The sequence below is a fragment of the Dama dama genome, chromosome 4 (genome assembly GCF_033118175.1).
Source record: "Dama dama isolate Ldn47 chromosome 4, ASM3311817v1, whole genome shotgun sequence".
In the NCBI taxonomy this organism is placed as follows: Eukaryota; Metazoa; Chordata; class Mammalia; order Artiodactyla; family Cervidae; genus Dama; species Dama dama.
This window is the reverse complement of record NC_083684.1, coordinates 68,346,066-68,414,852: the sequence shown is the minus strand read 5'-3', so window position 1 is coordinate 68,414,852 and position 68,787 is coordinate 68,346,066. Positions and strand designations below refer to the sequence as shown.

Below are 68,787 nucleotides of genomic sequence, written 5' to 3'. Positions count from 1 at the left end.
CCTGCAAGGCCCACCTCTTCACCTACCATGGCCTATACTTAGGAAAAAGAAATCTCCCAATCTCTCTGTAGCTGAAGAAAAAAAAAAAAAAAAAAGCCAACAACACAACAGAACCTAAATCTTCCCAACCAATCCTCACTGTTTGCACAACTCAGAAAAACACAGCTTCCACCACTTCACCTCCACAGTCTTCTCTGTACGGGAATCTCCCCTACCCCCACCCCACTCCCAACCCCAGGACCCAGTCTCTGGACCAGGGTTTTCAACCTTGATGGCACCTTGAAACCACCAGAGGACCTTGAAAGACACTGATGCTTGAGAAACTCTGATTTCACCGGTCTGGGGTGTATGTAGCCCTGAGCATCTAGGTTTTTAGAAGCTCCCCAGGGGATTCTTTTAAACAATCCAACAGTGTTGGACTCTCTGGTTTAGAAGAATGGCCCGCATCTCCAAGACATCCCCTCTAACTGCCCCCACCTGACGCCTTGGACCACCCTTCCATCCCCTACCGTGTCTTGGACTCAAGGAAAACTCCCCCACTCTCTTGTTTCCTTATGGGAGTCTTCCGAAACGGATTCAACTTAGACAAACTCATCATAGCCATCGCTTTCTCCTCCATTAAGAAAAATTTCCTCCGTGAGTTGCATGGCATTTTCTACTCACAGGAATCCCTTTCTCCAGACCCCAAACTCCTCTCCATTCAGAAATCTGCCAAGCTCGGACCTGTGAACTCTCAGCGGTGGAAGGAAACCCCTCCGCCCCTGCCGAGCATTCCCCCACCCTATTCCCCTGCCTGCCCCCAACCAGCTCCCCAATGCCCCCATGCCCCGTCTGTCAACCACGAGGATAAGCCCCCTCCATCGACTCCAGATCTCCCCAGCTCACTTTGACCCCCCACTCTCTCTTGAACTTACAAGAACCTCCTCCCCCCACCTCTAGCCCGACTTTCACATCATGAAGAATCAATCCCATAAACTCCTGCCATCCTGCTCCACTCACTCTGGCTCCCAACATCTCTTTGCTCAAGAGAATCCCCTTCATGGCTCTTTACCAGCCCCCCCAAATCCCCTTCTTGGGAACACCCCCGGACCTCCCCCTACTCTTTCACCGGTGCAGCAACATCCGTTGTACATTAATTTTTCTTCCAAATTTAAAAGGCTCCCCTCCACAGATAGTGTCCCTCAGAAAAATCTGATCCCCAAGATTACAACTCTTTCAAGCAGGAATAATTTCCCACTCAGCACCCCGCAAGTGTCCGTTCACGTTCCTCTCCCGCAGCACCCCACCACCATGCCCCCCCACCACCCTGGCCCTGCCTCTTCCATCCCATTCCAGGCATGCATCCCTTACCTGCTCCCACCACTCACTTTCCCACACTTCTTCCCCCAAACCCCCTATTCCAGTTAAGAACCTGGAAGCCTTAGGGGAGGGGGTGGAAAAAAACCAACCCCATACTGGGTCCCATATCAGGGTGACCTTGGCCTCTTCCGCCCCCATCAGCTGGCCCTCACTGGGTCTGCTCCAAGGAGGGGTGTTGGAAAGGGTGTCTATGGGGGGTGTCTCCATGGCAACTGGGCCTAGTGCCCCACACGTGTGTTCTCTCCTCCCCTCCACTCCTGCCTGCCCACGCACGGCCCCTGGCCCAGCCCGATTCATCAGTGCCCTGGACGCTGACATCCTCAGACCACCTCCCCACTACTTCTCCTCACTTCTGGACCCTTCCCCTCTCTCCTCTCCAGAAATATGCTGAGTTTACCCTCCTGTCCGTCTCTCGGCCTCTTCTCTCCGCGTCTGTGCCCCTCACCACCGGCAGCATCACCTCCACTGTCCTAGCAAATTCCTGCCTCCACCTGGGGTGAGGCTGTGACCCCGGGGTGTACCCCTGCCCCTGCGGGACCCCCTAAAGCCCCCATCCCCAGGATAAGGAAGGGATGGAAAGAGGAGGCCACTGAGTGAAATTCTCCATCAAATCAAGATCGGAAGATCTTTCCATTTTGTCGATTTGGGGGGCAATTTGCTTGGTTTTAGGGGTTCTTCCTTTAGTCCCCCTGTCAGCGGTAGCAAAGGAGGGAGCAGGGGACCCCCCAATTCGAAAGCTCCGGTATATGAGAGGGGTCATCTTCCTCTCTCCCTCGGAAGGGGACCAGCTCCTTCCTCCAGAATTGGGGGGGGGGGGTCACAGAGCCTTCCTTCTACACATCCACCCACCTCCGATTAATAAAAAGATCTGTCTCACCTCTGTTAACGATAGGTCAACTCTCCGATGCACTGGGGAGGGGACGCTGAGCCCTCTTGTCGGCAACCCCCCCAGAACAGCCCTTGGGGCTCCCAGTTCTCACTGCTCCCCCTCCCCCAGCAGCGAGGGACCCAGGCGTCCGACCTGGTCGGGGGCGGTGATGAGGAGGTGGACAGAGGGGAATGGGAGTGTTGAGCTGGGAGGGGAGGCTGGGGGGCAGCTCTGAGCTCGGGCCCCCGAGGGAGAGGGGGTCGGGATGGGGGAAAAAAAAAGGTGAGGAGACAATTTGGTTCTCGTGTCGCCGGGTAAAGTGCGGAGCTGGAGGACGAGAGAGGGAAGGAGGAGGGAGGGGGGAGGGGAGCCGCCGAGGATGGGGGAGCCACGGAGAGGAGATGGAGGGGGGGAGGGAAGTGATGGGGGGGCAGGGTCTGCGTGGCAGGAGGAAGCTGGGGAAGAAGAGAGAGACCCAGAGAGGGAGGCAGAGAGACGGAGCCAGGAGAAGCGGAAAGAGAGAGACCCGGAGTCGGGGAAACAGAAATGGGGGAGGGAGAAAATTGGGGGAGGCAGCGACTGGTAGCAGAAGGAAGTTGGAGCGGGAGACACACACACAGAGAGCGAAATACTCAGAGAGAGAAGGGGACAGAGGCAGAGTCGGAAAGCGAGAAAGCCAGAGACGGGGGAGAGATGGGGGTGGGGAACGATTTTGGCGAGGGAGAGGATGGGGGGTCAGGATCTGGGTAGCAGGAGGAAAGAAGAGACAGAGAGAGTCATCCAGAGAGGGGGAGGAGAGACAGATGGGGGGAGACAGACAGAGAGAGACTGAGAGCATGGGGGAGAGAGAGGGGGAGAGGAGGGGAGAGATGAGGCAGGGAGAGAAATGGGGGCTGGGGGCAACGGTCCCAATAGAGAGAAGAACGCTAGAGACAGAGAGGAGAGAGAGAACGCGAAAGAAATTTAGGCAGGCGGGAGCTGAGTGGCAGAAAGTGCCTGGAGACAGAAAGGCAGGTGCAGAAGGGAAGAGAGAGACTCAGAGAGGGAGACAGATGGGGACAGACTGGGGCTGGGGGAGCGAGAGATCCAGAGAACGAGAGACAGAGGTAGAGACGGCAGAGGCATCCAAAAGAAGCCGGAGGAAAATAGAGGGTCCAGGCTCCGACCAACGGAGGAGGTCAGAGAGAAAGGATCCCCCTGCCCCCGCCCCCGCCCGCGGCCCCAGCCTCCACTCCCTACCCCCATCCCCATTTCAAAGCCACCACCCCACCCCCACTAGCCTCCGTCTCTCCACAGCATCGCTTGCCGCCGCCACCGCCTCTTCCTGTCGTCATAGCAACAGGATCCAGGCGCCCAGCCAAGGCTGGCAGCAGTGGCCGGAAATGAGGGGAGGGCCTTTTAAAAAGGACCCCAGGAGCTCTCCCCGTTCCCCAAATCCAAGGAAAAGCTCCACCTCCCCGAGTCTCCCCACCATTCACCCCCCACCAAGTGGCAAGGGTAAAGAGCCATTGAAAATAAAATTATATTCAATTTGCCAGGATAGGAAGCCTTTTGAGTTTCACCAATATTTTTTTTCTTCTTACCCCCTACCCACCCCTAGTTCAAAGAGTTAGATTCTTCCCAAGATAGGGATGGGAATGAGGAGAAAAGTAGGATGTATGAAGCTTGAGTGGAAATAAGTTTTAAAGAAGTCTGTCTGGGGTTTGGTTGGAGGGCTATGTAACAGTTTTGAGATGTGTGGATTTGCAAGTTCTAGAACTAGCCAGCAGGTAGAAGGTGGGGTAACTCCAGGTAGAAAATCTGAGATGAGAGTCAGAAAGTTTGGTTTGGGGATTCAAACCTCAGAGCTGCCTGTAGCCACTGTGTGACCTTGGGCAAGACGCTTCCTCTCTTCTAGACTCAGTTATAATGGGAGCAAAAACTCGCCTGCAATTAAACAGGAACACCAGTGAGAAAAGGTCTCTATGGGCTGCTCTAGACAAGCAGTGTTTCAAGACTGTGTGTTCACGAAAATGGAACCAAAAGCTAAAAGCTCTTGTTTGTAGATATTTTGATGATGTCTCATTCTGACTGGTGTGAGGTGATACCTCATTGTAGTTTTGATCTGCCTGTCTCTAATAATTAGTAAAGTTGAGCATTTATTCATGTGCCTCTTGAATGTCTTCTTTGGAGAAATGTCAATTTAGATGGGAGCAAGGAGATCCAACCAGTCCATCCTAAAGGAGATCAGTCCTGGATGTTCATTGGAAGAACTGATGCTGAAGCTGAAACTCCAATAATTTGGCCACCTGATGCGAAGAGCTGACTCATTGGAAAAGACCCTGATGCTGGGAAAGATTGAGGACAGGAGGAGAAGGGGACAACAGAGGATGAGATGGTTGGATGGCATCATCGACTTGATGGACATGGGTTTGGGTGAACTCCGGGAGTTGGTGATGGACAGGGAGGCCTGGCGTGCTGCGGTTCATGTGGTCACAAAGAGTTGGACACGGACACGACTGAGCGACTGAACTGAACTGAAGTTCCAAAAGGGAGGGGATGTATGCGTACATATAGCTGATTCACTTTTTTGTACTGCAGAAATTAACACAACACTGAAAAGCAACAATACCCCAATTAAGAAAACCAAACAAAACCTCAGAAACTGAAAGCTAGTCCTAGCCACAGACTTGGGCTAGCGAGTTTGCATACTGTCCCATGGAATCCTTGCGGAGTCCTTGCAGCATGGGCGCGGATGTTCCCGTATGGAAGATAAACAAACCGAGGCTTGGAGATGTGCAGTGATTTTCCCATGATCACCCGGGAAATACAAAGTCAGGTCTGGAGAGGAAGCAGCCTCTTCGCAGGGAGTTGCTGTGACTGGTCAGCAAAAGGTGATGAACTTCAGAGCCGCTTATCCATTCCTGTGTCTCTTCCTGGGTCAGCTCCTCCCTGCCGTGGGCTGTGGGGGCACTGGTAGAAGACAGAGAAACCCTGTGCTCCCCACACATCCGACTACCTCCCCCCAGCAGCATCTCAGATGTCCACTGGAATTCACAGGTAAGTTTACTGAATCCTCACCGTGACCCACAGGAGAAAGGGGTATTAGAGAGGCATTCTGACATCCTTGATTTAGAAGCAAAGAAACACCAGCCTCCAGGGAAGGGGACTGGAATTCACCCATCTGAGAAACATTTGTTCAGCCTCAGTTCTTTCGTCAGGAAGGAGGAGAGAGATGTGGACAGTAATGGTAACATATATGAATGGACTGCTGAAGGTTACAGATCCTAAATGATTTGCAGGCATGGACTAGGTCTTCTGGGTTCTCTTCTTAGCTCCCATTTTAAAGATGTGAAAACTTAGGCTAAGAGAGGTAAACACAGCCTGCAAATAGGAAGCCGTAACAATGGAAACACCGAGTCAAGTTTTCAGATTCCAGAAACTGTGATATTTTTCACTGCCTCTTGGTTCTTTGGCTGGAGTATGGGGGAGATGTTTATATCCTAACTGGGGGAACTATAAATAAGCAAAAATAGATACTTTGAAAGGGTGAAAACAACATGAAGATGATAAAATTAGCCAGGGTTTCTAAACCTCAGAACTACAGACACTTGGGCTGGATGATTCTCTGTGATGGGTGGGGAGAGTGGGCTACCCAGCATCCAGGGGACTCTACTCACTAGGTGTCAGTAGCAAAAGATCATAAATAAAAAGAATTCAGTCTGTTCCACCTCGAATCTTGCTTCTTATTGGAAGTCTTTTACCATTTTCAACTATTTCTTCTCTTCTTTGCCTTTACATCCCTCAATAATGATCTTCTAGATGTATCAACATTATACATCATAGATTCTTCGCTCTGATAGATTAGGCTTTAACTCATGTAGACATCATTTTCCTCCCTAGAAGTATTTTTAATTCTTCTGTTGGTTAGAAGAATTTTGTGACGTTAAGTACAAAACTTATGATTTCTTCTTTCAGAGGGCATATCTTTTCTCTCTCTCTTTTTTTAGCAACTTTATTGAGATAGAACACACACGCCATGCAGTTCAACCACTTCAAGTGTACAGTTCAAGGGCTTTTAACTATACTTATAAAATAGGCCATGCATCCACCTTAGATACACTTAAGAACAATCTCATTATCCCAAGGAGATGTCACACACCCTTCAGCCAGCCACCACCCTCCATCTCCCCACATACCCTACCCAGCCCTAGGGAACCATTAATGTATTTGACAGTTCTAGACATTTCATATAAAGGGAATCATATATGTTCATTTGTGATGGGCTTCTTTCACTTAGCCTCATGTTTCCAAGGTTCATTCATGTTGTATCACTACTTCATTTCCTTTTATTGCAGGATAATATTCCATTGTATGGATACACCACATTTGTCTATTGGATATTGGGTTAGTTCTGGATTTGGCCACTTGAGTAATGCTACTGTGAACATTTGTGTACACTTTTTTGTGGCAACATTTTTTCATGTCTCTTGGATATACATAGCAGGTTTCCCTGGTGGCTCAGCTGGTAAAGAATCTGCCTGCAATGCAGGAGACCTGGGTTTGATCCCTGGGTTGGGAAGATCCCCTGGAGAAGGGAAATGCTACCCAATCTGGTATTCTGGCCTGGAGAATTCCATGGACTGTATAGTCCATAGGGTCGCAAAGAGTCGGACACGACTCAGCAACTTTCACTTTCACTTTGGAGCTATATATAGCTAGGGGTGGAATGTCTGGATCACATGTTTATCCTTTTAAGAAATGAAGTCCAGCATCTCTGAATTTCATTCTGCGTCCTAGAAATGTTAGACCCACTGAATGAGCCTTCAGCTCATGGAAGGACTCTTCAGAGGGGTGTTGCAGAAGATGGACCCTTTCAACTCTCATTTCTAAGTTTGCTCCTGAATTCATCTTGCATTAACCGAAGCCTCCCGCGGAATTAACCTGGAGGCCTAGAAGCTATAGGCTCAGAGATAGGTCTGCCAACCCCTAACCTTGAGCAGGTCCTCCAGCCTCACATCCCCTGATCTCATATGGTAAGCAGAACTCCAAAATGACCCTCAATATACCCACCACCTGGCGCATACACCCCTGTAGAATTCTCCCCACTTGAATGTGGGCAAGATTATAAAATAGGATAAGGTGTCACCCCTATGATTAGATTACATTGTACACAAGAGGAAGGGATTTTGCATGTGTAATTAAGGTCCCTAATCAGTTGATTCCAAGTTAGTCAAAAGGAAGATTATCCTGGGTGGGCCTGACCTAGTCAGGTGGTCTCTTTTAGAAAGAGTCCAGAATCAGCTCAGGCTAGTTAGAATGGAAACGCTGGAAAGGGTGTGGGGAAAGGGGAGCCCTCCTAGAATGTTGGTGGGAATGTCAAGTGGTGCAGCCACTCTGGAGAACAGCATGGAGGTTCCTTGAAAAACTAGAAGCAGAATTACCGTATGATCCAGTAATCCCACTCCTGGGCACATACGCAGCGAAAATGCTGAGTCAAAAACATACATGCACTCCAATGTGCATCGCACAACTAATCCAATAATCAAAACATGAAGGAGTTCCCTAGCAGTCCAGCAGTTAGGACTCAGCACCTTCATCGCCCTGCCTGGGTTCAACCCCTGGTCAGGGAGCTAAGGTCCCGAAAAGATCACAAGGCAAAAAAGAAAAAACCAAAAAAACCTGCTACAGGAACTTCAGTCACACAACCGCAGGAAGTGAATTCCATTCAACCTGAGGGAGCGGAAGTGCATCTCTTCCTAATTGAACCTCCAGATGAGGACCCAGCCAGCCGACTTCTTGGTTTCAGGCTTGTAAGACCCCCGTTGAACTGTACGAGATTCCATGGTAAACTGTGAGATAGTAAACACGTGTTGTTTTAAGCCCCCGTGCTTGGGGTAACTTGTTATGCAGCACCGATAGCTAGGATGCCTTGTAAATCACTCTGCACTGTGAAACTCACAGAGGGGCTGTGCAGGTGATGCTTCCTCAATGCCTCCTCACTGTCTCCCCTCCCCTGCTCCTGACAACCAGCCAGTCCCCGAACACAGACCCATCTCCCTCCAGGGTCCCTTTTGCTCCCCTTTCCTCCTCTCTGACCTGCTTCTGGGTGGACTGTGCCATCAGCTCCTACCACTGGTTCCCTTCCCCCAAAGTCCAGTTTCTACTTGGTCCCTTTCTAACATTCAGAACTGCCCTTGTCCTTCCTCTGCTCAGAATTCTCTGATAGCCCCCTCTTACCCTCAGGGGAAAAAGCTAATTTCCTCACTTGTGTCCTTCTGGCAAGGTCACCGGTCTCATCTTATGCCATCCCCACTGCTGCTTCCTACAAGGTAGCCTTTTTATTTTATTGGCCATGCTGCAAGTCTTGCAGGATCTTAGTTCTCTGACTAGGAATTAAACCCATGCCCTCAGCAGTGAAAGCACAGACTCCTAACCACTGCACCACCAGGAAACTCCCCAATGCCTCCTGCAAGCTGGAGTTATTTTTCCCTACCACATCCAGCTCCTTCATGCTTTCAAGGTTTCTGAATGTGGCTTCCTTTTCCGGACTCCCTTTCCATCGCTCAGCCATGTGACAAACCCTCTACTTGCTCTTAAAGATTCAACTGTGTTGCCTCTTCTTCCAGGAAGCCTTCCCTGACCTCTCAAGCCTGCATCAGGCGTTACAACTGGCCTTCCTCCACACCTGGTAGTGTTCCCACTAGGGCACAGTCACCCTGCATTGTGACTGATCCAATGGTCGGGCTCCCGCAGTAGAGCCAGGAGCTGTTCAGGGCAAGCAGGGGTCTCGTTCACTCTGGTGTCCCCCAGAAGCCAGCCCTGGTAGACAGGAAGCTGTGGCTCACAGATGCAGAATGAATGGATGGATGAAGGGATGAATGAATGACTCAGGGAACAAGTGGCTGCGTATTTCAGGGTCCCTTACCCCCCCAGCAGTCCCTGCCCAACCCCTCTCCCCCGCCTCACATCCTGAATGTGCTTTTTCCCAGGTGCCCGAGTGTTTCTCATCAACAACAGCTGGGCCCTTTGTGTTTCCTCAAGAGGAACAGAGCGCTGGTGGCGTGTTTTCCCGCTGTACCAGGAAGAGAAGATCAGCGTTTCTAAAACGTCCTCATTCAGGGTGAAGTGGAAATATTCCAGCGCTGGGGAGTCAGGTGGCCCGAGTTCCAATCTTTGCTTTGCCTTGCCTCCCTAAAGGACCCAGAACCAAATTATTGCTCTCTCTGCCCCTTCATCCTCTTGTCTAAGAAGGGATTGAGGGGGTGCAAAGTTAGTGATTTCTCTCTCTCTGGTTGGGGTGCTCTAGGGCTGTGATTTGAAAATCATGCCTCCTTGGGGACCTCCTTGGTGGTCCAGTGGCTAAGACTCTGCCTTTCCACTGCAGGGGATGCAGGACTCGATCCCTAGTTGGGGAGCTAAGATCCCACATGCTGCACAGTATGGCTAGAAAATAAAACCTGGGCTTCTCTGGTAGTCTAGAGGTTAAGAATCTAATGCAGGGGACATGGGTTCTATCCCTGGTCCAGGAAGATCTCACATGCCATGGAGCAACTAAGCCCACGTACCACAATTCCTGAGCCTCTGCTCTTGAGCCAAGGAGCCAAAACTACCAAGTCTACACACTGCAGCTGCGGAAGCGCACATGCCCTAGACTCTGTTCTGCAACAAGAGAGGCCACCATACTGAGAAGCCCGAGGGAGTAGCCCCTGCTCGCCGCAACCAGGGGAAGCCTGAACACAGCAAGGAAGACCCAGTGCAGCCCAAAATACATCAACAGATACATCTTTAGAAAACAGACAAAGAAGCAAACAAAAATCCCACACCCAAGGGATTCTGGCAGGGCTCATTTAGTGACTGTGAAACTCCTGAAATTATGTACAAAACTTTGTAAATATGGGTATTGCTTTCTGGGGTTTTTATCTGGTGTTCAAAGGGATCGCTAATCCCCTATGAGTTGAGTCACTTTTTAAAACTGATTTAGCAAAATATCATTTGTGTTAATAAAAATAAAGGTTAAAAGAAAAGCAGGAGAGAATATTTAAATGAACAAATAATGTCTAAAGAAGGCTTTTCTCCACCCCAGCACTAGTAACTTCTTGGACAAGATCATTCTTTGTGTGTGTGTGGGGGGGGGGGGCTGTCTGTGCATTGTAGGCCATTTACCAGCATCGTTGGTCCCACTATATGCCAATATCACGCCCTCCCCAGTTGTGACATCCAAAAATGTCCGCAGACATTGTCGGATGCTCCCTGGAGGCAAATTCACCCTGAGCAGGGAACCGCTGATCTAGAAGAAACTGATAAAAATTGTTCCCCCTGGGGATCAAAACTGGGATTGAGAAAAATGAGAAGAAAGTTATTCTTTTTTCTTTCTATCCTTCTCTGGCTCTTTAAATTTGAAAATCATGACTAAGTATTACATTTGTAATAAAAATGAGTTTATTGTTAAAGTAAATTACCTCCATTCAAGGGACCACTGCAGAGCCTTTGAAAAAAAAAAAACAGGCCAGTCTCTGCATCTGATAGATTGCCTCCATGGCATACAGCAACAATGATGAAAACTTTTGCCCTCAAAACCCCTCTCTACCCTTAAAAATTGTAGCAGACACCGAAAAGTTTTGTTTGTGCCTACCAACATTTAGCATATTCAAAATCCAAGTTCAAAATATTTTAAAGTATGTATTGTTTAAGTAAAGTAATAAATTCATTGTATGCTAGCATAAATAAACTTACTTTAGTGAAAAATAACTGTTGTGAATACTTGCGCTCAGTCACTCAGCCCAGCCGAAATCCAACCCTTTGCAACCACATGGACTGTAGCCTGCCAGGCTCCTCTGTCCATGGAATTTTCCAGGCAAGAATACTGGAGTGGGCTGCCATTTCCTGCTCCAGGGGATCTTCCCAACCCAGGCATCAAACCCATGTCTCTTGGGTGTCCTTCATTGGCAGGTGGGTTCTTTACCACTAGCCCACAGATTTACCTGTATGAGGGCTCAAAACACTCCCTGGCGGCTCAGTGGTAAAGAATCTGCCTGCAAAGCATGAGATGCTGGTTTGATCCCTGGGTCAGGAAGATTCTGCTGGAGAAGGAAATGGCAACCTGGTCTGGTATTCTTGCCTGGGAAATCCTATGGATAGATGAAGCTGGCAGCCTGTAGTTCATGGTGTCACAAAAGAGTCAGACATGACTGAGCAACTAGACTCTGCAACTAAACAACAACAACAATATATATGCTTAAATATGCATATATTATTCCCGAAATTATACAGTAAAAGATGATAATACCTTAGGGCGAAGGGTATTTCTGGATGCCAAGAAGTCAGAAGTAGGACAGGCTTTTCACAGTATTCCTTTCAAAAGAATAAATCTTTATGGAATCCTATTGTATTTTTGAAATGTAAAATTTGAACCACCAAAAACATTAACTTAATTTTTTATTTTAACAAACATGGACTTGTTGTTGTTAAGTTCCAGACAAAACTCAGCAGATACCTCAGCACTTGCACCACAACTGCTAATCCTGCTCGCAAGACAGACAGCACGAAATGAACAGGATGGCAGACAGTACCAATCGATGGGGGACAGTCTTTCCCACTGAGCAGATCCTTCTCCACACTGTGCTTCCAAGTGGCCATTAGGAATCAATTCATCTTGACGAAGAAGCCAAAATGCATTTGCCATTCCCAATTCTTGAGCATGACCTCCAGAAATTCCTGAAATCATTGAAAATGACTCAGAGTATTTCCCTCAGGGAGTCTGATCCTGCTGACTCTTAATTCTCTCCTGCTAACCTACCCCCACCACTGTCTCTGTTCCCGAGGGATTTCGGGATTTGGAGTTCTGCTACCCCACCCCCCTTCTCTCTCTCTCTCTCTCTTTTTTTTTTAAACAGAAAAAGAAACCGAAGCCCCAGAGATTAAAAGACTCGCTCAAGGTCACAGAATGAGTTTGCATCAAATTCGAAGTAAAATATAGCAGCTGCTAGAGTAGAGGCTGGAATTTGGCAGAACTGGGTGTGAATGCTCCTTTGCATCCTTCCAGCTGGGTGACCTTACTTCCCAGAGTCTCAGTTTCCCCATCTTCAAAGTGGGGCTGTTTGGAATGCCTTGCTTAGAGGATGTCTGGGAGAAACCAGTGAGCTGATAAATGAAAAGGGCTCCGCACAGCATCTGACACCTAATGGCAGCTTGATCAATGGGGTCGTGGCCATTGTAGGATGTGGTAGAAGCTGCAGAAGGTGTTCTGATTGTCCCCTAGAGGCTAAATCTAGGAGAGATGAGGAATCCAAGTGCTAGAACTGTGTTTCTTTTTCAGTGTATTTCAAGAATAAGCTTATCAAGCATTTAGGATGTTTGCAATCCCTCAGTGTAGTAGGTGGGATCACAGACCTTGGAACCCGCTTTGAGCCTCCCTCCATCACCTGTAAAATGTGTGTGTCTGTGCCCTACCCAAAGGGCTGCTGGGAACGTCTCCTGAGATCATGGATGGCAGCGAAGTGTGGGACTTCCCATACATAGTAGATACAATAAATGATAGTAGTTATCTCTCAGTAGTGTCACCAAGCATTAGGAAAAGCCCCTGCTCCTTGGTGCAAAAGAAAGGGAGCTTAATTTTTGGAACCAGATGAACCTAGTTCCAACTCACGGCTCTGCCAGTTTCCACCTGAGTGACCCTGGGTGAACCATTTCACCTCTATGGACCCAGCTGCAAAAGGAATCCAATAAACTCAATGTGCAAGCTCAGGGAGGAAATTAAATGAAGCAGGGAATGCTCTGGCTGGCCATCCGCTGGTTAGGACACTGCAGAGAGCATGTCCTGGTGGAGAACTAAGATGCCCCCATGCACTGGGGCACAACCAAAAGAAAAGAACAACTTTTTTTTTTTAAATGAAGCAAGGTAAGTGAGTAATAACAGTTCTGTAAGTGGTCATTATCATGCGTGCTGTGTGCTCAGTTGTTTCCGACTCTGTGTGACGCGGTGGACCATAGCCCACCAGGTTCCTCTGTCCATGAGAATCTCCAGGCAAGAATACTGAAGTGGGTTGCCATGCCCTCCTCCAGGGGATCTTCCCAATCCAGGGATCAATCCCAATCCATGTCTCCTGCAGTTCCTGCATTGGCAGGTGAATTCTTTACCACTGAACCACCTGGGAAGCCCTGGTCAGTGATACCAAGAGTTAACTTTTAGTGATCCTGACCTGTGTCATTTGCTGTCCTACTCGCTTTACATGTACTGAATTATAAAGTGAGATTGTTAATAACTGTGATGATTAAGCAGTTTAACAAACAACTAACTTTATTCTGTAGCACCCCCCCGCCCCCACCACACACATATATACCCGCTAGAGACCTAGACTCGTCCTCTGTATCCAATGCCCCCACCCCCGGACAGGCAGAGACGTGTTTGAAATAAAGTTTATTGAAGTTTCTGTCGGTATTTACATATGATACACGGTAAATAACAGAGCCAGGCCCCCCACCCCACCCCTCCCCCCATCTCCAAAGCCCCCCCTCCCCCCAGCCTCGTTAAAAATCGCTTCGTAAAGACGGGTTAACTGCTGCGCTCCCCCCTCCCCCCTCCCACCTAAGATGCAAACTAAAAACGCCCCGTCCCTCCCCTGCCCCCCTCCTCCCACCCAGGGGGCCTGTCTGGTTCCGTGTACAATACTGTGCTACCTCGCCCCTCCTCCCCTAATAAGGGAGTGAGTGAGTTTCTGGTGAAACCCCCTCCAATCTGTCCTAGGAGGCGGACGGACCCTTGAAAGAGGCCAGAGTTGGGGGATCTGAGATGGGGAGGGGGACTTCAGTGAGGGGGGAGGTGCCAGAAAATGGAAGACTTCGAGGTTTGGGGGGTGTCGACCCCCGCTACTGCCCCTCCCTCCCACGACGGGGCCTCGAGGGGGGAGAGGCGAGCACAGGCGTGGAATTGGCATGGAGGACTTCCCTCCACCCTAGGGTCTCCATTCTCGTCGCGTGGCGTGGGGGGGCTGGATACACCTAGGGGGGCTTTGGATGAGCAGGTGGAGAGGAGGCCTGGAGGCAGGGGAGGAAGAGGAAGAAAAAAGAAGCCAAGGTCAGCTGAGAGCGAGAAAATCCGTTAAAGAGCGCCCTTGAAAAGACAGGTAGCCTTCAGAAGGCCGAGACGTGTCCAGCAGGTGAGACAGAACGGGCTCTCCCGGGTGTGCAGTGGGGGGCGGGTGAGGCCAGATTAACCATAGCCGGGGCCTCCGGGCCCCCACCCCACCCTAGAGATGGGGTGGGGGTGTGGGGTGGAGCAAGAAGGGCCTTCCCCGCTTCACTCGCTGTACGCGAGGACCACGAAGGTCTGGAGGTGAGACTGGGCCGAGAAAGAGGCTAGCCGGGGCAGAGAGGAGAAGAGGATGTTTGGCATTCCTGGCGGCTGCCAGAACCTACTCTCCAGCCCAGAGCCCCCGGCCGAGGCGAAAGGTAACTGGGGCGGTTTGCACGGAGGTGGGCGCGCTCGGCCGCTGGGCGCAAAGAACCGGGAAACCTGGGAGCCTTTCGGCGGGGGGGGCGGGGCCTGATGAAAGGGGCGTGTCTTCCAGGGGGAGGAGTCATCTGGAAGTGGAAGGGACCAATGAAGAGGAGCGGTCAGGAAAGAGGGCGGGGCTATGGCGGCTGGGCGGGGCACCAGGGAGAGGGCGGGGCCACGGCGGCGAGGCTGGGCTAACGCGCGCGCAATTTCCTCCCCGCGGGACTAGGCGTCCCTAGGACTTGCGCTGGAGCCGCGCGGTCGCGACGAGACCCGCGAGGAGGAGGAGGAGGAGGAGGAGGAGGAGGAGGAGGAGGCAGGGCGCTCCGGGGGCGGGGCCTCAGCAGGGCGAGGTGGAGATGTGGAGGTGGTCGGGGTACTTGATGGCGGGAGGGTAGTTCTGCGTCATCTGTATGGACACATCGCTGGAGATGTCCGAGGGGCTGCGGCCGCGGCGCCACGCCTCGGGCTGCAGAAACTGGCCCGAGTAGTCGGAGCAGTCGCTGAGACGCGGGCGGTAGAAGGCCGGGTGCGGGCGGTACATCTCCTCCTCCGCGTAGCGCTTGGTGAACAAGTACACGGACATCACGCCGGCTCCCTGTGGCAAGGCAGGACCAGAGTCCCCGAGGCTGGCCCCGGGCTACCCCCGACCCCAAGGCTCAAGACCCCCCAGCCCCGCCTCTCCCAGGACCCAGGATTCCAGGCCTCCAGCTTCCTCCTTTCCCAGAAGCCAGGAATTAGGGCCCCGGCCTCCTCCTCCCTCCCCACCGCCCCCCCTCCCCCATCCAAGGAGTCAGAGTCCCCCGCTTCATCCTTCCGGAGATCTGGGAGTCCAGGCCACCCCCCTTCTCCTCCGGAACCCCAGGAGCTGGAGGGTCTGGTCTTCCTCCTGGACCCAGGAATCGCGCATGCCCCTGCCACAGGTCCCCATTCAAATCTCTGAAGTCTGGGCCCCACAGACATCACCTCTTTGAGTAGGAAGGAGGACGCTGCGAAGGCAAAAGACCACCCGTAGCGATAGTGGAAATACTGTTCCGAGCTGCTGGGCCTGTTCATGACCTCGTCGTTGATGCTGGAAATGTAAAGAACCAAGCCCACCACCAAGGAGAGGCCTGGGGGAGTAGAGGGATGCCCTTGGTCCACTAGCAGTAGACCCCTTTCCCCAGCCCCAGGCCCCCTGCATCCCACTGCCATCTTCTCCCCCCACCCCCCACCCCATTCTATCCTGGACTGTGCTGTGCTTAGTCACTCAGTCATGTCGGACTCTTTGCGACCCCATGGACTGTAGCCCGCCAGGCTCCTCTGTCCATGGGGATTCTCCAGACAAGAATACTGGAGTGGGTTGCCATGCCCCCCTCCAGAGGATCATCCCGACTCAGGGATGGAACCCAGGTCTCCCGCATTGCAGGTGGATTCTTTACTGTCTGGGCCACCAGGGAAGTCCAAGACTACTGGAGTGGGTGGCCTATCCCTTCTCCAGGGGAATTTCTTGAGCCGGGGTCTCCTGCATTGCAGATGGATTCTTTGCAGTCTGAGCTACCAGGGAAGCTCTCATCAATTGAAGTCCCTTGTGGACTGGTCCTGGGCTGGGTGCAGGGAGTCTAGAGATAAATCAACAGCCTCCTCCTCCCTCCTCCCACCCCTGCATCCCTGATCTGCCATCCAGGGGCTCACAGCGCAGTTGGGGAAGGCAAATATGAACACTGGTCAGCAGTCACATCCATGGTGACATGTACTGTAAGAGAAATGGTAGCACAGAGACTTCCCTAGCGGTCAGTGGTTAAGACTCCAAACTTCCATTGCAGGGGGTGCTGGTTTGATCCATGGTCAAGGAACAAAGATCTCACACATACTGTGTGTGCACCAGAAAAATTAATTTTAAAAAAATTGCAGATGAAATAGTAGCATAAAGATCCATAGGTCTAGAAAAGGCACCAAAGCCACCTGGGGGTAGGAGTGGAAGGAGTCAAGGAAAGTTTCCTGGAAGCTGGATTTTGTCCTAAATCCCAAAGGATGAGGCCCAGGGAAGAATGCAGGAAAACCCTGATACCACCCCAGGCAAGGCAGAGGGACTAGCATTGTTCCAACCAGAGTTGGAGGGGGAACGCTAAACTGATCCATCCATGCAGCTAAAAAACATGGCCCACAGCCACCAGAAGTGAAGCCAGAGAAGGTTGGGCAGGGGCATTGTCATGATGAGCCTCAAATGCCAGTCTGAGAAGCTTGGCATTGATGGTGAGGGCACTAGGGAGCCACGGAATGTTGGGAGCAGAGGGAGGACAGGGCCAGACTGGAGTGTTAGAAGATCCTCTGGGGGCTGATGGGTTGTGGGAAGGGATTGGAGGGGAGAAATGCTGGAGCTATGACAGGCCCACGGGGGGAGGATGAAGCTGAACTGAGGCTGTATAGATAATAACATCAATAACAACAACAACAATAATAATAGCAGCTGCTTGTGTAGGTCTTGCTCTGTGCTGGGCACCATTCTGAGTGTCTTATATGCATTAACTCATTCAAACCTCACAATAACACTTTCAAGTAGGTACCATTTTTATCTCTGTTTAGAGTTGAGAATATAGAGGTACAGGGAGAAAATGGAGAGAAGTCTCATTTGAGAATTTTTAAGAGGCGAGTATCACTTCCTCAAGCTGAACTTTCTTTTTCTAACATATATATGTATATAAAATAAACATATGTATTTTATATGAGTGGCATGTGGGACCTTAGTTCCCTGACTAGGGATTGAACCCATGCCCTGTACACTGGAACTTGGAGTCAACCATTTGACCACCAGGGAAGCTTGAAGGTGAACTTTCTTTTAAACCGTAGCCATACAAGGGTGGCTTGCAGTGGGTGTGTGCTCAGTCATGTCTGACTCTTGGCAACCCTGTAGCCCACCAGGCGTCTCTGTCCATGGGATTTTCCAGGCAAGAATCCTGGAATGGGTTGCCAATTCCAGGGGATCTTCCCAACCCAGGGATTGAACTCGTGTCTCCTGTCTCCTGCCTTGGCAGGTGGATTCTTTACTGCTGTGCCACATAGGAATCTGTTAAAGGTGGCTTAAGGAGGCAGCAAAATCCCTGGCCCTAAATTAATCTCCATAATCCTCATTAGCACCTTCCCCTAGAATCCTATTACACAAACAAACATCTGTGTGTCCATCACACCCAGAATAAATCTGAATTGCTTCCATTGCCTACGAAAGGCGTTAGCAAAAAACGACCCCCCCCCCCCCGACCCAGGGCTAAATCCAGCCCACCCCCTGTTTCTGTATGGTCTACTAGCTAAGAATGACTTTTATATGATTAAGTGGTTGAAAAAAAAAAATCAGAAGAGTATTTTGTGGCATGTAAAAAGTATAGGAATTTCATTTGGCAGTTCCTCAAAGCGTTAAAGATAGAATTACCATATGACCCAGCGATTCCACTCCTAGGTATTTAGCCGAGAGAACTGGAAACATATGCTCACACAAAAACTTGTGCAGCAAAGTTTGCAGCAGCATTATTCATAATAGCCAAAACGTGGAAACAACCCAAATGTCTATCAACTGCATGGATAAACAAAATGTGGTATAGCCATATAAAGGAATAGTATTCAGCCAAAAAAAGGAATGGAGTGCTGATTTATACTGCCACATGGTGGAACCTAGAAAATATGCTAAGTGAAAGAAGCTCGATGCAGAAGACCACATATTGTACGCTTCCATTTATAGGAAATGTCCAAAATAGGCAAATCCATAGACAGAGAAAGTAGATCAGGACTTCCCTGCTGGCTTAGTGGTAAAGAATCCACCTGCCCATGCAGGTGACACAGGTTTGGTCCCTGACCTGGGGAGATTCCACAACTAGAGAGGAGCACCCACTCGTTGCAACTAGAGAAAGCCCGTGCCCAGCAACAGCTGCAGCCCATAGGGTCACCAGGAGCCAGACATGACTGAAGCGACTTAGCATGCACGCACACAATGATATTAGGCTGCAGGCAAGCATCATCAGAGGTTGTTAAATCACTGAATGACAGAATCTCCTCGTGGAATATCTGTTCATTACAAAGATACTTTGGAAAGCCCCCTTTATCATCAAGGAGCCTGAAAGATACCGTTTGAACCAAGTGCCTGAAGCTAACATTACCAATAGTGGGACAAACGGACACCTCGACCTCCTGATGGGATCACACCACCACTTCATTTATGTAGTGTCCCTGCTGGAAATGTGTAACCTGGATCCACTCCAGGAGAAAATGTGGGGCGTTTTACAAACACTGGTTGCATTCTTCAAAAATAAACGTCAACATGAAAGATTTTTTTTTTAAGGCATAGGAACTATATAAAAGATGAAAAGAGACACATCAAGGAAATGCAGAGCGGAATCCTAGCCTGGATCTTGAATCAGGGGAAAAACGGACCATAAAAAGCAGTGTGGGGACTTCCCTGATGGTCCAGGGAAGACTCTGTTCTTCCACTACAGGGAGCTTGGGTTCGATCCCTGGTCAGGGAACTGGGATCCCACAGGCCCCGGGGAGCAGCCAGTGGGAAAAAAAAAAGGTAGCGTGGGTGCTGTGGAGCAACTAAGCCGGTGCATCACAACTACTGAAGCCTGAGAGCCTAGAGCGCATGTCCCAAAACAGGAGAAGCCCTGGCGATGAGAACGCTGTGCACCGCACCGAGTGAGGAGCCCCGGCTCGCCACAGCTAGAGAAAGCCTGCAAGCGGCAGCCAAGACTGAGAACGGCCCAAAATGTTTAAAATATCAAAAAGGCAGCGTGCAGACAACTGATGAAATTTGAATACAGATTGTGTATTAGCTGTAAAACTGTATAAATGTTCAACTTCCTGAATTGGATGATGGTACTATGCTTAGGAAAGGAAATATACTTGTCCTTAGGAGATATCTGATGCTGATGTATTTAAGAGTGAAGTGTTTCTAGTGTGTGTAAAATGGATAGTTGGTGAGAAGATGCTATGTGGTACAGGGGGCCCAGTCTGGTGCTCTGGGATGACCTAGAGGGTGGGATGAGGGGAGAGGAGGGAGGCTCAGAAGGGAGGGGACATATGTATAATTATGGTTGATTGTCATTGTCATATGGCAGAAACCAACACAACATTGTAAAAATTAAAAAACAAAAAAATTTTAAAAGGGTGAGGTATTTGCAACTTATGTTCAAGTGGTTATCTATGGTAATATAATGTATTAATAACATATAGATATATGCCCATATACACACATATACTCCAATATTTTGGCCACCTGATGCGAAGAACTGACTCACTGGAAAAGACCCTGATGCTGGGAAAGATTGAAGGCAGGAGGAGAATGGCATCACTGACTCGATGGACGTGAGTTTGAGCAAGCTCCGGGAGTTGGTGATGGACAGGGAAGCCTGGTGTGCTGCATCCATGGGGTCACAAAGAGTCAGACATGACTGAGCGACTGATCTGAGCTGACTGATATACACATAAGACAGAGAAAAAGACAAAGGTGGGGGACTTCCCTGGTGGTCCAGTGGTTGGGAGTCCACCCTCCAATGCAGGGACACAGGTTCACTCCCTGGCCAGGGATGATCCCACATGCTCTAGAGCAACTGAGCCCACGAACTCTGGAGTCCATGCACCACAATGAAGACCCAAAGCAGCCAGAAATAAATAAATAGTAATAATAAAAATAAAAAAAGACAAAGGTAGCAAAATGTTAAAACTTGGCCCAGGTGAAGAACATGAGAATTCTTTGTGCTGTTCTTGCAACTTTTCTGTACATTTAAAAATTTGCCAAAACAACAAATTTTAAATGAAACAGGTATCCCCAAACAGGAATTCCACCCCTTGAAGATTCAAAAATGTTACCCTGCAAATGGCTTACTCATTGTGAAGAGAAAAATGTGCCTTTCCAAAGGAGAGCTCTAATGATCACCCCCTTTACCAAGGGGGTGCAAACATTTTTCCACTCCTTGTGGGAACAACTTGACATTATTAGCTACCAGAAGTGATGGGCTATAAAGAATATGGCACCACTTCTAAATCTTACCAAACCTATATAACTAGAATCTAATTAAGTCTCTACCTTGGACATAACTGCCGGTTACAGAAAATACAAAGGAAGAGGAAGAAGTCAAATGATGCCATGAGGAAACAATCAAACAGAGGCAGGATGTGGGGTGTTCTACAGGACATCCTGTCTTACAGATTTCAAAAGGACAATGGTATGAGCCAAATTATAATACTTAAGCCAGTGATTAATCTTAACATCTCAAAAAGAGAGGCAAACAGATAGTATTATGTCTCCTGATGCAATGCAGTAGGACTTAATAACACCACCTATCTATGGGGTATTTTTGCCCCACCCCCCCACCCCCAAAGTCAAACCTGGATCTGATCTACAATTTTACAGGAAAACACAGAGCGGATGGACATGTTAAAATCACAACACAAGGACACAACAGAAAGATCAAAAGTGTGGAGATTACATGAGGCAAATGACTAGATATTTTCAAATGAATGGCAAGAAAAAAATAGGAGAGGGACTATTAGAGATTAAAAGAGGCTTCAGAGATCTATCAACTAAATGCACAAGTGGAATTTGGATCCTGGTTTCCAACACACTAATTGTAAAAATTTTTAAAAAGGCATTTATGAGACAAGTGGGGAAGTTGAACTCTGGCTAGATATTAATTTATATTAAGCAGCTATTCTTCATTATTTGGGCAGATAATGGCAGTGTGGCTATGTTAAATAACAAAGTACTAATTTCTCAGAGATATACTGAAATATTAGTGGATAAGATGATTTAATGCTGGAGACTGACTTTAAAATCCTGTAGTGAAGTGCAGAAGGGAGATATGGCAAGTTTGACTAAAAAAAGCTTTGCCATATGTTGATAATTGTTGAAACTGAGTGAAGGGTGCATGGCACACCACACTATCCTTTCTATATTTTCATAATGAAATATATTTTAAAAGTCAGTGTTGTAAAAAATATAGTATGAGAACTAGTCTAGACTAAAAGAGAAATTAACTAAATGCAATGCATAAACTTAGACTGAATCCTGGTTCTGCGGGGAAAGCTATAAAAGGCATTCTTAGAATGACTAGGACAGTTTGAAAATGGAATGGATTATATTATGGAATTATTGTAAAATTTCTAGGTTTAATAATGGTCTTGCAGTTATGTAGAAAAATGTCATTACTCTTAAGAGATGCATATTAAAATGCTTAGTGATGCCTGCAACTTACTTTCAAATGGTAAAGTTAAAACAGAGTGCTTGCGTGCTCAGTTGCTACAGTCATGTCCAACTCGGTGAGACCCCATGGACTGTAGCCCACCAGGCTCCTCTGTCCATGGGATTCTCCAGGCAAGAATACTGGAGTGGGTTGCCATTTCCTTCTCCAGGGGATCTTCCCGACCCATGGATTGAACATGTGTCTCTTCCATCTACATGCATTGGCAGGTGGGTTCTTTACCACTAGCACCACCTGGGAAGCCCAGGGGAGTTCCTTTAATCTGACTCCCCTCATCCAAGAAGGATGGTCAATTATCAAATCATGTCTATTTTCCTTCCTGAATCTCTCATAAATCTAAAATCCCTTTGTGCATCCCCAAGTCCTCTAATCCAGCTGAGGCTTATTCCCTGTGCCTGTCCTATTTCCTTCAAACCCGTCTCCCTATTTTAGATACTGTTGTTTCTTTCTTTTCTTATTTTTCCCACACTTTGAGGCATGTGGGATCTTAGTTCCCCAGCTAGGGATCAGTCCCACACCCCTTGCATTGGGAGGTGAAGTCTTAACCTCTGGACCGCCAGGGAAGTCCCGTATGTTTTTGTTTTGTTTCAGATACTGGTTCTTTCTAAAAACCCATACCAGGGAGTTCCCTAGCAGTCCAGTGGTTAGGATTCTGCCCTACCACTGCAAGTTGCCCGGGTTCCATCCCTGGTCTAAATAACTAAATAAAACCCATATCAGACTCTGTCCTCCTCTTGTCAAAATCCTTTCTTGGCACCCTAGTATCCATGGGAGAAAGTATTCGTTCCTCAGTCTGATTATCCAGGCTCTTTTTGATCTGAAAACCTGCCAAACACTCCTGTCTCACCTCAAGGCCCATTTTACATTTCAGATCTAAAAGACAAACATTCTCCCTACAGAGAGTCAGGAACAGGGTTGATGAGAAGGGAACAAACGTTTCTGAAGAGAAGGAGCTTTCTGTTGTTGCTTTTGCTCTTGTTTTTGTTTTAATGATTGAAAGTTATCTAAAAACAATGTCAGAAGCTGTTCTTGTCATTCTTTCTCCTTCCTGGGCATTTTACGGTGACTCTGGTTCTCTAAAAATAACCTTCTTTCCCGTTTTTTCCTCCTCCCCTCTTTTTTCTCTCTCCTTCCCTCTTCCTTTCTCTGTAATCCGGCCTTCTCCCTCCCCCCTCCACTACATCTGCTTCAGAATTCTTAGAGCACAGAAGGCAAGAATCACCTACATTCCAAGCTGAATAGAACAACCTGGATTTAGAACAAAGAATTTCAGGACCATGGAGAGCTACACGGGCGGCTACCTCAGTCTTACCGCTTTCTAGGGTCTTAACGCATGCTGTGAATTGCATCTCTGTACCAGGCACTTTTCTCTCTTTACTTGAAAAACTCCCCCTCGCCCTTTCTGCATCAATTTAGATGTCACCTGCTCTTGAAATTCTGGTCCCTCCCACCCTCTCCAGCACCCTACTCTGTCAGCTTAAAGCATCTTCCCTTTTCTCAGAATGCCTTGAACTTTCTTTATCAAGGGTCTCTTCTACAAATATTTCATCGTGGACTTTGTACCAGCAACTCATCTAGGCTCTGAAGATACAAGCATGAGCATGTCTCTGCCTTTTATTTATCTATTTATTTGGCTGCACTGGGTCTTAGTCGCAGGACTGGGGCTCTTTCCTTAGTTGCAGCATGTGAGATCTAGTCCCCTGGACAAGGATCAAACCCAGGTCCCCTGCACCAGAAGTGTAACGTCTTAGCTGCTGGATCACTAGGGAAGTCCCTTCCTGCCTTTTGGAGTTTACATTCTGGTGGAAGGAGGCAGAAAATGAATAAGGTGACACTAGCAATAAGTGCTATAAAGCAAATATCAAATAGGGAATGTGATGGGTAGTATAGTGGGGGCAAAGCAACATTGGGTACCATTGTCAGAGAAAGAAAATCTGAAGAGGGAAAGTTGGGGAATTAGGAGAAAGAGACTTCCAAGCATGGAGGGTTAATGCTTGCAAAAGTGAGGTTGAGATTAGCATTTCAAGGGCAGTGCAGCAGTGGAGAGAGTGTTAGTGAGTTAGGAAAAATGAGACCAGAAGTCTGAGCAGTAGCCAAGTCATGTAAGACCTTGTAAGTCAGCATGAGGAGTTGGGATGTATTCTAAGTGCAATAGAAATGCATTGAGGCACTGAAGGGATTTAAGTGCTGCGTGACCAGCATTGATGGGCATGCAGCTGGGAGCAGTTTTGTGGCTGACTGCATGAAGATTGCCATTTAAGATTCAGCATGTCACCAGTGCTCAGTAAGGGCATGGCATAGAAGATGTTTCTGTAACTGTTTGATGAGTGAATGAATGAAAGAAAGAGCAGATACATGGAACATGTTTGAGGAGCAGGGGTTAATATGAGCCAGGCACAGGAAGCTTGCCTCATCTGACCTGGAAAAAGAAAACCAATGTCACTCCAGCCTCCTCCCCCTTCTCTCACCAATCATACCCAGTCAGTCATCTGGTTCTATTGATTCTTCTGTCAACATCCTTCTTTCTCAAAGCCATCCAGTCACCTTTATCCTCCCATCTCCCTCCCCAGCTAGAACCTTATCTGCTCCTGCCTGGACCACTGCATAAGCCTCCTCCATTTCCAATCTCTTTCCTTTTAATCCATTCCCAACACAGGACCCTGAGGGATCATCAACACCCTATCCCTCCTGCCACTTTCTCCAAAACTGAATGTCAACATCGCCATTTACCAGACCTTGGTCAACCCTTGTCTCTTTCTAAGTCTCAATTTCCTCATTGGGAACATGAGGTGGTTGCACTACTACATTCCATTCCAAGATCTAAGATTCTGGTACTACTTCCACCCTTTCCTTCCTTTCTTTCTTTCAGCTAGCTGGGTCTTAGATGTGCGTGTGGGATCTTTGATCTTTGTTGCTGGCCATGTGGGATCTAGTTCTCTGACCAAGGATGGAACCCCAGGTCCCCAGCACTGGGACCATGGAGTCTTAGCCACTGGACCACCAGGGAAGTCCCCAGCCTCTCCTCTCTTCTACTCCCCTTTGTCTTTATGACTTTTAATTGTGGTGAGGCAGTAGAATGCCAGGGTGAAAGACCGGTCTGGAATCCCGCTTCCACTGTGGAGCAACTGAACTTTTGCGTGCTTTCTGCTTCCTCAAATGGAAAATGGGAATAAAAATAGTATCTGCCTTACGAGGTGAAGAAAAAGAAATAACTTAATTTGCACAAAGCACTTAGAACTTCCCCAAACCGTGGCACTCAATTAACTGTTTTCTATTATGGTTGCTGTCACTACTACTACTATTCATGAATGTATGTGAGTATGCATTTATTTATTTAAAACTGCCACATGCTGAGCACTTACTGCTATAGACCAGGCCCTGTGTTGGGCCTTCACATCCATGATCTAGACCAGGGGTCGGTCAGAAAACTATTGGTCCCACTGCCTGTTTTTGTACAGTTTGCAAGCTAAGTGTGGTTTTTACATTTTTTTTTTAATGGTCAGAAAAAAAAGAAAAAAGAATAATAAAATCTCACGATCCATGAAAACTAGGTTGAATTCAAATTTCAGGCTCCTTAAATAGGATTATTGGAACACAGCTAGGCCCACTGCTTCCCCTCTGGCTGCTTTGGCACTCCAACAAAGCCCAGACTATTTACTGTCTGGCCCTGAGCAAAAAGTTTTCCCACCCCTGACCAAGGCTGCCCAGTCAACAGCTCCAGAAAGGAAGGCTGTGTCTCACAGGCTAAGTGGCAGGATTTTACCCCAGGTCTTTCTAGGTTCACAGCAGCATGAACCTTCAGCCACTACAGGCTGCAACCTTGGCTATCTCTGGTGGGGTGCATAGACCATAGTCTATGAAGTGAAGTTCAGGAAGTGGGGTTCAATGCCCCTAAATTACTCTATTGTTACATCAGAGGCCTGATTTCCAGCCCTGACAACACCAACTGATACTTAACTTGACCTTGGGAAGTCAGGTCCTGATGCATTGGTATAAGCATGGCTTTTGGGATGAGACCACCCTTGATTCCAGTGCCAACACTGTCATTTATCAGCTTTATTGCCTCTTTGGTTTCCACTTCTGTAAATCATGAACAATAGGATTTTTCTTCGAACATTTCAGGTGGGTTGAATCAAAGTCCCCATGCTCCCTACCCTTGCCCCACTTTCTGTCTCTCTAGGCTACAATTTTTCCATCTGACACTCTGAAATGGTGATATGATATGTGTCTTATTTTAGCTTGGTGTCTGGCTCTGCATGCTGTGATTCAAGTTTGCACGGAGGTTGCACCCTGCTTTCCTGGGGAAGAGGTCTTGTCAGGTTAGGTTGGAGGCACGGGGGAGGTTTAGCCCAGAGAAAGCTGGGTGAGGAGCGGGGAGGAGGCTGGGGGAGGGGGTTTTTGAAGATCCATCTCCAATTATTTGCAGAGCTGACTCCAAAGATGTGGCCGAGTGCAGGCCCCAGGGGACGTAATGGGAGCAAGACATACAGCAGGCTTTGTTCATAAAATATCAACTGAATTAAAAGGGCCCCAACGGAGTTTAATTAAATCATGTTGAAGTAATTCGAATTGAACTGAAGAACTGAGTCAGAATAGATTGGGGTCAGTTGAGCCAGATTGATGGAGTTAAGTATGTCAGAGCAGAGGTGACCTGACCTGAGCTGAGTTGGACTGAATTGGACTGGACTGAGCTAAAATTTGGAGGAGAGGAACACTTCAGAAAGAGCTCTCCTCTGGAGCTCAGGACACTTGAGTCCCTAGGGAGCCAGCTTACACTGGTATCTCAGGCAACTCCCTGCACAATTTCAAGACCCGGTATCCCTATTTTATCAAATTAGTTCTAATAATAACTCCCGGACAGAGATGTTATGAGACATTTATGAGATTGCTCATGCAAAAGAGCCTTAGATCTCAAAAGAAAAGATAACTATAAATAAACATTGAACTCTAGCTAATGACAGGCATGGTAAAGAATCTAGAGTCAAGAGTACTGATGCCTGCAACTTGCTCTGAAATTCATTTTTAAATGATAATAAAATAGATGGATGGATGGGTAGAAAGATAGATGGACAGGTACAGGATAAAGCAAATCCTGTGATGTGGTAATGGTCAACTCTAAGTGGTGGGCACAGGGTTCTTTCGACGTTTCTTTTTGAAAAATGTTCCAGTAATACGTCGCACAGAACATAAAGAGCCTTGCAAACTGTTAATTGCTAAAATATCAGGAGTGGTTAAAAATACAGCCTCTGGAGGCGAAATGTGTGTGGTTGAGTCCCATCTCTGCCTCTCACTGGTTGTATGGCCCTGAGTAAATGACTTCATTCCGCTGAGTGTGTGTTTCCATAACTGTAAAATGGGGTTATTAATAGCATTTACCTCACAAGGTTATTGTATCAGAACAGAGCCTGCCACCCAGTTAGCACCCAAGAAACGCTCGCTGAGAAATGCTCCATTCCACAGAGCAGCAAAGTGGGGCTCAGAGAGGTTCTGCAATTCCTTCAGGATTACCCAGCAAGGAAGTGGTGGTCTTATTGGAAGAGGAGCCCCAGGTTCCTGGCGCCTGAAATGGTCCTGCAGCTTGTCAGTCCTTTCCTTGGGCTTACCTGAGAGGATGAAGAAGATGCCGGAAACGAAGGCCAGAATGGTCCTCTGCGGGCGGATGTGGCCAATGTTGCTGATGACAAAGGCGGTGAACACGAGGAAGAGGCTCACCATGGGGAAGGGGGTGGCTGTGCGCACTGTCTCTGGGGGAGGGGTAGGAAGAAAGGCGGAGGTCACCTCTGAATCCTCCTCATCTCTGCACCCCCTCGCCCCTTTCTGAAACTTCCACTGCTGGCCCCACCCCCTCGCCCAGGCCACACCTCCTTGGTTTGACCCCACCCCTTAGCTCTTGACTCCACCCACTCCCAGGCTCCGCCCCTTCGACCTGGCCCCGCCTCCTCACACACCCACTCTGCCTGCTTTCAAGCCTGCATTGCTTCCCTTCCTCTCCATCCCTTTTCTTGTGTGCGAGACTCTGCGACCCCATGGACTGTAGCCTCCCAGGCTTCTTCGTCCAAAGGATTATCCAGGTAAGAATACTGGAGCGGGTTGCCATTTCCTCCTCCAGGGGATCTTCCCGATCCAGGGGATGAACCCACATCTCTTTACGACTCCTGCATTGGCAGGCGGGTTCTTTACCACTAGCGCCAGTTCTGGCCTGCCCTTTTCCCCAGGACCCGCCCTGTCACCCTGCCCCTTGGTTGCCTAACCCTCCCAGCCCCCTGCTTCCCCTCACTCAGAATATTCTCCGTGTTTTCCGTCACCAAGTTGATCTCTGGTTCAAGGAAATATTCTGAGGCCACGCAGCGACCCTTTTCCCGGCCTGGGGGAAGATAAGAAGGCAGGGCGGTCAGGGGCAGGACGCACAGTCAAGAGACCCCAGGATGGGAATGTTCTGGGGATTAGTGTCTGTCTATTCTGTATTGCTCTGTACTTCATTTGTGCTCCTCTTAGGGGGTCACAGAAGGGTGTGGGCAGGAGCCTGCCAGCTCCTATTGCAAGTTGCCCTGGTTGCAAGTTGGATGGAGGAAGACAAGCTGGAAGCCAGAGTCTCTAGTAAGAAGGGATTATGGGCCAGGTCTCCTGAATCCTTAAAGAGGGAAAGGTCTGGGGGTTGAGGTGGGAAAGGATTCCTAGGAGAGATGTCCGCAGTAGCTGGGAGGCATAGATATTGTTTATCCTTCCCATTCAACAACGGAACTGTTCAGGAGACAAGTTCTGAACTAGGATTACTGTTTCTCTGGGGCTGGTGGCTCCAGGGGGTTACTGGGGATTAGGGACCTGGAGGTTGTGTGATCGTTCGGGTTCTTAAATCCAGGGACTAAAGCGCTAAAATTGAGTGTGTGTGTGTGTGTGTGTGTGTGTGTGCGTGTGCACGCGCTCCACTGCTCAGTCGTGTCTGATTCTTTGCAACCCCGTGGACTGCAGCCCGCCAGGCTCCTCTGTCCATAGGATTCTCCAGGCAAGAATCCTGAAGTGGGTTGTCATTTCCTTCTCCAGGGGATCTTCCTGACCCAGGGATCAAACCCGCGTCTCTTGCATCTCCCTGCACTGGCGGGCGGATTCTTTACGCAATGCGGCCACCTGGCAAACCTTAGAAATGGAATCTCCAGGTAGACATGCGACTGTCCAGGAGAGACACGGGTTTGATTTCTGGGTTTCGGGTACCCGTGGGAGGGAAGTGTGGATGAGGACTCTCGGGTGCCACACAAAGGCGGGGACGGTTGACTGGTGGGCAGGTGAGGCCTGTACCTGCAAAGAAGCAGACTCGCCACAGGCCAGCGTGCAGTGCCATCTTGACCTCCGTGGTCTGGTTCTGCGGCAGCACGGTCCCCTCCTCCATGTACAGCCAGTAGTCCGTGCTGACGGCGATGCCCACGAGCAGCAGGCCGCACGCACCGAACACGCTGCTCAGCAGGGTCAGGGCGCGGCTGCTGCAGTGACTCATCCTCAGCGGCGGGGGGCGCCCTGCGGGGCCTGAGGGACCGGGAGCTCCAGTGGAGAGCCCCGCTGGGGCCGCTAGAGTCCCCCAGACAGCATGCAGCCAAGGGGGACACCGGCCTTGGGTCAGAACCAGCAACCCCCCGAACGGAACTCTCTCCTATCTGCCCCCTGGGTCCTGACCCGTGACTCCAGCCAGGGTTTGGACCAGTAACTTGTCTATAAATCCTAACCTAGGCCACCAATCCCGACTCCATGCCCGGACCTGACACCCCATCCCCCTTTTTTGACTCTTAATGGGAACCGGAAATTCCCCAAGTGGGTCGCTAACCAGGGACCCTAATCCTGTACCCTGGCCTTGACCTCAAGCCTCCCATTCTAGTTGAAATCTTAAAAAAAAAAAAAAATTATTTATTTGGCTGAGCTAGGTCTTAGTTGCAGCTTGAAAACTCTTAGTTGTGGCACATCGGATCTAGTTCTCTGACCAGGGATTGAACCTGGGCCCCCTGCACTGGGAGCACAGAGTCTTAGCCACTGGACCACCGGAGAAGTCCTTGGACTCTTCTCTTGACCCTTAACGTCCAATTCTAACGCCAAGACCTTGACTTTCTAACTCTGGTATGGTGCCTTGACCTCAATTTGGCATCCTAATCTGAAATCATGGACCACAACCCAGAATCAAGATTCCAGAACATTAATCCCCCACACCATCCCAAATCCCTGCAAACCTCTGAACCTGGGGTGCTAGAACTCCATCACAGGCTGCTGGCTCCCAGGATATTGGGGTCTAGAGACCTGGAGCAGAGTTTTGGCTAGAGACTTCAGAATGCCCAAACCTTGATCTGGGAATCCTCCCCCCACACCCCCACCTCTCAGTATCCTATTAAGAGCAAGTGACCATCGTTCAATAGATATCAGGGCTCTGAACTCTAAAACCCACATCAGGAAGTCTGCAATCCCCATTTTCGTTACAAGATCCCTCAAATCCCCTCCCAGAGAACCTGGACTCTAGCTCCCCCAGATAAGACTTCCAATTATAGACCCTCTTCAACCTCCAACCTGGAACCCAGATCCCCCAAACCCTGGACCTTCAAAACAAGAGAGCTTCCAAGTTCATGGCTGTGGCCTCAAAAAGTCCAATCTTAAATCTGGAGATTTCCTTCCAGGGTGCTCCTAATCCCTTAGCCACCACACTCACCCTTTCCTGAGAATTTCTCCCTAAACCACACAGTCTTATGATTTGGGGGACTCAAACTGGGATCCCCATCTTATCTCAACCGGAGCCCTCAACCTACCTGAGTACCATGATCTCCATCACCTTTTTAACTGTGATGGTTAAGAGCCCTAACCAGCACTCCCCCCCACCAACAATGCGGCCAAGACTTGAGCCCCCACTCTCCTTGACCAGAATTCCTGGAGCCTTGAAATTGAAATTCTTTAAACTTGACACCACCCCAATAAGAACCCTGGAGCTTGAGACAACCTTCATCCCTGTCTGGGCCCCTCCCCAACCCCAGCCTCTAGGGATTCCACCCCTCCCCGCCCCGCCCCCCGCCCCCCCCCCCCCGCCTCGCCTCCCCCCACTCCCCCCACCCCCCCACCTCCCGCCTCCTGAGGGATTCAGGAGTCTGAGACCGCCGGAGCTCCGACCCCCGCCCCATGGCTCCAGGGCTTGATCGCCAGCTGCCTGCTCTCCTTCCAGTCCGCTCATCTCAGAAACCAGCGTCAGAACCCCTGTCTCGCGGGCTGCCTCCGTCCCAGGTAGCTGACCTCAGCTCCCCTCACTGGCTCCACCGACTCAGACGGCTGGGACGTGGCCCACCGGCACCCTTCTCACTCCCGCTTTGGGGCTCCCCTCCTTCCTCACTCGGTTCCTCCACACTCTCAACGGCCCGCCCCGATCTCCTCATTCGCCTCCAACCGCCAAACCTTCCCCCTTTGGGACCCCCCCTCCCTTCCCCAGGCCCAAAGCCTCCTTCTTATCCTTCTTTATCCCTGCCTTTCCTGGATATAGGCTTTTGGATCCCCGGGGTTCCCCATTCTCCAAGCCCCAAGTCCAAACTCCATCGGCCCTCAATCCTGGGGAGACGTACGCCCTCTTTCCGGGGACCCCTTCTCAGACTCACAGCCGGCCCTTGGTGGGCCCGGGCCCTCCTCCCTCACCCAGGACCGCCTCCCTCGAGGATCCGGCCCGCACCCTCTCCCGTGCCCACGGTCTCCGAGGTTCGGACGCTGAGAGTATGGTTGCCCCGTTCTGGGACCCTCGGACTCCGTCCCCCCGGGTTCCTCAGGCCTAAACATCCCTCCATCGCCCATTGCCCCCCGAACTCGGGCGTCCGATCGCGGGCATCTCATCCCCAGGAGCCACTCAGCCCCGTTTAGTCCAGACCCCCAGCCGCCTCAGGAGGACCCCCCCGCCCCCCACCAACCTGGTTCCCGGACTCTCCCCTCGCGCTCACCTCGCTCAGGGCTTGGCGGACGCTCCGGGCCGCGGGCCCCGCAGCCACATGACCGACCCCGCGGCTTCCCCCGGCCGCCGCCGCCGCCGCCGCCACCGGGGTCGCCGGTGCCCGCGCCCCCCGCCCCCGCCCCGGAGCCCGGCGTCCCGGCCCCCTCCCGGCCTCCCACCCCCCACCCCCCGCGCCCGCGGCCTCACTCGGCGGACGACGCCGGGAGCTGGGACCGGCGGCCGCTCATTGGCTACTGCGGAGGAGGGGAGGGGCAGGAAAGGAGGAGGGGGGAGATAGGATGCGGGGAGGGAGGGAGATGGGCCTCGAGAATGGGGGAGGCAGGGAGCGAGAGAGAATAGAAACAGAGGCAGGGGAGCCCGAGAGGGGCAGGGGCGCACGGGGAGGCGGAGAGGCTGCCCAGAGCTGAGACCCGGAGGCTGTGAAATTCTGAGACTCCCGGGTCTGGAGACTGGAGGAGACACAGAGATGGTCTGGAAGAGACAGAGAGATGGAGAGGCAGAGACCGGATCTAGGCAGGCCCCCTCTTCCCCCAGGCTCAGAGATTCTGGGCTCCTGGAAGTGGAGAGGTCACAGAGAGACAGGTAGACTGTCAAAGGCCTTTGGGCTGCGAGATGCTGAGGCCCAGAGACCTTGAGGTAGAGAGAGAGAGAGAGACAAGGAGGGAGAGAAAGAGGGAGGGACAGAGAAAGAGAGGAGAGACCCTGAGACGGATAGACAGCAGGGGCGGTCCTGGGGGTCCCTTGATGAAGACTGGGGCTCTGACCAGGCGTGGGGGCGCAGCCTGGGGTCTGGGCGGCTGGAGGAGACGGGAGGGGGCGTCCCGGGCCGGGGGTCCCCTGAGCAGCGGGCGGGCGCAGAGCGGAGCCGCGTCCTGCAGCCGCCGCGGAGCCGGGAGCCGGGCCAGCACCCCCCCACCCCCGCCGTGATGTCAGCGGGGCCACTCTTAAAGGGGCAGGCCGCCCGCCGAGGGTCGGAGCCGGGGTTGGGGGCCGCGGGCGCGGATGGGGGCCCCGCGGCTGTGCTGGGGGGGAGACAGGGGGAGCCCCAGCATCCAGCCAGACCGAGTCTCGGGAACCCAGGAGTCTGCGGGGACGAGGAGACGCCGGGGCTCCCCGAGGGAGCCTGTGAAGCTTTGGGGCTCAGTCCCCTCCAAACGCAGACAGAAGCACACCGTTCCACGGGCCTGTCCCCATCCAGGGACTACACTTCCCATCAGCCCTGGCGGCGGCGGGGGCCGCGCCTGGGGGGAGGGTCTGCCACAGGGTCCGCTGGGAAGTGTAGTCTATTGGGACTGTCCCCTCCACGCCCCTCACTCGCAAGTGGGTCAAGGGAAAGAGGCCCGCAGGGTGCGTCTGTCCGCCCTACGCCTCACGTCGCTGAGCCTTAAGCTCACAGGTTTCTCTGTTGTACGGTCTCTCAATGGCAGGGCTGCCTCTGTCTTCCCTCTTCCGACTTCCCGGCCTCCGAGACTCAGCCTGTCCTGTTTGCCTGGGAGCTTTGCCTTGCTCCAGGCAAATGTGTGCGGGCTTGTGTCTCTGTGCTCCGATCTCTGCCTGACACGCTCAGCTGTCTGTGCGTACAGCTGCCTCTTCCTTCCCGTGTCCACTTTGGTCCTCTCTCTGTGTGCCTCTGCTTCCTCTGGGTCTCTGCTGTTTGCGCTCATGCCGTGGGTATCCTCTCACTTTATGGATCTCTGCGTCTGCCCCCCACCCCCCGCAGCCTCCTACTCAGCCCCTCTATGTGTGTGTTTCTCTGTACAGTCACCGTCCCACCTCCATCCCCCTTCATTCTCCAAGCTTAGAAGAAAAACATCCAAACGCTTGAGCATCAGCATCCCAAATTTATTCTCCAGCAGCTGTGGCCGGGCGGAAGAGGGGATCGCAGAGAGTCCCAAGAGTGGCAGGCATTTGGGTAGAGGCGGGGTTCCGAGCAGGACTGGAGGAGCCATGCGGTGATGGGTCTGGGGGTGGGGGAGCCTAGGACGAAAGCTGACGGAGAACAGATTGGGGGGGGGGGGTATCTTCCATACGTCCCAGGAATCCCTAGAGCACAGAACAGGGGCACTGGAGCAAGGGGGCACAGCCTCCCACTTACTCCGGAACTGGAGCGGCGGTGGGTGGGGCCTCGGAGGTGGGGGATGTTCTGGAATCCTAGTCTAGAACAGCCCACCCCATGAGACTATTTCCCAGGAAGAAGAAGAAGGAAGAACAAAACGAAAATAAAGAAAAGAAGAAGAAGAAGAAGAACTGGGATGGTGTTGGCGGTTCTGTAAATTGGTGGGACAGAGTCCAGGACGCTCAGGCAGGTCAGAATCTAGGGCTCAACAGCAGCAGAATCTAGCGCACGGTAAGACTCTAGAGATCGTACTGGGAGTGCGGAATGCCAGGAACGCTTGGGCGGGGCGGTTAGAGCCCGAGGGGCGGGGCAGAGGCCAGAACGCTGGGGAGCCAGGTCTAGAATTGGAAAGGCGGGTAGCATGGTAAGGCGAGGACCAAGGCCGGGGCGGAGGAGGGAGCCGTGGGGACGCCTGGTGGCGGCAGGTGGGATTACATGACTGGAACAGGCGTTGGGCTGATGGGGCTGCGGGCATCCGGGTGCACGAAATCCGGGTTGACATAAGTGAAGCCCTGGAACTCGGCCTGGTCGATGCTGGCCAGAACCAGGCGGTCAGGGGGTGTCAAGGCCGGCGCCGCCCGAGTGAAGAACTTGTCGAAGTTCTCGCCGCTGCGGCCACACTGCGGGAAACACCGGGAGGGAACCATGAAGCATCGGAACGCAAGGCTGGTCCACCCTCTTAGGGGCCAGCGTGGTGTTCCCGGGAGGGCACTGACCGGGCGGGGTCTGAACGGAGGCGCGATCTCCAATCGTTCCAGCCTGTCCCAGTCGATCCAGCGGAAAAAGCCGTGAGCGCGGATGGTGGGTTCTCCATCGGGGCCCGAGCCCAGGCGCTTGGCCGGGTGCTTGGTGAGGAACTGCAGGGAACACAGAGAGAGACGGACAGACAGACAGAGTCCCAGACAAGGAGGCCCAGAGAAAGACAGGGCAGGGAGGTGGGGGGAAGACGAGGAAGGAGGAATAGGGAGAGACAAGCATGGAGATCCAGAAAGAGAAGAATGAACCGAGGCGGGGTGCAGAGATGGGGAGGTGGGGAGAAGAGAGGGAGAGAGAAAGAGGAGAAGGGGGGATACATGAGGCGGGGTAGATGAAACTCAAACCCAGAGACCCGGGGACAGACAAAGAAACGAGCAAGATCAGGGTGTGAAGGTGTGAGTGGCAGAGAAATCCAGAAAGAGAGGAAGACAATCGGGAAAACATTCCAAAGGGAAAGTGGCAGAAGAGAAGAAGGTGGGAGAGAGAAGACCCAGAGAAAAGGGGGAACAGAGACCCAGAAGGAGGGAAAGACTCAGCGGGGAGAAGAGAGAAGGGAGGAGGAGGTAGGAGAAGAGAGAAGGGAGGAGAGGGGAAGGGGTGGGGGAGACTCAGGAAACAAACACCCAGAGAGAGGGATGAAGACCCCATATGAAGGAGGAGACTCAGAGAAAGGGGAAGACAGAGACCCCAAAACAGAAGATGAGAGAGACCCAGAAGGAGAAGGATAGAGATCCAGTGTGCATGTGTGTGTGTGTGTGTGTGTGTGTGTGTGTGAAGGGGGGTTGGTGAGAAGGTAATAGAGATCCAGAAAAAGAAGATGAGAGAGACCCAGAAGGAGAAGGATGGAGATCCAGTGTGCGTGTGCATGTGTGTGTATGCATGTGTGTGAAGGGGAGTTGGTGAGAAGGTAATATAGACCCAGAAAAAGAAGACGAGAGAGACCCAGAAGGAGAAGGATGGAGATCCAGTGTGCGTGTGCATGTGTGTGTATGCATGTGTGTGAAGGGGAGTTGGTGAGAAGGTAATAGAGACCCAGAAAGAGGAGGAAGAAGACAGAAGAGGTGAACAGAGACCCCGAAGGACACAGAAAAAGCAAACAACAAGGCAGCGACACAGAACACCCATCGTGTGCAGATGGAGGCAGAGGAACGAGACAAAAGCCCAGAGAGATGTGGTCAGAGAGACGTGGAGACAGGAGCTTGAAGCAGAAGCCTGCTAACATCTGCTGTAGGCTCAGCTCCTTCTCCTGCCTTCACTCCACAACCCCGGAGGAGGAGACGGTGGCTCCCAGAGTGACTTGCCCCAGATCCCGCAGGAGGAAAAGTGGCAGGAGTTAGGTTTGACTGACCCACTCGGCTGAGCGCTGCCTGCCCCGAGCTGGGGAGAGGCGGGGAGTCCAGGACAGGGTAGAGGCTGCCCTTGGACTGCCTGGGGCAGCAAGGCAGGATGTGATTGTTCTAACAAGATCTCTGTGCTATATAAGCTTTTTCAGCAGATGGGAGTAAATCGACTTGAGGAGTGGGAGCCTTTTCCTAATGTGCAGTGACACTGTGTGGGCAGTCCTGGATGGCAGTTGTGGGGCATGTGGGTTGTGGGCCTGGAGAATCTGGGAGTCAAGGGGCTCTCACCCCCTTGCAGATGGCCACAGCTTCCCGGGAAAGTGACTTGGGGTAGGTGACAGTTTGTTCCATGATGGCTTGAAACAGCTCCTCCTCGTCTTCTCCATCAAAGGGTGGCTAAGAAAGTAGAGGCGTTAAAGAGTCAGAGGCCTGACTACCTGGCCCCACCTTCCTGCCCACCACAAGCAGAGCCCGCCCCGGCCACCCCCGCCCCCCCCGCCCCCAGTTCCTGGAGAAAAACATGACCAGACCGCCAAAGCTATTTCTTTCTCACTCTCAGAGGCTCTTGTTTTCTATCTGAGATGCTTCAGCTCTCTGCACCTCTTTGCTGCTCTGCCTCTCTTTATCTGCTATGTAAATCAGCAAGGTGTTAATTAAGCAATGTGTCATTTAAATAGAAGAGAGAAAAACTGCAGGAAAAAATTGTAAAAGCACTCTCTTGGCTGGATGAGTGGCCTCCAGTCTTCTTGGATTTGGAAAAGCAGTATCCAGACAAAGATTCTACTGTGGGGTCTAGGGAGTCTGTTTCTACAACTGAGTGTGTGTGTGGGGGGGTGGTCCTTGAATTTGGATGGGAAAAAAACATGCATTCTTATTTTTTTTGAATCTAAAATTGAAATTCAGCCTTATAAATTTAGGAAAGAAACCCCAGCAGTAGTTGCGACTTTATCACTGATGGAAATCACCGATATTTTCTTATAAGGGTTGCAGATATCTCAAAGGAAAAAACCAAAACAGTCATCTCTACTTTAAAATTACTGACAGGCCTTTCTACCTGCTTCCTATTCTTGTGAGATATTACTATTTAATACCATTTAATTCATTAGTAGTAAATCACATATAAGTCCATATTCTAATACCCTTAGACAACCACACACGTTTAAGTTAAATTTATTTAGTTGGTTAAATGACTCGATTAAGCCTTTAACATTTTGTTAGCCAGATTTCAATATGATTGACTTCTTCTGTAATGCTATTATCTTATTTCATGTGTTTAAAAGCATTGTTCTCAGAAAGGGGTCCAAGACACAAAAAGGGGGAAGAACCCCTAGCCTGTGGGAAGTCAATGTTTCAGAACCACGGAGAGCGCTCTTCTAGTAGATGGACTTCTCCCCACAGCTTCCTACACTCAGCCTAAAGACATCCCTTCCTGACCTGCTCCTCCTGAGATAGGCCATGTAACAGGTGGCACCCCTTCTGTGTTGCCTTTAGCCAAACCAGCCTCTCCCCAGCGTCCCTTACCTGTCCTGCCAACATCTCGTAGAGCAGAACCCCAAAGGACCACCAATCAACAGACTTCCCGTAGGGTTGGTAGGCAATGATCTAGCAGGGAGGGAGAAAGGTGAGCAACTGTCATTTGTGTTTTAAGAAAAGGTGGGCCCCTCCAGCTTCACCACCTGGAAACCCTACCCGACTTTAAATGCTTTCAGCACAAACTTTTCACACTCAGAACGCTTTGGCTCCATCCTTTGGAACATTTGAGAAGCAGATTCTTCCTACTCAGAACATTCCTTTGGTTCCAATATAAAGACGATCTAAGTACTAAGTTGCAAGTTCCGCCCACGCATCTAGAATATCTAGATAACTGAACTCTCTCCTTACAATGTCAGAACTTCAAGAGCCCAGAGAGTCCTAAATTTGGACACATACCAGATTCTTGACTGGTTAAAGATAGCTGTCGCCAGCCCTGAAGAATTCCAGCCACAACAGACCAGAGTCAGAGGCGGGAAGGTGTGTGTATTTTTCGAAATCTTCCCAGGTGATGCTGACCAGCAGCTATGTTTTGAAACCACTGGCTGGTTACTCAGGCAGAAGCACAGAGTCACCAGGAAAGATCCAGGACAGCACCATCAACCCCACCTCTCCCAAGAAGAAAAGTCGGGACCTGCTCTCAGTCTGCTTATATATAGTCCGATCATTAGCCACACCCCCCAGCAAAGTCAGAGCCGATTCTTGCCCACTTGAAATATTCAGGGGACAGCCTCCACAAGCCTAATGTTCTAGTGGGGTGGGCCCCACCCCCTCAGAGTACACTGGGACTCTTCCCCCAGCTTCTTAGAACGGTCCAGTAACAGGTCCTGTTCTCCAGAATCCCTACAGGGGGTCCCGCTCTTTCGGAACATTCACCCACAGTTCTTGCCCACTTTGCCTATTTTGAGACCCAGCCCCGCCCACTTACAACACTCCGGTGGTTGGAACAGTCCATGACTCCCGTGAAGGCCCCGGGGTCAGGTCCCCACATTACGAACACTAGACCCCCAGGCACGTCCACGCAGCGAGCTTGGAGAGCTCTAAGAGTGGCGGAGGTGGGGTTACCTCGGGGGCTATGTAGTCCGGGGTCCCGCAGAAGGTGCGAGTGGTGCTCCCGGGAAAGACGTTCTCCTTACACATGCCGAAGTCGGTGATTTTGATGTGTCCTTCGGCATCCAGCATCACGTTGTCCAGTTTCAGGTCCCTGCGGGTGGGTTGGGGTGCAGCAGGGAGGAATTGCAGGAAGGGGGAGAGAGTTAACAGCCTGGAGCCGTTAAGCTCGAATCCCTTCCCTCCACTGAAAGGCCCAGGACTGCTCACCGATAGATGATGCCCTGGTTATGGAGGAAGAAGAGGCCGATGGCGATTTCTGCGGCGTAGAACCTGGAGGAGGGGGCGGGGGGTCAGGAGGCCAGAGGCGGGACACCACTCCCTTCCACTTTCCCCCCACCCTCCTCTCTTGGCCAAGACTCACGCTGCGTGGGGTTCCTTAAACTTGCCCAGCTGTTGGATGTGGTACATCAAGTCGCCCCCGGTGACATACTCCATCACAAAATATAGGCGGTCCTGGGGAGGGGGTGGACAGGGGCTTAGAGGCAAAGATACATCCATCAGGGGAGGGAAACGTCCATTCCTGCCCACTCCAGGCCAGCGTGGAAGGCTCTGGGCCCATGCAATCAGAAATCCAGGGCAACTGTGTACGCCTACCCACCATCACAGAATTTCCACCCACTCCATCCTCTGTTACTCTCAACTGTCGGGTGTTCCCCTCCTCCCTTCCCGGGATTTAAGATGGAGGTCCACCATTTGCTTGAAGTCTCAGGCAAACTGAAACCTCTTTCCATATCCACTCACTCACACATGCAGTTTTGGCCACCAGCTAGGGACCAAAGCTGTTCAGGCTTCACTTGCAAATGATACTAATTTTTAAATTATTTTTAAATTTTTGGCTGCACCTTGCCGGTTTGTGGGAATCTTAATTCCCAGACCAGGGATCGAACCCAGGCCCCCTACAGTGGAAGCATGGCGTCCTAACCACTAGACCAGAAGGGAATTCCCAATACTAATTAAAAAAAAAAAATCCAGGAAGCTGGCTACGCCCACTCAGAGCTCTTGAAAGTAGAGTCACGCCCTCTCTAACCTCTGACAGTTCTGACTTGTTGTCCCATTTCACAGTGTTCGGAAACGCCTTATTTCTGATGACTCCTTAACTGAGAACCCACGAGTGACAGCCTCATCACGCAGAGCCCAGTTGTAGGCAAGCTCACTCACGCACTCTTTTACTCCAGAAGCCGGTACTCCAGAAACACCCACTCAACACCTAGGGAGTTCAGGCCACGCCCACTCAGGCTCCCAGCCCTCTGGCCACGCCCTCCACGCCACCTGCGTGCTGGCCACACCCACTGAGGAGCCGGCCACGCCCCTTCAGAGTCCACCGGGCTCTTCTGCCCTCCCCCAAACTCAGACTCTCAAAGCCAATGCGAATGCATCTGGGGGGTTGAGGGGGAAGGGATAAGGCAGGGCCCCTGAGCCAGCCTGGGGCCCCCTCCTTTCGCACCGGGGTCTGGAAGGTGGAGTGAAGCTGGGTGAGGAAGTGTGGCCGGCCTCCGGGGCCTCGGCCCCCCAGGGCCAGCACGCGTTTCTCCACCAGGGTGCAGTCCACGTCGTCATCCTGGACGATCACGTCTTTCTTCAGGATCTTGATGGCGTAGAGCTCATCGGAGCCCCGGCGCTCGGCCAGCATCACCTAGGGACAGAGGCCTAGTTCATCTGGGAACCCAGTGCGCTGGTCCCTAGCCTTCCCTTTCAAGGAAACAAAGAAACAGAATGCCGGGTCCCCCCTCTCACTCTCCGGATGCCCTGACGTGGCCAGCCACTCCTTCAGGGCAAGTATCCACATCTTTAGGCCTCTCCTTTCCAGGAACTCAAGAGGCCCCATCAAGCCATCTTTGGGGGCTCAGAAGCCTAGTTCCTCCCCCAGACTCTGATTTCATTCCTAAGAAACCCGACCCCTCCCCCAGACATCCTCCCCTTCCCCCAGAGCCCCAGGAATCCAACCTTCCCAAAACTGCCTTTTCCTAGAACCATGAGGAAGCTGAAGTCCGAGATGTGCAGTCGTCCAGGGCTGGCCCCGAAGAAACAGCGCTTGGAGTCGGTGGGACTGGGGGACGGGGAAGGGATGGGAGAGGAGGAGGGACCTGTCCGCACCCTCTGTGAGAAAGGGGAAACATGCAGAGCTAGTCAGACCCTGGAAGGGGATAAGGGGGTGCCCCTCAGAAAGACAGCATCCAAGGACAAAAGGGAAGCGGAGACACACAGAGATGGGAAGATGGAGAGAGAAAAAAAGCTGTTTCCACACCCATCTTTGATTTAGGGACTTTTCCTGATTTCCCATAGCCTGGAGGTTTTACTGGACTTCCTTTGTGGCTCAGACAGTAAAAAATCTGCCTACAGTGTAGGAGACCTGGGTTTGATCCCTGGGTCAGGAAGATCCCCTGAAGAAGGAAATGGCAACCCACTCCAGTATTCTTGCCTGGAGAACCCCATGGACAGAGGAGTCTGGCAGATACAGTCCATGGGTTCCCAAAGAGTTGGACATGACTGAACGGTTAACACTGGACTTCGCAGGTGGCACTAGTGGTAAAGAAGCTGCCTGACAATGCGGGAGACATCAGAGATGTGGGTTCACTCCCTGGGTCAGGAAGATCCCCTGGAGGAGGGCATGGCAACCCACTCCAGGATTCTTGCCTGGAGAATCCCACGGACAGAAGAGCCTGGCAGGCTTCAGTCTCAAAGTGTCGGACACAACTGAAGAGACTCAGCATACTTGCCTGGACAGTTTAGTATTCAGCTAGCACTTAGACAGCTTACTATATGCCATCAATCCTCCCCATCAGCGCCACCACCCGATCTCCCATCTTAGAGAAGGTAAGCAACTTGCCCAAAGCCACACAGCAGGTAAAAAGCAGAGCCAGAAATCAAAACTCATTAATGCCAGAGACTGTGTCTCCCTCCTTTGTGCTTCTCCACCATCACCCAGCAGGCGGCTTGGGTCTGGAGTCGAGTGCTGAATGCAGGTCCTGAACTTCTAACTTCAGAGCACATTCAGAACCTGAACGCTCTTACCGTCATTGCCTCCCTCGGCCGAGCTGCCGGCAACTCACCTCTGGACCTCCATGATGCCTTCTTCCTCCTCCTACTGTCAGTTCTTGACACAGAGGCAGTCCTCTTGTCTGAATCAAAACCATCTCGGGCCACCTGCAGTGCCCTCCCATCTCACTTGGTCTATTTACTTACTTAAAAAATGAACCTATTTTGCTGTGCTGGGTCTTAGCTGCAGCATGTGGGATCTAGTTCCCTGACCAGGGATTGAACCCAGACATAGCTGGCCTGCTCCCACCTCAGGGCCTTTGCACGTGACCTTCCCTCTGTTGGGAAGGCTCTGAGCTATCCTTACGGCTATTTCATCTCCTTTATCTCTTTGCCCAGTGGTCACTTTCTCAGTGAAGCCTTCCCTGCTTATTGTAAAGTCTCACAAAACAGCACTCCCTATCTTTAGCGTTTGTTTTTCTCCATAGTCATTCATCATTGTCTAACACAGGATCATCAGTGCCTTTATTTTGTTTAATGTCTTCCTCCCAGGAGGGCAGGAGTGTATTTTTTCCCCCTCTCTTCTTGTTTGCTGCTATATCCCCAGTGATTAGAACTATGCCTGGCACACAGAGGGCTCAAGTAAAAATATGTTTGTTTTGAAAGAAGAAATGACAGAGTGAAAGTGTTAGTCACTCAGTCATAGCCGATTCTTTGGGACCCTGTGGACTGTAGCTTGCCAGACTTCTCTGTCCGTAGAATTCTGCAGGCAAGAATACTGGAGCGAGCTTGCCTTTCTCTTCTCCAGGGGATCTTTCCCACCCAGGGGCCAAACCTACATCCCCTGCATTGCAAGGCAGATTCTTTACTGTCTGAGCCAACAGGGAAGAAAGAGAGAAAGAGGGCATGTGTTCCTTCCTTGGTCTGGAAATCTGTCCTCCTTTTCCTTTACCCAGGGAATCCTGTACTTCCTGTTGAAGTTTTTCTCTGACTTTCTCAGGTCCTGCCAGAGGTTTAGGACTCCCCAGTGCCCGAGGCCATCTCCCTGATCAAATACATTCCTTCCCTATCTGTAACTTTCATTGAAAGAGGAGCTCCCCAGGGTATGGCCTGATTCTACTCCCAGAATAGGGCTTGACTTATGTAAAACTTCAGGAAATAGGTGTTCAGGAAGTGAAAAAAAAAAAAAAAAAAAAACAAACCAAACCAAAAACCAATGGAGGAGAGAAAGGCCACAGTGAGAAATGGACAGAAAAAGTCAAGGAGCAATTCAGGTGTCACTTCCTCAGGAAAGTCCTCCCTGATCACCTCCCCCGGCCCCTGCCAGACTGGGTTAACCTCTGTGCTTCTTGGGTGCCCTGGTAGTTTAGTCACTAAGTCATGTCCGACTCTTGTGACCCCAGGGATTGGAGCCCACCAGGCTCCCCTGTCCACAGGATTTCCCAGGCAAGAATACTGGAGTGGGCTGCCATTTCCTTCTGCATGGGGATCTCCCTGACCCAGGGATTGTGCTGGGCAGGAAACCTGTGAAACAAAGTGCCCCAGACACACCACGCCCTTGGGAATTCCTCAGACGCCTTTGACTTTTCCAGCTCACAGGCTGGCCCTGTTCTGGGGGCGGCCCTGCCCAGTCCTCATCCAACAAGAGTGGGTCCTTAGGGGCCACTCCAGGGGGGACACACCCACAAAGTCAGGAACAGAGAAGGGCCTGGGTCTGCGAGAGCCCCTTTCCTGAATCTTCCCAGGGTGGGATGACAGACACTACTGGCGGCCTTATGGAGAGGCGCACAGTGGGGTGGGGAGCTGGGGGTGGGGGTGGGGGATTTGGGGCCCATCCCAGGCCAGTTGGAAGACTTCACTTCATACATACATGGCTTGGCTGGCAGGGCGCCTGAGGCCATGGTTCCCCACAAGTCGTTAAACACAGATCACAGAGGCTGGGTACGGCCCCAGCTGGGGATCCTGACCTTTGCTCCCCAAGGTTGATTCAGCCCAGAGGGGAGTTGGGGCACGATGGAAGTTCCCCAAGTGTACTGGGATCCTTCCATCCGCTGTGCACCTCCTACCATCCCCCAACAATAGAAATGCTGAAGACTGCAATGCGATCAGCATAAAAACACTTGCCTCAGGAGCTGCAGGTGGCAGAGAGAACCCTATTTTGGACCTACATCTCCTAGAGCTCTGCTCCTTCTTCAGTGCCAGGAAGAAACAGAAGTGTAACCACAGAATCCGAGACCCACAGGCCTGGAATGACAGACCACAGAATTCCAGAGCCAGGCCCCGCAGTCCATGGAATGCCAGAAACATGGGACCCAGAATTGATAGCTACAGGGCCCCAGAGCCTCTCAGCATCCTTGAATCTAAGGAATCTGTGATGCTGTCCCTACCTTAGGGAATTGCCTGAGGGTCAGACTAACCTCCAGAGAGTGCAGATTACTCAGCAAACACAAGACCTGCCCCTAGGTATGGTATGCTCTCCACCCATGCGTGTGGCAATGCAGACAGATATGAGAGGGATGAGATGTGTCAGGGACAGATACAAACCACGGGAATGAAGCTGCCTCCAACCCAAGCCTCTGACTCTTCTCACCTCGTATAGTTCCAGAGGGTAGTTACAGGCCTGGGGAAGAAGAAATCAGAGTCAGAGCCTCCTGGGAGAGGCAGGCGATGGCCCTAAAGCAGGGGGTGGGGGCCCCCGGATCCCCAAGCCATAGGGATGGATTTGTGTGCATGTGTGTTAGTTTAGTGTGTTAGTTAGCTTCAGTTGTGTCTGACTCTTAGCGACCCCATGGACTGTAGCCCACCAGGCTCTTCTGTCCATGGGGTTCTCCAGGCAAGAATACTGGAGTCTGTTGCCTTGTCCTCCTCCAGGCAATCTTCCCAACACAGGATTGAACCCGCCTCTCCTGTGTTTCCTGCATTGGCAGGAGGGTTCTTTACCACTAGCGCCACCTGGGAAGTCCTGGATGGATAGGACTTCCAATTCCCAGCAGTCCCTTAGAAAAGCAGAAAGAACTCCAGGGTCTTCTGGGAATTTTCGTCCCCAGACCAGTGGGCAAGCAGTGATGGAGTCTGGGGAAGGCCGGCTCTGAACTGTGGGAGGCTGCGCTCCCCGGGGGTGGGATGGGCCGGGGAAGCCAGGGTCTGGGTACCTCGAACTTCTGGAGGAGGTTGCAGTTGTCGGCGTCAGCCACCGGCACATTGTAATATTCGCCCTCCTCCTGGTTCAGTAACTTGTACCTGACGTACAGACGGAGACCACAGCGGGGTGGGTGGGTTGGGAAGACGGATGGGGCGGGGGTGGGGGGACACCCAAGGGAGAGGCAGAGACATCAGAAGGGGGGAAGAGACGGAGAGAGCGAGAGAAAGAGTGAGATAAGAAGAGAGGGACGGGGGTGGGGGAGGATAAAACAGCCCAGGGAGGCCGAGAGGACGGCGCCCGTCCGGGAGGAGAGAGAACATACGCCCGGGAAAGGAGGCGCGGATGCCGGCTGCGGAAGGAGAGAGACCACACCCCAGGGGAAGGAGGCGCGGGTGCCGGCGCCGAGCCCCGCCCCCGCCCGCCCCTCACCAGCCGTCCACCGGCGCCTTGAGCAGCTCCGAGACGCCGAAGGACATGGCGCCCATGAAGTCGTTTCGGGAGGTCCGGTCCCAGTCCCACACCTCCACGCTAAGCCGGCGCTCCACGTCCCCTGGCTTCAGATTGCTGCGGGGAGAGAGGGGCGCAGTGAGGGGCCAGCTTGTGGCTCCCCGACCTCCGCACCCGCGATGCTGCAGGAGCCGATAAGCCTCCTGAGCTGGGGCCTCTTTCCTGCTCTGCGGATGGTCTTCCCACCCCGGGTCCTCCCGAAGAGGGTCCCTCTCCCCACCTGGGCCCGAAGTCGACCTAGAGCGCTCTCTCAGTCCCCCTCCTGGTCTTTCATGTCCGTGCCTCTGGGCTTTTCTCTCCGGATCTCTCCCCTATTCTCCCTCCAGAACCGTCCTTCTGTCTTTCTCTCAGCTGGCTTCTCTTTCTCTTCCTGCCGCCCACCTATCACACCCCGCCCCATGCCGTCTGTGTCTCTACTGGCTTTATGTTTCTTCCTCTGAGTCTCGGGGTCTGTCTAATCTCTCTGATCTCTGTCTTAACTCTAAAACGGTCACCTTCTGGGTCTCCATCCCTCTTTCTCAGTCGCTTCATTTTCTCCTCCCACCGCCTTCTTCTCCCTTTGCGGGGCTCCTCCTATCCTACCACCTGCTCTCTGCAGTCTTGTGGGCCACTAGGACTCTCAGATCGTTCTCTGTCAGTCATCACCGGGCCTCCCCTGCACCCGAGACTCACAACACAAAGGTCTCGTTCCACACAGGGTTTAGCGTGGCTTTCACCGTGCGGGTCTTCTGTTTGGTCAAATTCCGAGGGTCTGGGATGAGCTTCAGCTTCACATAGGGATCGGAGAGACCGTTGGGGTCCATTGGGATGAGGTTCCGGGCCTCACCAACTGAGGGGGGAGGTGAAGGAGGGCAGGTGGGGTTAAGATCCAGGGAGAGGCCCCGGAGCCTTCCCCCAGCCAGCAGTCAACGAATTCCAATCTCTCTACTTCCTCTTCCATGACCCATGTTTTTTGTTTCCTTTTCTTCCCTTTTAAAAAAATCTTTTACTTCTCCAGTACCCAGAAGATGGGGCATGAAGCCCTTTCCCCAGCCAGTGACCCAGAAATCAAACCCAAAGTCCCTGGCTCCCTTAGGATCCTGGCCATGTCACCAGGGCATGCATGCTAAATCACTTCAGTCGTGTCTGACTCTGCGACCCCATGGACTGTAGCCTGCCAGGTTCCTCTGATCATAAGATTCTCCAGGCAAGAATACTGGAGTGGGTTGCCATGCCCTCCTCCAGAGGATCTTCTCAACCCAGGGATGGAACCCGGGTCTCTTATGTCTCCTGTGCCACTTGGGAAGCCATGTAGTAAACCGGAACCTCCCTTGGGACCAGTTCTTCTCTCGTCCGCACCCACCTCCACCCCCAGGACCTTGATGCCTAGAACAGCCATCAGGAGAAGCAAGGCTGGAGACCAGGGGCCTCGAGCGGAAAGGGGCATGGCGGGGTGGCGCTCAGCCGGTGCAGGCGGGGTCAGCGGTGCGGGCGTGACCTTTGCGAGGGGGCGTGGCTTCCCTGGGTCTGTGAGAGTGGGTGGACTCGATCCAGTCCCTGGGATGAAAGGGGCGGGGCCAGGCGAGGAGGCGGGGTCTCACCTGTGACGTGGATCTCATCGGAAGTGGGCGCCCGGATCTCCAGCTGCAGGCGCCCCCGGCGCTCCGTGTGGTCCACGCCGCACAGAGAGGGCACGCTGCGCACACAGCGCCGGTGCACGTTCATCTCGCAGCCTGGTGCGGGGGGACAGAACTGGGAGGTGGGACTGCGGGTCCCGCCTTTAACTCCAGACTCCACTTCCCTTCCTCCACGCTCCCCCGCCCTACCCCCCGCCCTCCACTACCACTTGTGTTACTCTGCGCTTTTGCAGGGGCCCCGAAGCGCCGGGTTCGCAGACTCACAAGAACACTTCATGCCCTGGTGCACCAGTCCGTAGAGCAGGGAGCCACAGTGGTCGCAGAAGGTGGGGCTGCTGTAGCTGTGAAGACGGAACTTGTGCTTGTTCCGGGGATCCTGGGGTGGGGGGCGGTCGGGAGGAGTCGGTCAGAAGAGGGGGCCGGAGGGCGTCCTGAACAAGCACCGCCCCTCCCCACTCTTCCTCTTCAGCCCTGCTCTCCCAGTCTTCCTGCTGTTCCGCCTCACTCATTCACTCTCCAGTATTTATGGAGCACCTACTGCGTGCCTGGCACTTTTCTTGGTGCGAGGACCGAGACCCTGAGCAAAACCAATAAAAACTGCAGTCCGTGTGGACTTTACTTTCTGGTGGAGGGAGACAGAAGATGAACACGACAAATAAAATATATAGGGCCTTCCCTGGTGGTGCAGTGGTTAAGACTCTGCCTTCCAGTGCAGCGGGTACCTGTTCCATCCCTGGCGGGGCGGCTAAGACCCACATGCCTTGGGGCCAAAAAATCAAAACATAAGCAGAAGCAATATTGTGACAAAATTCCATAAAGACTTTAAAAACTAGTCCCCATAAAAACAATCTCAGAATATATAGTATGAGGTATGGATACGATGCTCTGGACAAAGATGGAGCAGGGATGCGCACCGTCAGGGGTCGGGTGGGGGGGATTGAAATGTGAAATAGAGTGATCAGGGAAGGTTGTACCAACAAGGTGGAATTTTGGGAAGAATCTGAAGGAAGTGGAGGCTTCCAAGGTCCACAGTCCCTACCCCATAGTCTTCCACAAGCTGTTCTCTGAGGACTTGTGGGCCACCACGACCCAGATCATTCACGGTCAGCCTCTTTCAATGTCTGGCTAGTGACGACCAGCCTTCTCTGAGCCCCGTGTGGGATGGAGACTATGCCCTCTCAGTTTTAGGGACCCAGGTATCCCAAAGGTTAAGTGTGAACCACACAGCAGGGTCTGGTCAAACGTGCTCGGCAGTGTTAGTGCTGTCATTACTGCCGTGGTTGTTACTGGTGATTTTATTGCAGCCCCCACACAGCCCTGGGTTTAATCAAGAGCTGGGCCATTCCCCAGTTGTGTGATTTCAGGTACATGCCCGATTTTGAGCCTTAGTGTCTTTATCTGCCCAATGGAAATAAACAATCTATATCTTGAAGCAGTGCTTATAGCTCAATTCCAATTAAGCATGAATTTAAGACACCAGGAAAAGCACTCCTCCTTCCACCCTCAGCAATGTCTGAGTATGAAAAAATTTGATATTTGCATTTTTCTAAGCGGGCTTCCTTGGTGGCTCCAAAAGTAAAGAATCTGCCTGCAGTGCAGGAGACCCGGATTTGATTTGTGGGTTGGGGAGATCCCTTGGAGACAGGAATAGCTACCCACTGCATTATTCTTGTCTGGAGAATTTCATGGACAGAGGAGCCTGGTGGGCTACCGTCCATGGGGTCGGAAAGAGTCAGACACAAGTGAGTGACGAACACTTTGGGGCTTCCTTGGTGGCTCAGATGGTAAAGAATCTGCCTGCAATGCTGGAGACCCGGGCTCGATTTTCTATGAGTGCACTGTAAGAGTTTTGTAGGGTGAAAATTCGAGACCTTCTTAGGATTTTATTTAGAAGTTCAGCGGGGATTGAATGGTACTTGGGTGGGGAAAGGTGTTGGCAGTTGCATTCTCTGAACCTCTAAAGACCTTTAGCTGACCCGAACTTCCAGTGTTCCTGCCACATGAAATGAGATGCTGTGGGTGAAAATTCCCAGCAGGGTACCTGACAAGGGAGCTGCTGTGGTTATTCTCAGGGTGAAAGTAGCCATTAAAAAGGGAGACAGAACTGGGGTTCCGATTTGGAAGATTAGGGTCTAAATTTTGACTCTGCTCATGACCCAGCTGTGTGACCTTCCCCCACACCACCCTTTCGAGAAATTCAGGGAGCCTCCCCATAAAATGGGACTGTGAGACCTCCCTGAAAGGGTTCTTGTGCAGACGGAATGCAATCATGCGTCTGGAGCCCTGAGCACTTCTTAAGCCCTTGATCTGTGTTGCTGACAAGAATAAAAGCTTAATGCTTCACAGAGAAAAAAGAAAGCCAGATAGAGAGGAAAGGCCTTGTCTGCACTATTTCCCTTCATTTCCTCACCAATAATAGTAACAATTTTACAATGATAATAATTAGTATTTTGTCATTCGCTACATACCAGGTATTCATACCCAAGGAGTTGCCTCATTCAGTTCTTAAAACAATCCTATCAGATGAGGGCATGGCTATTAAACCCCATTTTACAGACAAGGAACTCCAGAGGTGCAGAGAGGTAAATTAACTTCTGGAAGGTCACAGAACCAACACGCGGTGGAGGTGGGGCTCAAGCCCAGGTGTCCTGGCCCAAGAACCTCCGTTAGATGGGGACAGGAACAATACCTAACTTTATAAGCTGTTGAGAAGATTCATTCTTATGCTATGTACAAGATCCCTGTTAAGTACATGGAATGAGCCTTGGGTAAATCAGATGGAGTGTTTGGTGGTGGTGGCAGTGGGCGGGTGAGGCAGCAAATCATAATACATACAGGTGCTGGGAGATAGTGGAGCTCAATCTATGTTCTCAGAAGTCGCATCCTCTAAACTTCAGTTTTCTTGACCTGACAAGCTGGCAGAATGCCTCATGGACTTCCGTGGTGTGCTCTCTCTCTTTCTCAACCCGCCTCTTTCTCCATCTGCTAACCATAAAACCATCTCCAACTCTGTGTCAAACCCTGGGCTAGTCTCATGCTGCCTGACTTCACTGAACTGTCAAAACAAGCCTGGGGGCGTCTAGATTGATGCCTATCCCACACGGTAGCCCTAACTATAGGCGGCTGTTTCTTTTTTTTGGGCTGTTCCGCATGGCATGTGGGATCTTAGTTCCCTGACCAGGGACTGAACCTGCGCCATCTCCAGTGGGAGTGTGGAGTCAACCATTGGATGAGGGAAATCCTACAGGTGGCTATGTATTAATTCAAATTAAGCAGGATATTTTGGAGAAGAAAATGGCAACCCACTCCAGTATTCTTGCCTGGAGAATCCCATGGACAGAGAAGCCTGGCGGGTTACAGTACATGGGGTCGCAAAGAGCCTGACACAAATTAGTGACTAAACCAAGCAGGATTTTAAACTTCCGTCCCTTGATGGCTAGCTATGGTGGTTGGCAGCTGGATGACAAAGATACAGAATGCTTTCATCATGCCGGAAAGTTCTCCAGGTCAGCACTAGATGGTCAGCCCCACTTTACAGAGGGTGAAACTGAGGCTCACAGAGAGGAGCCCCAGGGCCAGACAGAGAGTGAAGGAGGGATCGGGGGTGGGCATGCAGGGTGGACAGTTCTTGTTAGCCCCTTGATGTTGGGGGTGGAGAGGAGGGAGAGAATGGTTGTGTGTATCTGTGTGTGCGTACACGAGGGATGTGTGCATGCACATATGTGTGTGCAACATGGGGGAATTTGTGTGTGTGTGCATATACAATATTCATACATATGTGTGTGCACACGGGTGTCTGTGTATGCAAATATATGTATGTGCATGGCACATACAGAGGGGGCATCTATAAATGCACATATGTGTGTGCGTGTGTATGACAGGATCTCTCGGGCTTCCCTCTCTCAGTACCTGCTAAGCAGTTCCCTGAATCTACCATTTTCTATTCTAGTTTCCCTTTCTGAGTGTCTGCCCCTCTGTCTCTGAGTTTGTCTCTCAGTCCTTCTGGGTTCCCTTTTCCTTCCTCTCAGTGTCGCTGACTCTGTTCCACTGCTCTTGCTTTTTCCCCCTCCCCCAATCTGCCTGGGTCTCTTTTTTTCTGCATCTCTGGGCTCTCTTTCTCTGTCTTATCTCAGGATCTCAGTGCTTGCATCAATTTCCCTCTCTCTGTCTCTCTGCCCCTCATCCTTCTGTTTTCTGAATCTCTTAGCTCCTGGATCACAGCCGAGCTCCTCCAGCACCGAAGTCCCCTCACCCGGCCTCCTCTCTGTCCCCCACCTGGGTCCCCAGCCAGTCTCGGTCCCCTCTCATTCCCCCTTTCCAGGCCAAGGGCAGGGAATCTGGGCCAGACCAGCTCTCCCTATCTCTCCAGCCCCCCTCCCCTCCCAGCCTTAAAAATAGCAGGAGAAATTGGGACGGACGCCGAGGGGGTGAGGGCGGGGGCGCGGCCCGAGGAGGGAGAACCAGGTGTCCGGGCACTCACATCCGTCTGGGGGCCCTTCCCAGCGCCTGGACACTCGAAGGTCACAAATTCGTGGCATCGTCGATGAACCACAAAACTGCAGACTGAAGGCAAAAATCATAGAAACCCAGAGCGGAGAGAGACCCCAGTGGACAGAAAATCAGAAGGAGGGGAGACCCAGACAGAAAGAAACCCTGGAGAGAGGGATCTCCATAGGGTTCGATACAGAGAAAAGCAAAGAGACCTTGACATGCAGAGAGAGAGAGAGAGAGACACCGAGAGACAGAAATTCTAAGATCCAAAGAAAGAAACAGAGATGCAGAGAGTCACGGAAAGAGAGAAACACAGAGTGCCCAGTGTCTACACACAGCCAGAGCCGGAGACAGAGATAGAGAGGCAGAGACAGAGAGAGAGAGAGAGGGAGACAGAGAGAGAAAGCAGGATCCAGGGACAGAGATTAGAAAGTGAAGAGAGAGGCAGGCAGACTAGAAGGGAGGAGACACAGAGAGGTCCTTCAACAGAACAGAGAGCATCAACTTGGGCAGAAGTGAGTCTGGGGGCGACGCCGACGGCCCGCCCCCCTCCCTGACTCACTCTGCTCTCGGCAGTAGCAGCTGGTACTTTAGGACTCGCCCCCCCTCCCCCGGCCCCCATATCTGCCGGCCCCACCCAGCCCCCACCCGCCCATCGGTGACCCCACCCGGCCTGCCCCTTCCTAGGACGGGTGTTGTTGTCATGGCAACGGCAGCCTGGGGGGGGGCTCTGACTTTGCATCTCCAGCCCCCCCTTCAGCTCCCCTTTCCCAAATCTCCCTGTTCCCATGGCAACAGATTCTCCAAATATCTGTCCCCACCTGGAGCCGGCCGAGGGAGGGGCCCCCAGTGCCACCTCCGCGGTGGCCCCGCCGTCAGAGCTTCCCCCCCCGCCCCACTGCAGGCAGTGTCTCTGCCACACCCCCCGCCCCGGGCTCCCCCGCGCCTCTCTGGGGACCAGCGAACACGTGTGTCAAGCAGCCTAGGCTGCGGGTCCCCAGCCTCCACCCTCCCGAGGGTCCCAGGAGTCCAGGTCCCCAGCTCTTACCTTGACATTGCAGACCCTGTTTTCCAATCCCCCTGTGAGAGTCAAGGATCTGGGGTCAGTGCAGAACAGGGTGCTGGACCCCCTGGCCTCTGCGGATCGTGGGAGGCCCGCCTACTCCCACCCGCCTCCCGTCGGACCCCCAGCTAGCCTCCTCTTCCCAGGACCCCGAAATCCTGCCCCCCTCGTCCGTGTCCCTCTTCTCTCAGACCCAGGAGCCCAGGCCCCCGGCCCCTTCCTTCGGACCCGGAAGGCCAGGACGCCCGCCTCCCTCTTTCTGACCCTGGAGTGCCGGCCTCTAACCCGTGCCCAGCCGGGGGCCAGGAGCCAGGGCCGCTGCCCCTTCTTTTCTGCTCATCAGGGGACCCCATCCCCCGGGGCCCCAGCCCCCTCCCTCACCATATGAAGTCAGTGCAGTGGCTGCAGAAGGTCGGCTGCTTGAAGAAACGAGCGGTGAACTTGTGGCTCTTGACCTCATGGACCACCTTCTGCCTCAGAGCCCCCTTTCTGCAAAACAGGGGCCGGGGTCCGCCCTCTGAATCGCCTCCGCCGGGGCCCAGGCCGGACATGGCCCCAGGAACGTAGCAGGGACCGGGATCCTGCCTGTCTGGGGAAACAGGTGGAAGGGCGACTAGCCGGAGGCTCGGCAGGACAGAAGAGCCGGCGGGAGATGCCGCGGTGGGAGTGAGAGGGGCGAGGCACCTCCAGGAGCCGAGCGCGCGGGGCCGGGAGCGGAGCCTCGGGGCGCGCCGGCTCCGCCAGGGGGAGCGAGAGCCGAGAGCACTGGCGCGGAGGAGCCGGAGGCACGGGCGGCGGCGGTGGTGGGAGCTCCGGCTCCGGCACCTGCTGAAATGTGGGAGCCCCGGGCGGGGGGAGGCGTTGCCATGACGACCGAGGGGCGGGGTTTCGGCTTAAAGGCGTCTCCCCCCCACCCTCCTGGAGAGCCCAGGGACTATGCCCCCCGTCTCCAACACACACATACACACACACACTCACGTCCGCACACCCACTCCGGAGGCCGGGTGAAGGTGGGGGGGGGGGCACCCTCTCTTCTGTGCCCTGCCCCCTCTCCAATCTGCCGCGCCGCCCCGTCTTCCGACCCCCTCCAGGGTGCCGCGGCGACTTCTGTGAGTCCACCGCAACTCCCCTAGGGTCTCCGTCTGAGGGGTCTCCCCGTTTCATTGCACAGACTTTGTGTTGGTGCTGAGATCCAACGGTGAGCAGGAGGGAGTCTCGGCGTCTCACTTTTTCGGATGTCACCCAAGTCTCGATTTCTCCCTCTGGGCTTCTTGTGATTTTTATACGTCTGTGTTTCCCTCCGGCAGTGTCCCTTTCCCTCGGCCTCTGTTCCTCTCCCTGTATTTCCAGCTTTCTCTGACTTTCTGGGTGGGTCTGGGCTCCTTTCCTTGTCTCTGAGAATTTCTGTTTTTATTTCTCTCTTTTCTTCGCTGTGTCCCTCCAGTTGTTTGCCACTCCCCCTGTGGACCACCCCCCTCCCGGGTCTTGGGGTGTCTCTCTCTCTCACTCCAAAGTCTGTCTCCCTGAATCTCTCCTTCTCCCTCCCTGTCTCTGTCTCTATGGATCTCTGTTTCCCCTTCCCCCCGTGTGTTTCTCTTTGAGAGTCAAACTGTGTCTGTCTCCCTGTCTCATTCTCTATGTTCTCTTCTTTCTGGTTCTTTGCATTTCTCTCCCCTGGTCTTTGCAGATGCTTTCTCTCTGTCCCTCTCCGTTCCTCTCTGCTTGTTCCTCTCTGACCACTCTCTGACTCTGTGAGTCTCTCTCCATCGCTGGGGGTCTCTCTCTGAATATTGAAGTTGATCTCTCTCCCTTTCCTTCTCCCCTCTCCAGCTCTATCTTTGTCCCTTCTTCACTCACTCTGTATGTCTCTCTGTCTCTGTGAATCCCTCTCAGCTCGGGGACGGGGGGTGGGTGGAAGGTCTTCCCCTCCCTCCACGTCTCTTACTGATTCAGTCTTTCCCCACCCCCGGCTCTGAAATACCCTGGGCATCTCCGTCCGGGGGTTGGGAGGGTCTCTCCGAACGTTTGGCCCGGTCAGGTTTCCTGGGCCTCTGCCCAGGGTCTCTGCCTCTCTCTGGTGGCAGCCTGTCCCTCCCCCTGCTCGCAAGCGCTTCCCAGTTCCGGCTCGTTGTGGGTGGGAGGGGAGGAGAGACAGGCTCTGTTGCCAAGGGCAACCACGACAGGGCCGGGGCTGCGAGGTGCAATGCACTCTGGGACTTGTAGTCTGAGTCTCCGGATCGGCTGTCCTGGCATCGCGGCTGAGAACTTTCTCTCCCGGCATGCCCCGCAAAACAGGGCGTGGCGCTGCGGCGAGCCCGGGGACGCGAGACGCCCACTGCACGTTCCCTGGGACTCGGCGGGGGTCGAGGTCCGGTTCGGAAAGCCTCGTCGGGGCGTGAGCGAATCCGAGCACTAAACCCCCAAACGTGGGGGCCACTGGCTTTCCAGCCCTTCCAGGCGTCCGCCGTCCCCCAGGATAGAGGATAGGGGGCGGGGGGTGGCCCCGAAAACGTACCTAGGAACCCCACCACGCTCTGTTCCAGTTCGGCTTGGGTTCTTCTCGAATCGCCAGCATATCACCCTTGGTCCTACAGCTGTTCTGGTGCATTCCAGAAGAGGGTCAAGCGCGGGGTGGGGAGGGAGGCGCCGTTCGAGAAGGTGGGGATTGATTTAGGTCCCCTGGAATTCCAGGGTGGACAGTGCAGAGACCGAAACGAGGCTTTTCCTCCCCCAAAGGGCGTAAGCCTGCTCTAGATAGCCCTCCCCCGCCTCCAGCGGGACCCTTCCCTCTTTTGCAGTATCTCTTCCCAATTGCTTTTGCGGCTGTAGGTGGAGAAAATGAGTTGCGCGATCCTTGAATTTCCCCCCAAGTCATGACACTTATGTATTTTTGATAGTCCTGGAGAAATCTGACAAACCTGTGGGACAGAGATTCGTGGCAGGAGTCACTCATTTGATCTTGGAAGTGTTCTGTTAACCATGTGTGTCAGGGAGCTTACAACTGAGGGTAAAATGGAGCTGAGAGTGGGAATACAGGGAGGGTCAGACCCTGAAAGCCTTGACAGGGGCTTTGGGCAGTGTGGACTGGGATATGGAAGAATTTGAGCAGAGGACAGGACCAGATCCGGATGTTGAAAGCAAGGCACCCTTCTGGGTCAAGGTGGGCTGCAGGTAGGGTAGTCCAAGGAGGAGGCTTGAACAATAGCTTGGGTGAAGCAAAACGAAAGGAGCTTGGAGAATGTGACAGATATAAATAGAATTTTGTTGTTGTTGTTCAGTTGCTAAGTCGTGTCCGACTCTTTGCGACCCTATGAACTGCAGCATGCCAGGCTTCCCTGTCCTTCACTATCTCCAGGAGTTGGCTCAAACTCTGTTCTTTGAGTCAGTGATGCCATCCAACCATCTCATCCTCTGTCAGATTTAGGAAGAATACAGTGTTTGATGACTGAGAGGGGAGATAGTAAGAAGTGGTGCTTGGGTTCTGCTGCAATCGGAATGAGACATGGTATTTCTCAGATGCTTGTAGGACTCCAAAGAGGGATCTTTGTTCTTTAAAAATTCTTTTTACAAATTCTCTTTGGCTGTGCTGGGTCTTTGTCGATGCACTCAAACTTTCTAGTTGCCGGGAGCAGGGGCTACTCTTCGCTGCAGTGCGTGGGCTCCTCATTGCAGGGGCTTCTCTCACTGCAGAGAACGGGCTCAGTAGTCATGGCAGAGGGACCTAGGTGCTCCGTGGCATGTGGAATCTTCCCAGACCAGGAATAGAAACTGTTTCCCCTGCATTGGCAGGTGGATTCCCAACCACTGAACCATTAGGCAAGCCCTAAAGAGGGAGAAATCTTGTTCGTGTCTATCCTAATTAGCTCTCTTCATTTGAGGGAGAAATTTGGAAGATCTGGACTCACTTCTTTTCTGATGAGGCCAAGGTTGTTTTGATCCCAGCCTCTTTCTCCTACCAGACCCAGAAGTCTGGGCCTTGCCCTCTCTCCTGGAGCCCTCCCCATAAATAAAGCAGGCACAAGTCTTTCTTTTATCTTTATATTGAGGTTTAAAAAAAAAAAAAAAGAATGAACATTATGGATGTGGGAGAAGGGACAAGGCTTCTCTCTGTGACTGACTGTCAGCAGGGGCCGATGGGAACCAGAGCGCCAGGGAATTTAAAAAAAAAAATAAAAAATATATTTATACATTTATATAGATCATGTTATACATGTGAGTCCCAGAGAAGCAGGAAGCTGCAGCAGGAAGCAACGAGCACACAGAAACACACCTGTGTGTGTACCACACACACTGAAGCAATGCAATGCGATTCCTTGGACTATGGCATAGTAGCAATCCCCATCCCCCCCACCCTACCCTCCAGAAAAAAAACATTGAAAAGAAACTTCCGCTTTAAGAACAGGGCCAGCCAGTGATTGTTGCCCTTGTGACCAGGAAAAAAAAAAACAAAACCCAGGCTAACATCACCTTGAAGGCTGGCAGTGGCCATTTTCTTATCTTCCCAGCAAAGGCAGGAGATACTATTTTTAACATTGAAGCTGGAGGGCCACCTCCCTGTCCCTCACAAATACTTGAGACAGTTGTCTTCAAGACCCTGCAGTTCTTTGCCAGCTCCCTCCAATAACTCAAGAGAGTCTTTGGGATGGAATGCGTCCATCCCTTGCTTCCTTTAAGATGGCCTCTAGGCAGTGGGTTTTTAATAAGCCTGGCAAAAATTCTGGAGCCAATCTCAGGTGAGGCTGAGCACCAGGTGGGGCCTAGGGACCCAGGGTCTATGCTTTAAGCCTCCAGCCCACTGGAAATTATTGACCTCCAGAGTGTTTTTTTTCTTCTTCTTTTAACTTAAAGGGGAGGAACATTGTACATACCCCCCACCCCCACTGGGAGAAAGGGGGCTTGATTCCTAACTACCCCCCGCCCACCCCCCGAAACACACACAAACACACAACACACACACACATCAACTAAGGCACAGCCAGGGCGGGCAGGCATGCTTTGGCAAGGAGGCCCCTCCAGAGGCCCCGGGTATGAACAGCTGCAAAAGGGGGTGTGTGACGTGGGGCTCAGCACCTTTGGAGGTGGGAGGCGGGGGCTGGTGGGGCTGAGAAGGAAGAAGGCTCAGCGCTCCCAAGGGGTCAGGAAAGGAGGCAGAGGCGGAAACACACAGGATGAAAAGAGAAGAAAGCCTCAAAGCAGAGAACGTCGGAGAAGAGAGCAGGCAGGAGTGAAACAGGATGTGGCTCCCAAACAGAACAGGAGGGGAGGCAACGCAGGAGGAGGCCTGAGGGACACAGACAAGGGCGCAGGAAGGGCTGGGAGGGACGTGAGAAAAGTCGGCAGGAGCCCAGAGCTCTGTGGAAGGGCCTCCGGGGAGAAGGGGGAATTAGGGAGACCCCCACTCCGGGGATGAGGCTCAGACCCTGACGAAAACCAGGCGGGCCGAATACACCAGGTCGGCCAGGTAAGCCAGCAGGTTGATGCCTGTCAGGATGGCCACAGCCAGCCGACGGTCCCAGAAACACACGTAGTAGGTGTGGCTTCTGCTGCAACTGACATCCATCTGCCGGCGTGGCTGACCGCCATGCCTCTGGTCAAACTGGTAGAGCGGCCAGAGGACCAGGGCCGTGGCGTAGAAGATGACAGAGATCAGGGCCAGGCCTGACAGGAAAGTAGGGAAGGCGATGGGCAGGACGTTGGTGCAGTCGCCGAGGTTCAGCAGGATGGCCACGGCTGCCAGGATGAAACAGATGGAATACACGGCCACGCACCACTCCAGGGCCGACTGGTGCTGGTATAGCACCGGGTCGCTGATGAAGGCGAAGATGACGCAGGCCACGAAGGTCTCCAGCACCTTGAGCAGGCCAGGCACAGTGGCCATGTAGCCGGTGATCTCGCCGGGCCGGGCCCGGGTCCAGGCCACCTCAGTGGCGTAGGCAATACAGGCAATGCAGGAGAAGGCGGTGGCGGCGATGGCGTGGTCCCGGGAGCGCCCGTGAGACAGGAACTGCACGTAGGTGGTGGGGTAGATGATGGAGGAGGAGAGGCAGAAGAGGGCGGCATAGCAGGCGTAGGTGATGGGGAAGTTGCGCCAGGACAGCGGAAAGCGGACCTGGAGCCCACCCAGCTCCACGATGAGGATGATGAGCGTCACCGAGAAGCAGAAGCACCAGGTGAACATGGACCAGTTGCCCATGGGCCCCGTCCAAGCGCCCACACTGGCCACCAGCGAGAAGGCCACGCAGGTGGAGACCAGCTGCAGCAGGCGGAGGAGGCCCAGCGGCTGGGTCAGCACCCGAGGGGACCCCACGATGGTCGGGGAGCCCAGGCCGGAGGACGACGACATGGTGGTTGTCACGGTGGTGCGGGTTACCGTCACCGGCATGGCTGGGGGGAGGGGAGAGAAGATCCTAAGAACATTCCAAACTGGAGGATCCAGGGTCCCCCCCACCCTGGGGCAGTTGCCTCCCTGGAGGGGCCATTGTGGATGGTGTAATCTGGACTCTAGCTGGAGGGGTACCCAGGATTTGGGCCTTTCAGTTTTCAAACCGGGCCAGTCCCAGGCCTACAGGGATGCTGGTGGTCCAGGTGTTAGCCCCCACCCCCACTCCAGCCTCATGTCAGAGCTCAGGAGGGTAGGTACCCTGTCTCTCTTTTCCCCAGGACCCTTCTTTCTTCACCCTGAAAGCCAACTCTTGTAAAATCACGTCTCTTTTTTTTCCCCCCCTCCACTCCAGACACACAAAGCTGCTCTCCTTCTCCCAGGGACTCAGCAACCCAGCCACTCAAGATTCTACTCTAGGGACCTCCCTGGTGGACCAGTAGTTAAGACTTTCGCACTTCCAATGCAGGGGGCAATCCCTGGTTGGGGAACTAAGATCCTACATGCCCTGGGTTACAACCAAAAAAAAAAGGATTGTGCTCTAAAGTGTCCCCGTCTTGTGCCCTCCCCACCACCCCCATCAGAAGAAGAGACCCTGTCTTCTGTGATCTCTTAAAAACCCCACCACTGCAACTTCCTTCCTTTGGGTACCCAGGGATCTGCAGCCAGAACTTTCTTTGATCTAACAAACACTTCCAGCCTCCAGACACATTCAAGAGTCTAGCCATCACTCGGGGACCTTCTCAGGGACCCACATCTGATCAGAGCTCCCAGTCTTCCAGCCTGCCACCTCTCACTGGAGGGAAGTCTGTCCCCAGGTGGAACTGGGTATTAGCAACCTCAGCAGCACCCCTCCTGTGGCCACAGGGATTTAGGTCTGGGGTATCTGTGTGTTAAGTCGTTTTGGCCGTGTCCAACCCTTGTGACCCCATGGACTGCAGCCTGCCAGGCTCCTCTGTCCATGGGACTCTCCAGGCAAGAACACTGGAGTGGGTTGCCATGCCCTCCTCCAGGGGATCTTTCCCACCCAGGGATTAAACTGGAGTCTCCTGCACTGGCGGGTGGGTTCTTAACCACTAGCACCACCTGGGAAGCCTGGGGAACTTGCACCCCACTGAGGAGCCTGGGGAAGTTCAACCCAAAGGAAGTCAAACTTCCTCCTGCCTCTCCCCCAACATGAGGTTCAGGCCCCTTCAGGAACCAAGCCAGCTAGTCCCCAACTTCCGGGAACCTCAGCCCCCTCCCCTGACCCAGGCCACTGAAATCTCTGGGTCTCCCAGGTTCAGAAAGACAGTGTCCTTGTCCCAAAGACTCAGGAATGAGGCCCTGGCCTCAAATTCCTGACCAAGTGTCCAGATCCTCACTCAGGCCTTAAAATAGCTAATCTCTCGGCTACTGCTGCTCAGCCACTCCAGCCGTGTCCGACTCTTTGCGATCCCATGGACTGCAGCCCGCCAGGCTCCTCTGTCCATGGGATTCTCCAGGCAAGAATTCTGGAGTGGGTTGCCATGCCCTCCTCCAGGGGATCGTCCCAATTAAGGGACAGAACCCCAGTCTCATGTCTCCTGCATTACAGGCGGATTCTTCGCCACCGAGCCACCAGGGAAACACCTCTGGCAAGCTCAAAAGACCTCTCTCAACTCCTGGGCAATAAAACTTCCTCTTTCCAGTGTAGGAGGGCAGGGTCACAGCCCAGCTGTCCCTCACAAGACCTTCCTGGGGACATAGGAGACCAGTTCCTGAACATACTTCTTCCTCAGGTCTCAGGATCTAGGCGGCCAAATTCCCCAGCTCCTCCTCCTTCAGATCCAGGAGTCCAGACCCCAGAACCCCTCCCCGGCTCGGACCCAAGAGTCTGAGGCCCCCGGCCCCACTCACCAGCGGTCTTGGCAGAGGGCCCCCACCAGAAAGAGATTCGGTCCTGGAGGCGGATTGGGTCAGACACCTGGAAAAGGGCTGATCGCCGGGAGGAGGGAGAAGACGTCAGCGTCCAGCTCAGACCCTGCCCAGCCCGCTCGGGCTGGCCCAGAGCTCGCGGCGAGGCGGTGTGGTGGACCCCGGGCGCGCCTCCCAGCCAGGGCGGGGACTTGGCCCGGGAATCCCGAACTGTGACCTCGAGGGAAGCCCCGCCCCTTCCTTCCTCCCCTCTCCACCCCCCCCAAAAAAAACCTGCGCGGGCGGGAATGGAGGAAAGCTGGGAAGAGTGCAGGCCCCGCGGGGCGGCGTGGGCGGACTGTGATCGTAACCCTGCCCTGGCGCGAGAGCCGGGGGAAGGGAGGGCTGGGGGGAGGCGGGCGGCGGGGGTGGGCCCTGGGCGGCGGCTGCCGGGGCGAGCAGCCCGGGCAGCGCCGCGTCTCCGTCCTTATAAGGGCTGCAAGTCTGCCCAGCCATTCGGAATGTGCCGAGGACCGGGAGGCGGCGCCGCGACCCCCGCCCTGCTCCTGGGATTCTGGCGGGGGAGGGGAAGGGTGAAGGGAAGGAGGGATGCTGGGGCGGGGAGCGGGGGCGGGGGGCGGTAGGGTTGGGAGTGGAGCCCGGACTCCAGGTCCCGGGAGGAGAAGCTGCTAGGTCGAATGCCTGCCCGGGAGGAGAAGCTGCTAGGTCGAATGCCTGGGTCCTTCTAAATGTGAGTTCTGGGTCCCTAAAAGGCGGGCCGGGAGCCCGGAGCCCCAGGAGGAAGGTCTGGGTACCTGGACCCCTGGGTTCGCCTTGCGCACGCCTGGCATCTCGGGGTAGGGGTGGCGGCGGGAAACTGCACAGTATTGGAATCCAGTTCGAAGACTGGCCACACCTTCCGCCACCACCCGGAGGGCTGGTCTCCCCCGGCCGGAGCTGGGCCTCCCGGGCCACCTGGGAGGTGCCCCGCAGGAGTCTGCCGCCTCCCGTTCCCCTGACCCGTTAGGAGGAAGTGGGGCGCGCGCCCAGGAGGCAGAGGGCGGGGCCTCGGGGAGCCTCCCCTCGAAGGTGAGTTAGCGCGCGGACCACCTGGAGGGTTGGGGTCAGTCCCCACTCTCCGAGCCCCCAGCCGTGGCCTGAGGTCAGAGCTCAGGAATGAGCCGCCGGAGACCCAAGCAGGCAGAGGAAACACCCCGTTGGCTTCCGAACCCAGCTCAGGACGTCCCGGGCCACGCCCCAGTCCTGTCCCCACCTCCGCGCCGAATACCACACCCCATCACTCCAAAACTCAGAATCGCGCCCTGAAACCCCAGCCTGGCCTCTCAACCCCTGGCGACCCAGTCCATCTTCACTTTGGCAGCATGGGTACTGAAGCTCAATACCTTTTGCGTCCAAAGTTCGGATTCTGCCCCCTGGATGGGGAGGAGGTCAGTAATTCTGGACCCCAGCCACTCTCCTCAAACCCAGGATTCCCAACTCCAAGCTCCTCCAGGAGCACAGCCCCTCCTCCCTCAGACCCAGGGTCCAGGCCCCCAGCCCCCCCAGCTCCCCAGTCCCTCCTCCCTCAGACCCAGGAGTCCAGGTCCCCAGCCCTTCTTCCTTCAGACTCAGGAATGCAGGCCCCGCTACCATCAAACCCAGGAGTCCAGGCCCCCAGCCCCGCAGCCCCCTCCCCTATCAGATCCAGCACTCCAGCCCCTCCTCCGTCAGATCCAGGGGTCCAGACCCCCAGCCCCTCCTCCCTCAGTCCTAGGGGTCCAGGGCTCCAGCCCCTCCTCCCCCAGACCCAGAGGTCCAGGCCCCCAGCCCTTCCTCCATCAGATCCAGGAGTCCAGGCCCCACCCCACCTCCTTTTTCAGACTTACGACCTGTGTGAGTTCAAGCCCCCAGCCGTCTCCTCTCCAGGACCCGAGTCCTGACCCAGACCACCTTTTTCGGGACTGAGACAATTGGAACCCCTCCGCACCCAGAATCCTGGACGCTGCGGCCACCCTTGGGGGGTTCCCGCAGCCTCACCTTACAGGCCAGCGACCGCTGCGGCTGAAGCAGAGGCGACAGCTGCAGATTAGAAGGGTCTGCGGTCTGGGTGGGGCTGGCCGGCCGGGGAGTGAGGGTGGGCGGGGCCGGAACTCGGGGCTCGAGCCGGATTAGGGAGTCCCAGGCCCGGGCTATCCCAGTCCCGCCCCGAGGGCGGGGCCGGAGGCAAGGCCGCACCCCCTCCGGCGGAGGACCGCACCGCAGGGGTCCCGCCCCGCAAGCGGTGGGGCGGAGGGCTGAGGTCACTGTTTCCGTGGTGACAAAACAGGAAGACACAACAGCTGTCGGGGTCCGGGCTCGGGAGGGCTGCCCTCCTCGCCCCAGCGCTGGATGGAGAACTCTCCAGGGCCGGCCCGGGAAGGCCGTTGCCATGGCAACCCGTCTGTTTGGCCTTTGTTTAGGACAGAGCCGCCCCCCCCCACCCCCCAGCTCGAGTCCCCACCCCAGTCTCACCTCGGTCAGTTCTCCCTCTCCCCTTCCAGCCCCCTCCCACCTCGTCTCCCTCCTCTGCCAGGATGGATGAAACCTTGGACACCTGGGTCGCAAAGCGGCTGGGGGGAGCGGGCCTCTCTTTCCTGGGGTCTATTTGTTAGGGTCTCTGTCTCCCGGGTCCCTGAAATGGGAAATGTGTCGATCCCTAGACTTTAGGGGGTTCCTGGGTCCCCAAAAGAACAGTGGTTGGATTGCAGTGTTTAAGGAATTTTAGGGAGGAGTAACGTGGGCCCTCCTAATCCTCTATCTGTAATGCGGTTCGCGGTGGAAGGGACGGATGGGCCGGACCCCAAAGTCCCATGTGTCGGTGGGGATGGTTGGTAGCAAGATTTCTGGGATCAGGGCGGTGGGAGTCGGGGACATGGAGTCCCAGGCTGTGGGCCCAGATTCTTGGCTCCTAGAAGCAACTACGGCTCAGACTCCCGGGTTTTCGGAGCAGATGGGGTTGCAAGCCGGGCCTCTTGGGTCTGGAAGCGAGAGATATTTTTGGCCTGCATTCCTGGCTCCTGGAAAAAGGGAGGGGCGCAGAAGCTTAATGAGGGCGAGGCTGGGGGCTGGGGGTGCCAGATTCCTGATTGCTGCAGGGAGGGAGGGGGCCAAGGGACTGCTCTGCCCGGGGCCCAGAGCAGGGAGGGGCCGCGGGGTCCTTTTTTAGGGTCCGCTCCGGGGCCCTGAAACGAATAGACAGAGCTCAGAAGCAAGCAGGAGCTGAAGGCCGGGATGCTCGGCCTAGGGCTGGGGCGGGACGGAGACCGGGACGCCCGGGTCCATCCCTGCTGGCCCGGCTCACTCACCGCGCTCTGCACTGGTCCCCGGCGCGGCCTGGCTCGCGGCTGCCGCTGGGCGGGGCCCGGCGGGACTGCGGCTGCTCGGCGACGCCGCGCCGCAGCCGCCGGGTGTCTTCCAAGCCGATGACTGAGGAAGGAGGCTTTGAGGCCGAGCCCCAGGGTGGGAGCCGCGCGCGTCGCGAAGGGAGGGGTCCGAGAGGATGCTGGAGCTCGGAGCCCGGGGCTGCGCGCCCTTCGGAGATGGGAGGGGTTGGGGGGCACCTGCGCTCTGCAGTTGGGGAGGGTGAGGTGGGGCTGAAGGGCTGTGGAACCTGCACGCCCCCTTTTGTGTCCTGCAAAGGCGGCAGACCTTTGTCTGTCTTTATGTGCCCTGCATAGGGGAAGGGTCTCTAGGAGCCCCGCGTGGGAATGTCTAGGGGGCCAGGACAAGGTATTCGTTGGAGGATCTCCAGGGACGCAGCTCCTTGACCCCCAGTAAAGAAGCATCTCTTACCCCCTTCTTGCCCAGATCTTTGTCTGACCCCAAAGTGGCACTCTCAAAGCCATGAAGTTAGTCGCTCAGTCGTGTCCAACTCTTTGCGACCCCAGGGACTGTAGCCCGCCAGGTTCCTCTGTCCATGGGGATTCTCCAGGCAAGAATACTGGAATGAGTTGCCGTTTCCTACTCCAGGGGATCTTCCCCACCCAGGGATCGAACCCGGGTCTCCTGCATTGCAGGCGGATTCTTTTACCGTCTGAGCCACCAGGGCACGCCTGAGACGGGCCCCCCAAATAGTAAAGAGGCCGTCACCGCTCAGAGTTTATTGCCGGCGTGCTCTCCGGTGGCACTGTACCCGCTTTTAAGACACTGAAACCTCAAAACAGCAGAGTGCAGGGTAGCAGGAAGAGGAAGCAAACATTTAAAGAGTGAGTCATATGGGGTGTGATCCTCAGACGTGACCCCGGACGGCTCCTGGGTCTTGCGTAACGTGGTGAAAGGTATGTGCCGCTGGTTCAGAGTGTTTACCCACATCCTGCCAGGGCAGCACCCAGACCTCAGAGATGCCGTCTGCCGCCGGGCACTGAACCCGTCTCCAGCAGGTTGTGCCTCTGTTCAGTGAGAGCGGCTGCTTTCTGCTGCTGGGGTGCGTGGACCCGCCCCCTCACTTCCTAACAAACCTGGGCCTTTGATCAGAAGCAGTCTTGTGTGGGTTAACCTGACGGTGAATGGGGCCATTCAGTTTGTACACAGATGCCGCTGTTGGCTAGGAAAGCAAACAGAACCGAGAGTTCATTATTCCAGGCAGGAAAAGGTCAGCACCCCGTCCAGGATGGAAGAGGTCCAAGGTGCTCCTCGGGTGCCCAGGTGTTTGGCTGGACTCCCTAGAGAACCATAGCACGTTAGGGGGCCCAACACTGCTTGCCGAGGACAGCAAGGCGGGCCTCCATCGGTGACGAAGCTCCGTAGCTGTGAGGAGGCAGATCCGTGCGTAGCCCACCGAGGCCGCTTTGTTCATCAGCAGGTAGCTGTGAACATTAAGCAGGCACTGGGGAGACTAGGTGGGGAAGAAGCTGACCGAGAGGCACGGGGTGGTCATCGGGTCTACTTAAGTCTTACTAGCACTCTCTGTAATGGAAGGTTTTAGAGGAGAGTAGACCTGGGTACAGATTGAAAAAAAAATAAAAGCAACAGTTTATTTAGGCTGTGTTGGGTCTTCGTTGCTGCTCGGGCTTTTCTCTGGTTGTAGGGAGGCTCGAGGTCTCAGGAGTTGCAGCTCCTGGGCTTTAAAGAACTGGCTGAATAGTTGTGGCACATGGGCCTACCTGTTCCACGGCATGTGGCATCTTCCCAGACCAGGGATGGAACCCGTGTCTCCTGCATTGGCACACAGATTCTTTTCCACTGACCCTGGGGACAGATTATGAGCTGGTTTTTGCTCCTGACACCTCTGACAAGCAACTGTGTGTTTGTTTTCCGCATCGGCCACTAATTCTCTAACTCCAGACAGCCACTGAGTGATGAGTGTCTCAATCTGGGCACACTGCTGCTGCTGCTAAGTCGCTTCAGTCGTGTCCGACTCTGTGCGACCCCATAGACGGCAGCCCACCAGGCCGCCCCGTCCCTGGGATTCTCCAGGCAAGAACACTGGAGTGGGTTGCCATTTCCTTCTCCAAAGCATGAAAGTGAAAAGTGAAAGTGAAGTCGCTCAGTCATGTCCGACTCTTTGTGACCCCATGGACCACAGCCTACCGGGTTCCTTCGTCCATGGAATTTTTCCAGGCAAGAGTACTGGAGTGGGTTGCCATTGCCTTCTCTGAATCTGGGCACACTAACCTCTTGCAATTATCATCAGACTCCACAAGTAACGGGCTCAGTCCCACAAGACTGAACTCCAGCCACAAGTCCCAGGCCTCCCCTGCTTCTGACCGACTGGTTAGAAATTGGGGCATTCCCAGGACTCGTCCTTGGCTTCCATCATTTGCTAGAATGGCTTGCAGAACTCAAGAAGGCCCTTAGTATTGAAAGTGCGAGTGATAGCCACTCAGTCGTGTCCGACTCTTTGTGACCCCACGGACTGTAGCCCACCAGGCTCCTCTGTCCTTAGAATTCTCCAGGCAAGAATATTGGAGTGAGTTGCCATGCCCTTCTCCAGGGGATCTTCCTGACCCCGGGATCTTTTGAACCCGGGTCTCCTGCATTGCAGGCAGATTCTTTACTGTCTGAGCCACCAGGATATTACTGATTTATTGTAAAGGATGTAACTTGGCAACAGCCAAACAGAAGAGATACTCAGGGGAGGATATGGGGAAGGGATGCAGGGCTCCCAGGCCCTCTCTGGGTGTGTCATCACCCAGCACCTTGATACATTTACCTGCCTGGAAGCCCTCTGAATCCCGCTGTTCAGGGTATTTATGGAAGCTCCATTACGGAAGCTTGGTTGGTGAAATCACAGGCCATCAGTGCGCAAGCTCCATCTCCCTAGCCTGTCTGGAGGTCAGGGAGTGAGGCTGAGAGTTTCAACCCCCAATCACATGATTGGTTCCAACCAGCCCTGATTCAGAGCTAACTAGGGCTTCCCAGATGGTGCTAGTGGTAAAGAACCCGCCTGTCAACGCAGGAGACGTAAGAGATGCCAGTTCGATCCCCCAGTCAGGAAGATCCCCTGAAGAAGGAAATGGCAACCCACTCCCGTATTCTTGCCAGAAAAATCCCAGGGACAGAGGAGCCTGGTGGGCTGCAGTCCATAGGGTCGCAAAGAGTTGGACACAACTGAGCAACTAAACCACCACAAAGAGTTCAAGGAGTAATAACTCCTTTACTTGGAGGGGATATTCCCACTGTCCTCAGACTATTGGATTCCCAGGAAAGTTCCTGAGTGACAAACTTCCAGTTTTTATGGGGTTTTATCTCCCTTGCTCTGGCATGTGTATTTTAGTGAGACATACAAAGTATGTTATCAGCTGACTTCTGCTTTCCTGCTTTCAAGGTCTTATCAGCATTGCGACTGGCCAGGACAGAATCTATAGGGTGCTGAAAGCAGAAGTTGGTGGAAAATCTGGTGATTCTGGGGCAGCATCATACAGCATACTTCTAGCTTGGGAAAAGATTGAAATTTGAAGTACAGTGTCTACTGCATGCGAATTGCTTTTGCACCATCATAAAACTGAACAACGAAATCAAGCCATCATAATTGTGGAACTGACTGTATTCTTTATTCCCTTTTCTGAGACAGATATCTCCCCCTAGTCTGTTCTCTGACCGTAACTGTCACCGTTTTGTTGTCTGTGGACTTCCCGGTCACTTGCCCTCATTTCCCACATGGTTTCCTGAAATTCTCTAGAGAGCGTCCATCTAGACAGATTTGCCATGACTAGGTCTCGTGGATTCCCCCGCCCTCAGAGTGGCTGGTTGCCCCTGGCTTTTGCCAGGCTGCTCTTGTTCATCTCCATGAGCTGCAGAAAATATTGTCACGTTTCTATTTGCCCCATGATGTGACAGTGTTTGGGAGGCACTGACTTAGAAGACCTATGCGAACATTACCCTCCACACCATAGCATCCACCTCTCCACTGGGTTCTCCATGCCTCTCAGACATCAACGATTTCTGCTTGCATCCTACTTCCTTAGCAATAGCCACTTGTGATCTTGTCTTAACTTGAGAGGAGCCCCCAGTCCATCAGCATGCTCCTTCTTTGCTTTCCTCTTCAGATGCACTTCCACAGCCTATCATTTCAGTGACCCTCGTTTCACACTAGGATACTTAACACTCCTCTGCCATTCTGTCTTTTTGTCACCCCAGTCCTGGAAAAGAAAAAGAAAAAGCCCACCTACGGAATACCTAAATAGACATTTCTCCAAAGAAGACATACAGATGGCCAAAAAGCACAGGAAGAGATGCTAAACATCGCCAATTGTTAGAGAAATGCAAATCAAAACTGCAATGAGGGGACTTTCCTGGTGATCCAGTGGTTAAGAATCTCCCCTCCAATGCAGGGGACGTGGGTTCAATAAGAGAAGCCCCCTTCCCACCCCGCCCATGCACCACAACTAGTGAAAACCCACGTGTCAAGATGAAGACCCCCATGCAGCCAAAATTTTAAAATAAAATAAATGAACAAATAGAGTTTAGGCTCAGACAGCTTCTTAAAGTGGAGAGTGTTAGACACTGAATGTGATTATTTAAAA

General features: G+C 53.2%; 3 protein-coding genes across 8 annotated transcripts; all 3 read right to left on the bottom strand.

The window, feature by feature from the left end:
- Positions 1-14,257: 14,257 nt before the first annotated feature.
- On the bottom strand, positions 14,258-29,417 carry CACNG7 (calcium voltage-gated channel auxiliary subunit gamma 7). The gene is made up of 5 exons (XM_061136641.1): positions 29,222-29,417; positions 28,206-28,292; positions 27,532-27,672; positions 15,669-15,814; positions 14,258-15,300 (listed from the first exon to the last, which is right to left on the bottom strand). The coding sequence occupies exons 1-5, from the start codon at positions 29,415-29,417 to the stop codon at positions 15,043-15,045; spliced, it is 828 nt and encodes a 275-aa protein (XP_060992624.1). The 3' UTR covers positions 14,258-15,042.
- Positions 29,418-33,747: 4,330 nt separating this feature from the next.
- Positions 33,748-54,640, bottom strand: PRKCG (protein kinase C gamma). The gene is made up of 19 exons (XM_061140218.1): positions 54,512-54,640; positions 52,912-53,119; positions 52,516-52,547; positions 51,457-51,539; positions 47,241-47,352; positions 46,941-47,072; positions 46,033-46,189; positions 45,283-45,417; positions 44,864-44,951; positions 44,302-44,331; positions 40,680-40,832; positions 40,180-40,368; positions 39,097-39,188; positions 38,943-39,005; positions 38,688-38,826; positions 37,614-37,694; positions 36,381-36,488; positions 34,713-34,853; positions 33,748-34,616 (listed from the first exon to the last, which is right to left on the bottom strand). Exons 2-19 carry the CDS (start codon positions 53,079-53,081, stop codon positions 34,428-34,430), a joined length of 2,094 nt encoding a protein of 697 aa, XP_060996201.1. The 5' UTR covers positions 53,082-53,119; positions 54,512-54,640; the 3' UTR covers positions 33,748-34,427.
- A 1,912-nt stretch (positions 54,641-56,552) lies between these two features.
- On the bottom strand, positions 56,553-64,960 carry MYADM (myeloid associated differentiation marker). 6 transcript variants are annotated; one of them, XM_061140215.1, is made up of 3 exons: positions 64,616-64,960; positions 60,788-60,865; positions 56,553-58,914 (listed from the first exon to the last, which is right to left on the bottom strand). In XM_061140215.1, exon 3 carries the CDS (start codon positions 58,910-58,912, stop codon positions 57,944-57,946), a length of 969 nt encoding a protein of 322 aa, XP_060996198.1. In that variant the 5' UTR covers positions 58,913-58,914; positions 60,788-60,865; positions 64,616-64,960; the 3' UTR covers positions 56,553-57,943. The 6 variants fall into 6 exon arrangements, with proteins under 6 accessions (XP_060996198.1, XP_060996196.1, XP_060996195.1 ...); XM_061140213.1 differs by lacking the exon at positions 64,616-64,960 and adding an exon at positions 64,129-64,197; XM_061140212.1 differs by lacking the exon at positions 64,616-64,960 and adding an exon at positions 62,822-62,930.
- Positions 64,961-68,787: the final 3,827 nt, after the last annotated feature.

Bases quoted from the DNA above. Each gene is read 5' to 3' on its own strand.
- CACNG7 (XM_061136641.1), bottom strand. From the start codon at position 29,417: ATGAGTCACTGCAGCAGCCGCGCCCTGACCCTGCTGAGCAGCGTGTTC. The intron at 28,293-29,221 runs GTACAGGCCTCA...ATCTTCCCCCAG, and splicing joins GCGAGTCTGCTTCTTTGCAG to GCCGGGAAAAGGGTCGCTGC. The intron at 27,673-28,205 runs GTGAGGGGAAGC...CCCCTCCCCCAG, and splicing joins AAACACGGAGAATATTCTGA to AGACAGTGCGCACAGCCACC.
- PRKCG (XM_061140218.1), bottom strand. From the start codon at position 53,081: ATGTCCGGCCTGGGCCCCGGCGGAGGCGATTCAGAGGGCGGACCCCGG. The intron at 46,190-46,940 runs GTGAGACCCCGC...CTCCCCCCTCAG, and splicing joins CGATGAGATCCACGTCACAG to TTGGTGAGGCCCGGAACCTC. The intron at 40,369-40,679 runs GTTGGATTCCTG...CTCTGTCCCTAG, and splicing joins GAAAAGGCAGTTTTGGGAAG to GTGATGCTGGCCGAGCGCCG.
- MYADM (XM_061140215.1), bottom strand. From the start codon at position 58,912: ATGCCGGTGACGGTAACCCGCACCACCGTGACAACCACCATGTCGTCG.